This window comes from Pangasianodon hypophthalmus, chromosome 13 (genome assembly GCF_027358585.1).
Source record: "Pangasianodon hypophthalmus isolate fPanHyp1 chromosome 13, fPanHyp1.pri, whole genome shotgun sequence".
Taxonomy (NCBI): domain Eukaryota; kingdom Metazoa; phylum Chordata; class Actinopteri; order Siluriformes; family Pangasiidae; genus Pangasianodon; species Pangasianodon hypophthalmus.
Window position 1 is genome coordinate 19472850 of NC_069722.1, and position 72089 is coordinate 19544938.

The 72089-nt window shown below is 39.7% G+C and overlaps 2 protein-coding genes across 6 annotated transcripts in view; one reads left to right on the forward strand and one right to left on the reverse strand.

Moving 5' to 3' along the window:
* The first annotated feature begins 10595 nt into the window (after window positions 1-10595).
* Window positions 10596-54234, forward strand: LOC113528521 (trinucleotide repeat containing adaptor 6A). 4 transcript variants are annotated; one of them, XM_053239077.1, is made up of 24 exons: window positions 10596-10754; window positions 16417-16463; window positions 21830-21918; window positions 25395-25647; window positions 29350-29397; window positions 32159-34705; window positions 36323-36499; window positions 36769-36932; window positions 37551-37628; window positions 38102-38150; window positions 39137-39252; window positions 39905-39997; window positions 40128-40259; window positions 40814-40951; window positions 41330-41404; window positions 42344-42539; window positions 42632-42769; window positions 43556-43714; window positions 44367-44507; window positions 45971-46078; window positions 47138-47347; window positions 47998-48065; window positions 48809-48948; window positions 49031-54234. In XM_053239077.1, exons 5-24 carry the CDS (start codon window positions 29352-29354, stop codon window positions 49359-49361), a joined length of 5106 nt encoding a protein of 1701 aa, XP_053095052.1. In that variant the 5' UTR covers window positions 10596-10754; window positions 16417-16463; window positions 21830-21918; window positions 25395-25647; window positions 29350-29351; the 3' UTR covers window positions 49362-54234. The 4 variants fall into 4 exon arrangements, with proteins under 4 accessions (XP_053095052.1, XP_034165552.1, XP_026772919.1 ...); XM_034309661.2 differs by lacking the exon at window positions 21830-21918; XM_026917118.3 differs by lacking the exons at window positions 21830-21918; window positions 39905-39997.
* A 6946-nt stretch (window positions 54235-61180) lies between these two features.
* The window catches only part of rbbp6 (retinoblastoma binding protein 6), a 19629-nt gene continuing 8720 nt past the window's right edge, over window positions 61181-72089 (reverse strand). Inside the window, exons 5-17 of one of the 2 annotated variants that reach the window (XM_026917051.3) lie at window positions 70328-70416; window positions 69972-70068; window positions 69523-69662; window positions 69121-69293; window positions 68775-68878; window positions 68284-68639; window positions 67928-67997; window positions 67761-67827; window positions 67341-67395; window positions 66814-67185; window positions 66520-66615; window positions 64598-66430; window positions 61181-63209 (exon numbers count right to left, since the gene is read on the reverse strand). In XM_026917051.3, coding sequence (XP_026772852.3) covers window positions 61748-63209; window positions 64598-66430; window positions 66520-66615; window positions 66814-67185; window positions 67341-67395; window positions 67761-67827; window positions 67928-67997; window positions 68284-68639; window positions 68775-68878; window positions 69121-69293; window positions 69523-69662; window positions 69972-70068; window positions 70328-70416 — 4914 coding nt within the window. In that variant the 3' untranslated portion in view covers window positions 61181-61747. Of the gene's footprint in view, window positions 63210-64597; window positions 66431-66519; window positions 66616-66813; window positions 67186-67340; window positions 67396-67760; window positions 67828-67927; window positions 67998-68283; window positions 68640-68774; window positions 68879-69120; window positions 69294-69522; window positions 69666-69971; window positions 70069-70327; window positions 70417-72089 lie in introns of both variants that reach the window. The other variant, XM_026917050.3, reaches the window with a different exon arrangement.

Consider the following 72089-nt stretch of genomic DNA (forward strand, 5'->3'; position numbering starts at 1 on the left):
ACAACTTACTAACAAATTGTATGGTTTAAAACACTGATTAAAATGTGTGTAATTGTTGATATTGGGAAGTTTTCTGTGATGAAATATGCAACATTTTTGAATGAGTCTCCAGTGTCAATGCTTTGTAGGTAAAGCTATTCCTTTTCTGAAATGAGAACGTCTTCAGGACAGCGAGTTTTTGCAGTTTCCTATTAAAGCAGCATTATTGGCCTTATTAAATATTGAGTCATTTTTCATACTAAATAGTACAGCATGTTATAAATAGCACACAACAGTATATAACGTATTTGGCGTAAAAGTCAGGGAATTGTGAGTGTTACGGAGCAGGATCCGTGCTCTTGGTTTCTGGGTGAACTTGGGAGTCAGTTGCTTGTACAGTCATGTAGTATCTTAGTGTCTGCTTCTGTATGCGTAGCAGGTAAACTAACACTTAAAGTGTGTAAGGTAACACATTCTTTCAATGGCTTAACCTCGTCTAAACTCGTGTAGTGTATCCCCACCCTTCAGTTGCTATATTTGCATATTTGTGATCTACAGTGTAAGTCTCTGTGTCTGACACACTGTTTTCAGTATAATTTAAGTAGAGGTTAAAAGAGGCATACAAACAGAATAGCAGGATTTTAATTTAGCACAAAATAGCAACACTGCCAAAAACACTGGCAGTCTCTTTCAAAAAAATGCACCATGTTTGGGGTAATGACACATACGTGGGTTCATTTAATGAATTCCGTTTAACCAGACAGAGTGAAGGAAGAGAAGGTGGAGAAAGAATAATAAATAAGAAAAAGGACAAAAAAATGATGAGGAGATAGAAGAAGAGGTAGGGGGAAAGTAGTAAAAGAAGAAGGAGCAAAAGGAAGAAGGAAGGTGGAAGGTGTGGAAGACAGGAAGGAGGAAGAGAATGTTTCATCCTCCTTGGAATCTGAAGTATATCTGATGTTTTCAGTGACGGTTCATCGTGATATTAGATGCAAGACTAAAATCGAACACATATCAATAGCTTAACAATGAAAGTATTTGAGTAATGGATTATATCATGAGGTTCTTAACAATGGTATAATAAGAATAATGTAGGCCAAATTATTTTTAAGGCTTATTTATACTTGATTCAGGTGTTAAATGTGCACACATGTACATAAGATGGCTGCCATTTTGTAGATTAGTAGTTATTTTTGAATATATGGTAACGGTTTTCAATTTGAGACGCAGATCATGACAACAATCACGCAGACGGCAGAAGACAGATAGACTACTATATTCATGATTTCTAAATTCTGAACCATCTAAAGTCTGTAATGCTCTACTGGTTTCATGTTGTGGTCCCTCCAAATCTAAACACAGTAAAGAGAAACGTTGTAACCCTTTCATTCATACCAAAAAACACAAAACTTACAGTTCTGTCATCGATTATTTTGTGTAATTTGTACTTTGATTGGAGAATGCATGCTTAGTTTATCCATTATTAGTTTCTCCTAATATGGTCGAGGAAATAATCCTTGTCATTTGTGTTCACTAAACCCGTGGCTGTATTTAACACGTGCCTTCTCAATCACCGCTAATGGCGTGTCAAGGAATGTGTCAGGGACGTGGACTAAAAAATTATCAGCCCAAATGGAGAACAAATCTAGGGAGCGTGAATCATGAACAGTCTACAGTCTGGGCTAGAAAGAAATCAACCCCAGTTTCACTTCTTTTTACTAATCGGTGTATTCTTCTTACAACCATTGGTGGTGCTGTTGTGCTTGGGTCCACAAAACTCCAAAATAATCCACCTTAAGACATTTGTCAAGAGCAAATAATCTATCGTCCAGGCCAAAATGAAACCTTATATTGATGTTCTATTGATGTATTAGCCTGGCTATCTCATTCATACCAGCCGCCCCTGGATATTCTATATTTAGCGCAAGTTTACACTTTAATCACTGCCATCCTGTGCACTGGTTATGTAACAAACTGGAACAAATTGAACCAGAGGAAGTCAGATTTTCTTTCTTTCTTTTTTTTTTTTTTTACTAATGTTAATAAGGGGGTGTGGTCAGAGGTGAGTCCAGAGCAGGAGTGAACAAATCAGGCTCCAAACTGAAATGTGCTGTTAGATGAAGTGTACAAAGCTGTGAGGATTGAAGATCTGTGAGCTTCATCACTCTGATAAAGAAAACAAAAATGAAGATTCATATATTACTGTCTTGGCTCTTTTATGATGTTTATGATACTGCATATATTGCAGGGCTAAGAATTTGTATATCTAATTGGCTAGCTTCAATTTGTCATACATAACTTATTTTATTTCATTAATTTATTTATTATTTCATTTTTATTGAGATTTTTTTCATCTGGCTACCTGTTTTTCTATGTATATTAGTATTAATCTGCATTTTTTTACAGCATCATCTACATATCTCACTCACACACACACACACACATACACTGTGCTGAACTATGACGCAGTGTGTTACCAGCCTGGGCTGTTGTTGCCAAGGCAACATCTGTCACACCAGCTGGAATGGCTGCACACACCTTTTGCAGTAACGAGGAAAGATAGTACAGCAGCATACATGCTGCAAGCATCAAACACACTGCGATCACGATAAAACACGCACGCACAAATCAAGCTTTTATCTGGCAATGTCTTACGCTCACAACTGTCCGTTGTTTGACAATGTGTTTGTTTGTGAGCATGAGCATGTTGCATCCTGAGTGCATGATTGAACCCGAGTCAGGCAGTTTCTGTTTCCTGTGCCGCGTCTGTCTGGTATGTGTGTGGTTCTTCTGGTCTATGTGTTTGAGCTGATGTCTGTTTCTGTCAGACTGATATGTTCAGTACAAGTTTCCATCCAATATATCTGCCATTTGTGTCCCACTGATCTTATATATTCACAGATACCTACGTGAAGTAAAAGTAAAAGACATTTTAAACATCTTTCAACAACCTGTGCATGTTTTAGAGGAATAACTATTTACTACACTTGCCGTTGAAATGCAATCAATAAAATACTTCAAAAGTCTTTTTTTTTCATTATTTAGCATCTCATGCTTGAAACATGTGTTATGACGTGAAAATGTTTAGTGCCACAGCATTCACTCATCCCTGTTACCTGAACATATTCACCTTAAGAAATATTCGAAATACTCCACAAGTCACATGACATTCAACAGGAAGTTGCATCATCTGAAAATCATGAAGAACCTAGGAAGAAGAAAAGTACAGTCTCTGATTGTTTTTCTTTTTTCCTGGTGATATTGTGATATTGACTGATGAGGTCACTGCGAAAGGGCAACCCTGTTACCCAAATCATAGCTTGAAAGTAAATAATAATAATAATAATAATAATATGTAAATCATTAGAAAGTCCTTAACGTCCTCATGTTCTTAGCATGGATACTAGTTAACCACAACTTATTTGTGTTTGCTAATTCTGTGCTAAAAACTCAACCATGTTACTTTCAACTGTGTTACTAATTTATGAGCAAAATGCAGCGGTTGTCAGCAAAGAAAGCTTGTAAAAAAAAAAGATATTGTTTCCTGAGATGAGTTTCTTAGATTCAGTGTAGAAAAAAATAATTAAATAATAAGTGACAAGGGTTAAATAACACCCCAGTCACAGAAACACCTTTCTAATTATGGCTAGTTAGCTATATAGAGACTTCTACAGAGACGTCAATAGTGTGCATATACTGTATATATAGAGAGACTTCTACAGTGCAAAGGAAATCGAATGTGTAACAGCGTGTTCTCTTCACATCAGAGCACCTGCGAAGAACCATTTGCATCTTCATCTTGTGAAATTTTATGAGAGCTTTGTGTCTTGGTAGAATTCTATGTAAATAAAATATATAATATAAATCGCTCCAAAATGGGGTCTGCATCAACCGAAACGTTCCTCAGAGTGAGCTTGTGGAAATAAGGATATTATATATATAATTATAAATAAATATAATTGAAAGTATTTCCCTCAGATGTACTGGTAAATTCCTAAGCCTCTGAATTGTACTGCACAACCCTTTACTGTAAAATGACTATAATTATGGTTAGAGAAAAGTATGAACATTTCATTATACCTTCCGAAAGTTGGATTGGATGGTGTGCAACTATCTCTCTGGATTGAAACACTGGTGTGGACCAAATTAACTGGTTTCATGAGAGAAAGCTGGGTGAGATCCAAACATGTGGGATTTGGGCAGGATTGATTGACATGTGAGCTACTAAAGTGACAAAAAATAGAGGTTTATTTAAAAAAAAAAAAAAAAAAAAAAGGGAAGTAAAATCAATTATGAAAATTGGCACTGACAAACACAAAACGCTTTGAAATGCTTGATATAGTTCGCAAAATACCTCTTTTTATTATTATTTAGCTTGATTTCTGTGCTCGGGTGATATGTGATTACTATCTGTTTTTGCACAAGGTGTGTTTACATTTTCCATCACCATCATCCTAGACCGATGAATAAAAGACACTGTGAGTGATTTTACTGCCCTGCCCTGACCCTTTTCATACATCCCACATCAAATGTTTTTTTTTTTTCTGCTCCATTTAATTCTGTGGAAAAACCAAACAAGCCCAAAGTATTAATTCAACACTGATTCAGACTAGCAGATTTTTGGAAAAACACCTTTAATTTATTAGTAAATCTGTGGAAGGCTTTAGAACAGTGTGATGTGACATATCTTTAGAGGGATCATGACGTCATTCAAAAAGTATCTTCAAAAATAAATTGCATATATACGTATGAATGACAAAAAGCCTGATGTGAACATGGCATTTGCATATTTTGCTAATAAATCTAACAAGTGAGACAGGTATCTTTCACACACGCTCTCTATTTTTATTTTATTTTAAGCCTACAGCAAGGTAAAAAAAATATATATATATATTTTTTAGGAATGACTAAAAATATTTGCACATTTCTGATACTGTGATCCACTGAATGAGCTGAAGGTGATGAAGAGATAAAAGTACATGGAAGAAAGCCTGAAAAAAAAGTGTGAGTATAATGAGTGTGTGTTAGATTCCCCTGAGTGTGAGTTTAAACAAAGCTGCTGATTGGTCAGCTGATGTAACGCCCATTATGACATCATCAGCTGGGAGCTGGAATTTAAATTTCCAGCATTGCGTCAGTGTATTTCAGTGAAAAAATTGTACACTTTAATCTGAAATGCTAAAATTCCTCAGGGCATTTCTTTGTTAAAAAAAAAATAATCAGAAAGACAGAGTGTGTACATTAAGCACTTCGGGAGGAAAAAGATTTTTCTCGAATCTGATTGGTGTTGATTCATTTCCTATAACATCAGCTCTGATAGTAATTCCAGCTGTAATTTAAATGACAGGTTTATATTAATGCACTTATTCTAATACATTACTGTTTCTATAGTAACGGATGCTTCAGAAACATGTGTAGTCATTGACATGGTGAAGCTTTCTGTAAGGAGACGCTTATTTGCTATTTATGGAAGGAGTCTCCAGTGTCAGTCAGAGGTAAATCTGTTCCTTTAAGTTTTGCGACAGAGGAGAGTCTTCAGGAGAGAGGACATTGCGCTTTGTTGTTTCTCTGTAGTATTTCTGTTATTATCTTGAAGAGAGAGAAAAAGAGAGGCTGATGAGGGAACAACTATTTATTGCTGCTATAAGGTTTTTTCACAGGCATTTCATGGTGTTCACTATAATTGGATGTCGGTCTTTAATAATTAAAAAAATTTGCCTGGACAAATTGCTGTTGTATAAGAGGAATAAAACATTTTGGGGGACATACTGTTATATGAAATATAATCCACTTCGGGCATCATACCATCCAGCCACTGATTCTTTTCCTATAACAGCACATCCTGCCGTGATTTATTCCTTGTTTATTCTTGTTCTTTTTATTACTGATTATTCTTTTCGGTATAATTATAATGTATAATAGAATTATTTTGTATATGATCCTGATACAAACGCTCATCACTAAATAAAAAAGCAATAGAATGGAGAAGAGCTGAAATGGCTGAAATGGTCTCTAGTATTTTTAGAGTTGATGGAGTGTGTATTAGGCCTGTGTGTGAGTCACGTAGACAGCAAGTCTGTGTGTGTGTGTGTGTGTGTGTGTGTGTGTGTGTGTGTGTGGATGGTCAGACGAGTAATTGAGTGGATGCTGCGTGTAGTTCAGCCTCAACAAATCCATTTCACAGCTGGCAATCTGATGGAGAGAGAGAGGGGGTTGAGAGAGAGCGAGGGAGAGTGACTATAATGATAGGGGATGTCAGAAACGAATAAAGCAGAGGACGGACGTGGAAAAATGTGAATCGTCCTCCATGCTGACATTGAGAAGCAAAAGGTGACAAACATTATTTATCAGGATACTTATTTATACATATTTCATGACTGTACAGGTTTGATCATTTATTTGTACTAGTAATAATTTCAAATAGGAGCTTAAAGGTATAATGTATATATGTGTATATATATATATATATATATATATATATATATATATATATATATATATATACACACACATACATATACTGTATATGCTAATTGGGATCCCAATCCCAATTATATATCCCAATCCTGAACCCATTAGAACAGAGCAGTTTAACTTTCATTAAATAAAATGAAAGACATCATCATTAGAATAAATAGTAAATACTCTCTGGTTGTTGTTTTAAACTGACAAACTTTAACACCTCTGTTTGTTAGGACTTCACTGCAGATGAGAGAGAAACACCACACTGAACGCAGTGGAAGTCAGAATTAATTTTGCATGAGACCTGAATATTGATGCTCACTGTGTGTGTGTGTTTGTGTGTTTGTGTGTGTGTGTGTGTGTGTGTGTGTTAGAGGGACAGAGGTCAGTTTGGTGAGTGCAGTGAGAGGGACAGGGTCCTGGGAACGTGCAAGAATCCTTTGTGTGTCTGCAGACTGAGAACAAACGACTTTGCATGACAAATGAACGTCTGGTCTCTCTCTCTCTCTCTCTCTCTCTCTCTCTCACTCACACACACACATTTTAACCTTTCTGCTCTGGAGTGATACTAAAAATGATTTTAGTAAATGTTTGGTTTCTAATTTTCCAACTTTATAATGATGGAAATTTTTTTTATGGGTATACTGATATTTATGTAACTTATCCCATTAATAAATGTTTTTAGTGAAGCATATCTTGCCACATATTAATTTACATATCCATCACTACTGTCCATTAACTTCCCATTTGAATTACCCTCATATATCCAGTTAAATTTGAACCATCACACATGGGTAAATTCGATCAGAATCAGAATATGAACCTCATTTGGGGTCAGGATATAGAATGCACAGGTTCAGAATCTTAATCAGAATCAGAATCTTAATGAGAACCCAAGCTTGATCCTATATCTGAATGTGAATCTGAATTTGATTGTTAATCAGAATTTGTATTAACACCTGAATCTGAATTAGAGTCAAAATCTGAATTAGAACCCTCTAACCAACCAGAATTTGAGTTAGAACCTGAATCCCAATCTGAATTAGAATCTAAATCATAATCTGAATTAGGACCTCAATCTAAATTTGATCATGAAATCAGAATCTGAATTTAAATTTGATTGTAAATAAGAATCCGAATTAGAGTCTAAATCAAAATCTGAATTAGCACCTGGATCTGAATCAGAATCTTTATTAGAACTTGAAATCTGAATCACAATCTGAATTAACACCTGAATCTGAAACCAAATCAAATTAGAACTTGAATCTGAATCACAATCTGAATTACAGTCTAAATCAGAATCTGAACTACAGCCTGAGTCTGAGTGAAAATCTGAATTAGGACCTGAAACTGAATCAGAATCTAAATCTGAATCTAAATCTAAATCTAAATCTAAATAAGAACCTGAATCTGAATGACAACATGAATTATAATCTATATCAGAATCAGAATTAGCACCTGAGTCTGAATTAGAATCTAAATTAGGATCTGAATTTGCACCTGAATCTGAATCAGAATCTGAAACACATGGAAATGTTTTGATTTTATCACAGGTTTAAAACATAACATATAATACATTAGTTCACTCTCGAAAGGCATTTGAAACCTGCAAGGATCAGACAATAAAACTGGAATTAACACTGCTGCAGTTAAATGCCAGGATGTTAAGTGTATGTGTGTGTGTGTGTGTGTGTGTGTGTGTGTGTGTGTGTGTGTGTGTGTGTGTGTGAGTGTGTGGCTGCACCGAGGCAGAATGACCTGCCGTTAACAGTGCAGTGCTATTTTTTCCACTGCGTGTGTTCGCTTTGTGTGAAAACTGAACACGTAGGCAGATTCCTGTATGCGCTCTCTACATTGTTGCTAATGCGTTTCTGTTTTTGTCTGGTGTTTTTGTACTTGGCCCTCACTGGAAAAAAGAAAAACACAGACACACTTCTGTGCATGGGCAGCTGAATGAAGGATGACATCACACATCAACTGTTGAATTTCTCTTTGGCCTCATCATGTGTTTTAGAAATGACATATAAATAATGTCTTATTTCATGCTTTATTTTATAGATTGATCAATGTGAACTACACGGCTAGCTACGTATTTAGATATGTTTGTTTAGCACCTACTCTGACTGTCCCTACCAGTATGCTATCTTTAATTCTTAATTTTATAATGCTAAAATTCATGTTTAGCTAGCAAACACCTGAAAGAGCATCTGCTTGTAATACTAGCTAGTGTGTTTAATAGCTATCTAATATAAGCTAGCTGGCTTTACTAGTTACCCAATACATAACTGTAATTTTCTTCTAAATTTGCATTACTTTGATATTTATTTCTTATAACTTTCTACCTTCATGTGACTTTCTTTTTCTTTCTTTGTTTCCTTTCCTTTTACCTTTTCTTTCTTTTTTTTGTAGCTATTTTGCTCCTTTTCCTGTTCTTTCCCTTTGTACCTATATGTGAATTTTCTGCTTTATTATTAGTTTTTTAAATTCCTGTTCTTTTTTTTTCTCTTAACTATACATGACAATCTTTGGGGACATTGTGGATTAGTAGTTAGCACGTTTGCCTCGCACCTCCGGGGGTGGGGGCTCGAGTCCCACCTCTGAGCTGTGTATGCAGAGTTTGCATGTTCTCCCTGTGCTTTGGGGGTTTCCTCTGGGTACTCCAGTCCAAAGACATGCGTTGGAGGCTGATGGGCATTTCCAAATTAGGCTCCCCGTGTACGATAAGTGGTACAGAAAATGGATGGATGGATGGATGGATGGATGACATCCTTTTGGGGTCTTTAGTTTTCTTGTTTATTTTTATGTTGCCCGTGTTGTATTAGATTACATCATGTATTAGCTACATGAGAGCTGTGTAAACAGATTTTCTTTAGTCACAGTATCCTTGACCTGAATCAAAGGCAATAAAATGATAACACTTATTAATGTTGCACTGTGTGTGTGTGTGTGTGTGTGTGCAACTGAAAAACCAATAAAGCTACATTTCATTAGGCAATTCTGTGTTTTATAATGACTATAAAGTTCAATGCAAACCAAACTTAGTAACACGTGTGGATAGCTCAGAGGCAGATCAACATTTAACACTAATGCAGGTAGTCTGGCACGGATTGACACTTACAAGCCTTTAAACTTCTTGTTAGCCATGTTGAATGTGGCTTCAAAACCAAAGGAGCAAAACATGGACACCAAGCATCTCTTGGCTCACTGAGTAAATTTAAAGTAAGTCAAAGTTGTTTATACTTTTCAATTTCAGAACTTCAGAAACCAGCACAGATTCCAGAAAAACATCCATCCAACCATCCATGTTCTGTACGGTTTATCCTACACAGGCTCTCGGAGAGCCTGGAGCCTATTCCAGGGGACTTGGGGCACACCCTGGATGGGGTGCCAACCCATCACAGGGCACAATCACACAATTAGGACAATTTAGAGATGCCAATCAGCCTACAACGCAGGTCTTCAGACTAGGGGAGAAAACCAGAGTACCTGGAGGAAACCCCCGAAGCACAGGGAGAATATGCAAACTCCACTCACATAGGGCGGAGGCGGGAATCAAACCCCCAACCCCGGAGGTGAGAGGCAACAGTGTTAACCACTAAGCACCCCTCCTCTGAAAACAAACTCTCTGAAATTGCCCCTAGGTGTGAAAGAGAGTGTGAATGTGTATGTGCATGGTGCCCTGTGATGGACTGGCATCCCATTCAGGGCGTATTCCTATTTCACGCCCAGTGTTCCCGGGATAAGCTCCGGATCTACCGTGACCCTGACAATGAATTCTACACATAAATTCTACTGAAACAAATGTCAGAAAATTTCATACATTTATTTAATTTATTATTGGACTAAAGGTGAGTATGCTAAGACTGATGCCACATTGTTGTTAGTTATGTCCTTAAAATCAGAATCAGAATCTCTTTATTGCCTGGTGGTTACCTCGAGGGTTTATCACAAACAAAAATATTCTTAGTTATTATTATAGTTATTTATTCTTAATAGCTAATCGGGTCATTCTGTGGTTCAGTCAGATAGAGCAATGCTAGTTATCACAGCCCTGTCTGCTTGCCTCGACCCTCTGTGTACCGCGCGCACGCGCGCTCTTTCCAGGCACATGCGCTGCGCATGCGCAGTGCAGCTCAGGAAGGGGGGGCGGGGGACGGCGCTCGGGTAGTGACAGACAGATGCAATGCGAGTGAAGGAAATGGCGGCTGAGCAGGACAAACGTTTCCCCTCCTAGATTCTGCAAAAGCGTTACATTCATATAGCCTTATCATCTGCTTTCATTTGCTCTCTACTGCACTTTAAAACTTTACGAGGTGAGCTGTGGTTTTGCATTACAATTTCCGATTTCATGGTGTGTGTGTGTGTGTTTTTCCGTCGTGCAGTTGGCGTGTAAAATGCGCACGAGCGTCATCATATTAAAGCAGCTTAGACCTGCGAAATGTTTTTTTCGCCTTTTAAGTAACCAGCTTTTAAATTCCATAAGTGTATATTGTGTGTGTGTGTTTTTAAAATGAAATTCACCATCGTTTAGCAGCGTTTAAGACCCATTTTTGTCGAATGTCTAGAGGAGTTTGAAGCAACAACAAAGCCATAAAAATAAATCGAAGCTTTTTCTCTAGCACGCGCAACATAAAGCTGCCGTTTGGTTAGCATTAGCAAAGCTCTTGTTTAGCTCGATTAGCTCGCTCGCTTGTAGAAATTCTGTGCCAAATATTTAAAAGTAGTCTCGTTTTTTTTAATTCCCAGTTTTAAAACTAGGCAGCTTGTGTTACCGAGCAGCTAAAGTTTCCTTTATTGTTTTATTTTTTTCTTAAAAGCTGGCAATGGCTAGTAAGGATACATATTCGACCTCTGCATTGAATTGGTGTAAAATACATATATATTTATATTCATAAAACAGAAAAATATATACTAATGATAGAAGTTATTCAATAAACTATTACTTTGTCATGTTAGTGTAATGTTAGATAAATAGTTTGTCTAGTTATTCGGTTATATAATGGAGCAGCTGATGTTTTTAGTTAGCATTAGCAAGTCGCGTCGCCGCATTCACTTGACCTATACATTTGAAACTGGATTAAAAAATTTGTTTTGGTTTCATGTTATTGGTTTAAAAACATGGAAAATGTTGCATTAGGTAAATATTAGCATGGCTTTAACACAAGCGGCTGTTTGGGTAGTTTAGCTTCGAGGTGAACGCAGTTACTGTTCGAGCGCAAAAAAAAAAGCTAGCATGAGCGGCTAACTAACGCCACACGAAAACGAAAAAAATGTATCCGGACTTTACAGTTTTCATCAAAATATGTGTTTTTTCCTCAGAATTAAACGATAGAGCATTTCATTAGTTGGTGTAATATAACAGTGTAGTCGGGGGGAGGAAGCTGCTGCTATTATGGTAACCGGTTAACTGTGTGTGTGAAGTGCCCTACACAGGGAGGAGTAAAACACTATGTAGTGCGCTTTCTCGTATCTGTACCTCTGATATTTGCATAACTCGCTGGTTTGATAATTAAAGGTTCTGGCCGCGCTCCAAAACAAAACTCATGTACGCCACAATAGGCGCTACACACTACTCAGTGGGGTGGAGAGCGGTTTGGGACGCGGCGCGGTGGGGGAGGTGTGCTGGAGTTTGTTTAAGGTTCTTTAACCATTTCAGCTCCGCGTCGTTACAAACTGTGTTGGGTCATTTAAAAGGTTAAACATTTATTTGATGTATATAAATGACTCCTTGAGATATATCATAATATATACTAATCTATAGTAAGATATAATAATAATATTTTCTGAGGTGTTTTTTAAATAGTTAACATGTAACAGAAATGCAAATGGCCAAAGTAAAGTCTGTATGTCTTTTGAATTCTTTTTATTTATTACTATTATTTTTTTTAAAGGTAAGGTTTCTCACACTAGCGAACGTGAATTAGTCTAAGATCGAGTGAACTGCATGGTTGCAACACGCTTGGTGTGTTACTGTTTGCAAATTTTTTTTAAGGTGTGATAACCTGGTCTAAAATATCACTGTTCCTCAGTATGAAGGTATTAATCAATGCACAGACCAGTGGGGAAAGTTAAAGGAAACGTTGCTTACGAAATCTTCGTTCACTTTGCACATCTTCGTAGATACAACAAAACCCCGAACGAAAAAGCTCAAATCCCCTGACTGTTCTGATTTCTGAAGGATAAGATTTCCAGACGTGTTTGAGTGCTTTCACACCCGTTAAGGCTGATTTATGCTTACTGTTAACTACACATACGCAAGATAGCCGTTTTTGCGTATCCTGCAATACTAACATAAATAATAGAGGCAGTATAGCACCGTGACACCGTGTCCTCAACTGAATAAAAATGCATACTTGTGCACTATTTTAGACTGTTAGTGAGTGCTAACACTACGATTTTCTTATTACAGTTAGTGTTTGAGTTTTAAACCTCTTAAACCTGCCAAAACGCCTGTCTTGTGTACCTTTCTAATGGATTTTCTAGACTGGTAAATACTTTTGAATGTACGGTGAGGGTTTTTGGTTCGAGACTCAGATCATGACGACAGTCACGTCAGCGGCAGAATGTGTTAGAGATACGGAGCTCGTCAGTCTGTTTAACGGTGCTGTGCGCGAAATCGCTAAACATTAGTTTGACTTGGGATCCAGGTGGACAGGGACGTTCTGGCTCCAACGTACCACCCAGTGGACGCCGCTTTTAATCCTCCTGATGCATTTGGTTTATTCAAGGTTGAGTCGTGTTGTCACTGTGGTAGACTTTGATTGGGACTATACTGAGACCACCTCACTGACATGGTTAAACTGCACCGAAGAGGAAAACGCACCAGGGTTCAGTTGAAACAGACTAAAAGCTACACGTGGAAGCACCCTAAGTAATGTTTCCGGAGGATGTCTGTAGTACTTATGATCGATTTGCGTGGGATAAGTGATCTCTGTGTAAGTTAGAGAGATGAGAATGTGTTCACGATGTACGCGTGGTCCTCACACTAAAAATTCCAGTGGGCACCACATTCATCTTCAGTAACCGTTTAATCCTGATTAGTGCCCTTGCGGATCCAGAGTCTATCCGGGCAATGCTGGGCGCAAGGCAAGAGAATTCACCTCGGCATGCATGTAACAGACCTAATTTTAACACACTATTTAGTCTTTATAATTAACACTCGTTTCTAGGGCGTGTGGTCACCCAAGTTGTGCTTGATCATTAGCAGATCACATGACCATAAAATGTATGTATGCTATACCTGTGTTAAGAACTCAGTAACTTAGTAAAACCCCTGAAAGTATTGCTTCTCTGACAACTCCTTTTAAACGTCATGCATCAAAATGTATTCAAATTTCAAATGTAAATTGGTTTCAGTGTGACATGATGGAAAAGAGTGCTTCCTGGAATGTCTGAAGAAAAAGCGCAAAACCTTTTTTTCCCCACAGGAGACAATGGAATCTTTGTGAACGTGTCAATTAGGAAAGGATGTACATCATAGGGTTCTTTCTACAGGTCATTTTATAGATGATAAAATATGTCGGTCATTACAGATGCATGCACACACAAACTGAAAAATTAAGACGTGATGGATTCTAATGGGACGAAAATCCCAGAGATAAAAATTGGTAATGGGGCTCTTCCCATGTAAAACTGATCTAAAAAGGACTTCAGAAAGGTAGAATGACTTTTCAAAAAAAAAAAAAAAATACTAATGATATAAGAGGAAAAACAGTGGCTGCAAGGAAAAGTGGTGTGCTGAGACACAATTTTGAGAAAGTAAATGTCTAATCATACCCAGTGAAACCATGACACTGTCATGGTGGTTATTCCCATAGATTTTTGTATTAGGGTCCTTTTACATTTGTAATTCTGTTTGTCAGATTTGAATCAGAGTGGAATTAATGGTTTGTGGTTGGTTTGGTTGCACACTGGACATAATTATACAAAATTAAAAAGAAAAAAAGAAAACATTTGGCAAACAAACCACTTCCTTACATAGAAATGATTAAAAAAAAATGACACAAGCACAGAGAGCATGGTGCTCAATAAATGACTACACAATTTATATATAATTTTGCAATACATTGAAGACATTTGGGTTTGGAAACAAAAGATGAATATGAGAAGATAGATCAGCTTTCATTTCCTGATATTTACATCTGGATGTGTTAATCAACTTAAAACATAGCACCTTTTGTGCCCGACCACCCAATTTTTAGACGAGTGAAAGTATTGGAATAGATAGTCTTAAACTAACTAACACTTAATATTTGTTTGCATATCCCTTGCTTTGCGTGACTGTATCAAGCTGGCAACCCATTGACATCACCAAACTGTTGCATTCTTCTTTATTGATGCGTTTCCAGGCTTGTACCACAGCTTCTTTCAGTTGTTGTTAGTTTTGGGGGTCTCTCCCTTCAGTCTCCTCTTCAGGAGGTGAAATGCTGCTCAATTGGGTTGGAGTCTGGTGATTGACTTGGCCAGTCGAAAACCTTCCACTTTTTCCCATGATGAAGTCCTTTGTTGTGTTGGCAGTGTGACACTGCCTCCACTGTGCTTGACCAATGAGCTTGTATGTTTTGGATCATGAGTAGATCCTTTCTTTCTCCAAAATTTGGCCTTTCCTTCACTTTGGTAGAGGTTAATCTTGGTTCCAGAACTTTTCTGGATCATCTCTGTATTTCTTTGTGAATTCACATCAGACCTTCTGATTCTTACTGCTGATGAATGGTTTGCATCTTGTCGTATGTCCTCTGTATTTCTGCTCTTGAGGTCTTCTTCAAATGGTGGATTGCGATACCTTCAACCCTGCCCTGTGGAGGTTGTTGGAGATGCCACTGACTGTTTTGTTGTATATTGTTTTCGGTCTCACAGTATTTATCAACTGCTGTTTTCCTTGCCCGACCTGATTGATGACTGGCTGTTGGTATGCCAGTGTCTTTCTTTTTCAAGACATTCCAGATTGTTGTATTGGCTATGCCCATTGCTTGTAGAATGGCTCTGATAGATTTTCTGTTTTCTCAGCTTTAAAATGGCTTGCTTTTCTCCCATGTTCATCTCTCTGGTGTTCATGTTGGTTTATCCATTTTAACAACAAATACAGTCTTCACCCAGGGCTCAAACCAAGAGTAGACGTTCAGAGCTATTAATTGTTTAAACAGTCAATCTAACAGGGTACACCTGGGAAACAAGAAACACCTGTCAGTCACATGTTCCAATATTTTTGATCATTCGAACAGATGGTTGGGTTCAAACAAAAGATGCCATGTTCTAAGTTTTTTTTTTTTTTTTTTTTTTTTTTTTTTTTAAACACATCTAGATGTAAATATCAGGAAATGAAAGCTGGAATTCAGATCTATCATCTCATATTCAAATACAAAGGTTTTCAGTGTATAGAACAAATAATAGAATTGGCCCTGTGTGTTCCAGTACTTTCGGAGGAGACTGTGTATGTTTAAATGTGTGTATACGTACGTGTGTACGTATGTAATAGCTCACATGTACAGAAACAAATGCTGGTTAGGTCTTCATTGATATCTGAAGTTATTGAACTGGTAGCACCACACGGTACATTAGTCAACTGGCACTGAGCTAAATGAAATCTTAGTAGTTTGTGTGAATTTTTTGGGATGTGTGTAATGTTTACATTTCACATTATCGGCTAAAACACACACGCTGTTGTGTAGGCTCGCAGCGAGAACAGGAAAAAGTGATTAACTATTAATGGAGCTGTTGGCCGACATCCAAATGGCTCCCTATTTGGTTTGTAGTGCACTCTGAAGGGTGCTGAAGACATTATTTTACACCTTGTGTAAGGCACCTAGGTATTATTGGCCATTTGGGGCCATTGATTTAGACTGCATGCTAGACCACAGTTTTTAGCATTTTCAGTTTTAAATCTTTTTTAGGTTTACGCTTGATCAGGTTTAAATGAACAAGTTGAATGAGCTATGTAAACTTGGTTTTAATTATATTTCACTTTCTTTTATTTAGAGAATTGGATGCTGTTGTCACCAAAGACGTTGACAGAGAAGAAACAGGTTAGTTTTCCCCCTGATTCTTACATGTGTGTGTGTGTGTGTGTGTGTGTGTACACACGTGCGTGCGTGTGCACCTTTCTCGGTTTTTCCAATTCATGCCTCATATACAAAGCTGCTTCAGAAAGGCTGCTCGCGTAAGCAGTTGTTATTGTAAAGGGGTTCAGAGTGCTGCATAAGCTTTACTGTTTTAAATGTTAAATGGGTGTGTGTGTGTGTTAGTGGTTTTTGTCTGCTCACTTTACTGATTTCATGAATTTAAATCTACACATTTCTCATTTTCCACGATTGAAATTATGAGCTTAAACGTTGCTGCAAATGGGTCTGGGCCATACATATTTGTGTTAATGCAAAAGTTAGTCTAGCGTTCGAGCTCACCTAACGGTCAGAAAGCACGGAACAGCAAATAAATGTGACTGAAACGCCTTTCTGCTGGATGTTTTCTAGAAACACAAAATGTAAGGCTACAGTACAGGGAATCAAGTTGTTGGTGAATGTTTTGACTGTAAGATGTCCTCACACCACTCATAAAAGAACTCATTTGAGTCTGGTTGGTGTTTTTTTGATTGAGGTGTTTAAATACAGTAGCTGTTACATAAAGCAAGAGTTACGACAGCTTTGTGCTCAGTTTCATCAGTGTTTCCACGTACCTGCGTGTTCCTGATTTTGAGAATATTAATAAGTATAAAACGCTAATTGACACGCATTCCACAACCAACCAGCTCACACCTCGGTGAGAATGTGTAAAGGGTGATCTCTTTAAACAGTCTGCATACAAATGAAAGTAAGGAGAGAAAACGAAAGTAATGAGCGATGTTTTTCTTTGTGGTCGTCGGACGTACTTCAACAAAATGGGGAGCAACTATGAATTAAAAAAACCAAATGGGACATGAAATCGGCTTGCTGCCGATTTATCCATTGCTGTAACTAAAACTGCTGCAACTCAGGTTTTCCATTTAAAAAAACATTTCTGTGCTTTGGTTATGAGCTTGTCTCCATGCACGCTATTGATGAATAAAGCACACAGAATGTGCTCAGCTGAGCCCATGTGAAACTTAGTGCACGACTGTTTAATCGGCTGAGTCTACATATCGTTTTCATGATATGATATTGGAGTAATAGTCGCCGGGCTGTTTTTGAAGTGACATCATGGTGCTTTTGGCAGTTTTACCCACCCTCTCTAGTCACAAGTGGACATTGTAGACGCATTTGAGACACTTGAAAAGGCCAGGTTTGAACGGCTGTCCATCTCGGCTGGCCACTTGAGCTGATTACCTGAGCCGCATGTTAATGCCAGGTGTAAACAGTGCCTCTGAAAGCCAGAGCATTCCTGCATGTTTTTTTTTTTTTGTTTTTTTTCATTTCTTCTTCCAGAGCTTCCGGGTGTTTGCAAGCTGTCGGACGACCAGAAGGGGCGGGGTAGTAAACAGAATATAATGACTGAGACAAAATGGCTGCATGCTTTGATGTAGATTAGGATGTTGTTGTTTTCACAGTGCCCTTATCTGAAGAAGACGATGCAGAACGAGACTGTTTACAAGAGAGACGGCGACTGAAATTTTTATTTATTTTTTTTCCCCTTCGAATGCATGAAGTGCCCTTTTTTAAGATTAATTTTACTTGGACCTTGTTTAAAGTGGAATGCTTGTATTGCTCTTCTCTAACTCGTCCTATATTGTGATTTAAAATTCAGTGGACGAGCCGCTGTACAAATAAACCAGTCACCACCAAAACACTGACTCAGAAGAAATGGACTGAAAAGGAACACAAATTGATTAATTAAAAGCCGCACGAAGATCACGTTAAAGTGAAGGTGTTCATCAGCACTTCTTAGTTGATAATAGTTTATTAAATAATACACAATTTAATAAAAGGGAACCATGTTAGCAATTCTCTATTGAAAATGCAGGTAAACTGCAACTTACCCATTAAATGACTAAATTACTTTTGCTATTCATGGTGACGAGAGATGGCATGATGCCATTTTCTTTTCTGATACCAAAACAGGAGTGGACAACTCGGTAGCCCAGGTGCTCGGGACATGCAGATTCTGTATCCAATCTATCAGTTTTATATTCACAGTTGCCCGGCAGATTAACAAAGTTCAAGTAAGCTGCCGGTATCGTGGTCAGAGTGCAGGGTTTTTTTTTTTTTTTTTCCCGCTCGTCCAACAACCCAAAGGGGGGAAAAATTTAACTACTTCTACTAGGTATATTAACTAGCTCGAAGACGGTATTTTCAGAATTAGGAACATGGTTGTGGGAGTCGTGAAAAGGGAATTGAGTGAAAATGCTAGCTGGACTCAAATAATGAGAAAACAACTCGGCTGAAAACTTTTTGTTAAGGAGCCGAACAAATGATGCTTCATCACCAGAGAGTTGTCAGGACAGGCTATTTTCCATAACGTGTGTTAATCCATGTTATTAGAGTGTCATATTTTAGAGTTAAATTAGCTTAATTTACCCTCTGTTAACCAGGCAACCAAGACAAGGGACGTGGCAAGCACATTATAGGCAATGAATTTTTGTCCACTCTGCGAAACCTTGGCGAATGAACAATTAAAAATGAGCGATAATTAATCGAAGTGCTTCGCATGAGCTGGTCACCCAAAAGGACTACATAGCCATGAATGTGTGTTTTATAAAAGGTAATCTGCTCTCTTGCTTTTCTCCTCTTTCAGCGTAAAATCTTTCCACTCAGCCGACATGATAGCAGCTCTGAAACCTGCCTGGCTAAATAGCTAGCTACTTGCTGCTGTTATAATTAAATGACTTATTTTACATCATTTTATCTTACTGTGCACTGCAGTTCATGCTGTAGTGTTTCAGCCTAGATTTGTTACCGGATCGGATTTGTTCTTTCTATACTCCGACCCAGAATTTTTCAATACAAGTCATTGCCAGAAGAAGGGGGCATGGCCAGACGTTAGCATCTATTCAGTTTTAATAACTAATTACCCAGGCAGCAATGTTTACAAAACTGATGTCAGGACTGTGAATGAACCAGATGAGTTATTAGCTGTATGTAAGCTCATTATAAAATCGAAGTCAATTATATGAACGATGCATCCATGTGCTCTGTGTTAAACAGAATTCTTCTATATTATCGCCCTGCTTCGAAGTCAGACAACGCAGCCTATGTCACACATGCTATGAGACACAACACAGTTTATTTTTGTCCTCCTTAAAGCTGCAGACACCACATTTTCTGACAGACATTCAAATCATCTGACTTGATAGCCATCGAGATGCTATCACCAATCGTCTCGAGCCTAGTCTATGGGTTTCCTGTCATTTGTGCATTTTTGTGGTGCGTTGGAGAGTTCAGCACCTATTCACTGACCTCCAGAATCAAACAGTAGACTGTGGTTGGATTAGACACGGTGGCTTTAGGTCCAGGACTGTGGTTTGTTTGGATGTACTGGCAGTGGAGTTGGAAACTATGGTCAGATTAGCTACAGTGGCTTTTAGTCATGCATTGAAACCGCTTATTCTAGGCCAAAGCTGTACCGCGAGCTCACTAACTATGGATGTGAGAGTAATACAGAGCATTGCATTAGGAAACAGAATCCAACTTGTGACACGCTTTGTGTTTAGATCAATGCATCAGCTCCATTTTATTGCTCGTGCCTAAAGCCCTGTTTGGTTTGGATTAATTTGTCAGTAGGGTGTCTGTACTAATTTTTTTTTTTGTCAAATAAACGTTTCCTCAGTGATAAAACTCTCGCATCTGGTCAGCAATAAAATTACCTAAGGAGGAGTGAGTTTCTAGTGGTTTTTTTTTTTTTTTTTTTTCACACTATGAACCCGGATGTTTTTATCACGTGCGTCATTAAATATTTAAGGAACTGCCAGCGATATTAGTCATTATTTATAGAAAATTAAACTTTCTGATATTGCACATATGTGAATATAAAGTAATTTATACCTGTAGCTACCATTACAAAAGCTTCTTTAATCAGCCTGCGGGATCTTACTTTTCTTAATGATTTTTTTTCCCTCCTCCTTAAAATGCTTTCCCAGGTGGCGTGCGGAGTCGAGGTTTTACCACCAAACACAAGTATATGGTTCAGTGCCTCTTCTGAAGCATCCATTTTTTTTGTTTTGTGATTCAGAAAATGTTTTTAACAAGATAGTAAGTAATATCTGGGGAGGGTCACTGATGCACATTCTACAAGACTAAAAACGGCCAGTAGCAGCAGTCAGACATCGTTTTCCCAACGTGAGCCAACACCTGCATAGAAAATCACAGGCATGTGCATCCGGACGTGACAAAAATGATCAGACGACTGCTGAGTTTGGCGAAAAACAGTAGGAAATTCAGTCCATAATTTTCCCTCAGAGGAGGACGGGGGAAAAACACTGACATGGCTGATCTGCACAGAAAAATATCATAAAGTAGCACCTGTAAAATAGGAAATCTCCCCAGATCTCCATGTAAATTGAATCGCGTCTGGATAGGATTGAATTCAACTGGATGTGCAACTGGGATAAATTTCTTTTAAGCTTTGCAAGTTAAATATGTAAAAATGCTTCATATTAAGGAAAAATGAATGCTACTGAAAATATGTTAAGATATAAAAATATTTATATTAAAATATAAATATTAAATAAAATACTACAATAAATAATTAAATTATAGGATTAATCAGATTGTTTGCCCAGTATGGTGTTATTTGAAGGGGATAACAAATGTTTTGGCTTTGAGCTGAGTGTGTTAGCTATGCTATTAAAATGAACTGTAGCTGTCGATGGGACAGTAAAGCAGTGCAGAAACAGGCGCTACATCGGCTGTATCTGAGGCGAAGGTGGCTTATTTTTGTTACAAATGCTTAAGTAACGACAGGAAAATGAAACCGAGATTTGCTGCACGTCCTCTGAATGACTGCCTTCTTCTTCTAGAGGCACTGAGGGCTGCTGTGGTAACAACTGACTTGCCTCGACAATCCAGTCTCTCATTGCTTGCACAAGAGTTGCTTGGGTGTGTCTTGTATATTTAACCAATCAGGCAGCTCTGTGTGTTTGATGGGTAAAAGTGACGGTTTTAATTTCAGGGTGAGTTTTAGGCCACAGGCAGCGGAATTCTTTTCATATTTGTCACATTACAAAATAAATGTAGACATTTGTATATGTATATATAAATGGAGACGTGTGTGTGTACTTGAAAAAAAAATTTATATATATTTATAAAAATCTTTGAAATGGTAGACGGGTAGAAGTATTGCATTAGCTGTTTGTCTGCAGTGGCATAATTTACCACTCTGATCCTGTAAGTAGATTATCCTAAGCTTTCTCTCCCCCATTACCACATAACTTATTTCTCAGTGCTAAAATTAAATCTCACATGCATTTTAATTCTTATGTTTATAGGGAAGACAAAAGGAAAAGAGCGGGCATTTCATGGCAGGAAGAATATTCTGCAGCTGAAGGACGATAAGAAAGAGGAGGCTGGGGTAAAGGTAATGAGATCAGGGCTGTGTGGCCATGTCTAATATTGGTGACATAATATGTCATAACAACATAGTCGTAAGTCTGGTGTGGAGACGACGTCACAGGACACGCCAGACGTATGTAACATGCTTCGTGCACACGTTACGTCATTACAGCGAAAAAACGCCAGCAGCTCGTTACGAGTGGGTTTTAGCTGCAATTGCTAGTCGTGTTTTTTTTTTTTTTTTTTTTTTTTTTTTTTTGCTGCAAAACTGAAGTCGGAACTGAAGAAGAAACATTGCGAGTTATTAGCTGTAACTGAGTTCATTAGAAAATTGAAATAAAATTATATAAACTGCATGCACACTGTGGTGAACAGCAGCGGAGATACTTATTGAGTTCTTGTACAGTGAAGTTGCCCTGATAAACAACACTGTTTCAGTTTGTTAATTTAATCCCCGGTAACGTTCTGAGATTGAAGGTACTCACGGCTTTATCTGTTCGGCGGCAAGGACAAGGGAAGCTAAGATGTGTCAGAGAAGGATGTTCTGTTGCTTTTCTTCGGAGCTCAGCAGGTTATATGAAGGTTTGTCGGATACTAAACAGGCAAAAAAAAAGAACACATTACAATATACAACACATCTTATTTTTCATGATCTTAAAGGCGCACGTTTTCCCTCGGACTTGATAGACATTTCGATAGTCGGAGTCTGTCGGCGATTCACGATACTATCGACAATCATCCCAACCATACATGGAAAAGAAATCTGAACTGTTATACAGGCGTAGACAATCCTCACATTGCCTCTGCAGTGTTCTGTTGTGGTTAATGTCCTATTTTTACTACAGAGGTTAATGGAAAGGCTGATGATTCAGAACTTTATCTCTTGACCTTGCTCTATTTGCTCTGTAAATTCAAGCTACACTGAAAAGAAAATTTTGTGTGTATTTTGCAAGTAACATTAACTTAAGTAAGCTGCATTATAGTAGAGCAATGCACAACCTGTGGTTGGTAAACTGCTGTGCATCAGATTAGCCCTAGCATCATTTAAACACTGCCACCGTGCACAGAAGAGCTACATTATCTGTTCTGCAGCACACTCGTTGCCGCACGAATCTTTTTCTCCCCTTCACGGCCCGTGCTTAATAGGAATTCTACCCTTGAGGGCCATGTGCTTGTCCTGCTTTGAAGGGAGATGACAAAACATGAACTGCAGTGTCAAGTGGAGCTGGGCAGTACGACATTATATCATCAGTATGCTCAGAGTTTGATATTTGACATCACCACAATCACGCGTGGCCGATATGATAAAAATATCATATATAGATGTTTAAAGATAATTCCATGATTTATTCACTCACCGGCTACTGTAGAAGATAGATAGAACCCCCTCTCTCATCAACAAGGCGTTTCTGCCTACAGAACTGCTGCTCACTGAATGTTTTTTGTTTTGAACACCATTGTGTGTGTGTGTGTGTGTGTGTGTGTGTGTGTGTGTGTGTGTGTGTGTGTGAAAATCCCAGGCTTTGCCCTGCGGTTACTCAAACCAGCCTGTCTGGCACCAAATCACATTTTTCCTTCATTCTGTTGTTTGATTTGAAGATTAACTGAAGCTTATGACCTGTATCTGCGTGGTTTTAAGCATCACGATGCTGACATGTGATTGGTTGATTGGTCAATTGCATAAATGAGTAGGTGTACAGGTGTTCCTTTTAAAGTGGCCAAAAATGCCAGTAGAACAGAATTTTTGCACTGCAAAACTGCCAAAAGCTTTTATTTGATGCTAGCTGAAACTTGTATTTAATATATGCAAAAGCAGTTTTAGGAGGAAAAAAAAAGCTGTAAGTATTTTACATTAGGAACATCTACAATTTTTAGAAATAATAATTTTACAAAACAGCAGAGTTTGTAACTGAACTGTTACAACAGTTACAACTGTTAAAACACGAATTTCATCAATACCTAGCGCTAACCACAACAGATTTCCTTACTACCTCTCTTACCACCTATAACGTGAAATAAGAACATTACCCAGAGTCTGTAACTCCTTTAAGATTTGATCAGACTCCCTAGGTTTCTTCATTTCCTGTCTGTAGAACATTAAAGACCTGACGTCTTTTTGTTTAAGGGTATGCCCTTAAGTGAACTAGCCGTCACTGAAAGCAGTGTACAGATTTAAGTGCAAGTTGCCTCTGCTTCTGACATCTCAAGTGGTTTTAAAAAGGCTCATGACATTTCTCGAAATGGCCTTCAGTGTAGTACGGATAGGAACTGGATGCAAGTTGTAGTGTTCAGAAAAAAGGTTTCCTGACCCCGTGCGTAACTATAGTTTGTGATGACGTAAAGCAGTGTATCCCTGTCAGAGTGACTGAAAAAATTCCACCATGCAAAGGAACTTAAACATTTAATATACTATTAGAAATAAAAGTACTCTTTAGGTAAGACCTGTCAACATGTATTCTGTTGCTTGGGACGGTGTTTCATGATATCACAAGAACGAGTGGTTGAAGGTTTGTAGGATTTATATGGAATTTGTCATTGTAACCCGCAGATGACCTAATTAGATTTTGAAATTGATCCAGACAAGGTCAAGGTCACAGCAAGGTTACACCTGATAGTTTTTCTTCAATAGCTTCCTTCCTGCAGAAGTATAAATCAGGCCTTAATGACACTAGATACGAGTTGTGTCATTAAGGATAAGTCATTCATATTCCTCTGAAATCAAAACAAATAGGTGAGCTTTCTGTACCTTTTCCTTAGTGACACCAATATATCTAGAAAAAATATGAATCGAGAACATGATTTCATCGTTATACACTATCAAGATTTCTCCGTCACTATGAGTAAGCAATATTTTATTGAGTAGCGTAATATTTAAAATTATGCTCGAGTTTTTTTTTATGTAGATTTTGTTAGGTTTTGGTCGTTAACCAGAGATGCTGGATGCCAATACAGACGTCTGGAAAGTTAAGATTTGATCTAATGATGCTTAACAACCTCTGGCATGCAGATAATGATAATTCTTCAGCTTTAAACCTACCTTTAACACGCATCGGATGCCTTTCGGTGATGACCTTGCTCCTCTCCATCCCCATCGGCACTGCTGGCGGGGGGTGAGGCGTATCTTGGTATCTCAAATGCTGTGGCTGTGTCAATCAGTCCAGCACTTCAACACACCATCACTCTGACTTACTGTTCAAAAGGAAATATTTGAACATATGAAATCAAATCACAGCTTTCAAGCCATTTAATGGGGACTTTAAAACGGCTGAATTTTCAGGGCTGATTTATTCTTTTGCATCTGTGAAGATTTGCAGTTTCCTGGTGCAGGTGTCTGCAGGGGTGTCTGTCTTTAGTGCGCACACAGCGCTCAAATGGACCCGTACTTGAGAATCTTGTGTGGCTATATTCCACTTATTGAAATAGCAGACATTCTAGTAAGAACACTAATTAGGCCTGAATTCTAATGTTTGTTTCTTAAACACTTTTCTTTTTGCACCGTAGTGCCAGAACATACGAAGTCCAGTTCCTGCCAGCCAGACCACCTCTGTCAAATCCTGCACCATCAGCGATGCCAACTGGCCCAGAAACCGCCAGCGCCCGCCACATCTCAGCCGGAAGCAACTGCTGAAATTTTAGCGCCGTACCGCGGCCCTCGCCGCCATCCTGGGAACTCAAGTGCAGCTCACGTCCATCCACCGAGGGAAGCAAAACGCTGAGGGGCCTGAAGTATACTGCACCAAAGCTCACCTCTCAGGTATTACTTTTGACTATTTATCTCACTTTACCCACAGTGCCCCTATGTATTGTGTGTATTAGGCGTTACATTTCCTGCACATTAAATCACTTAGGACTAGCCGTTTAGCTAATAGGTTCTTCCTCTTATTTCGTTGCATAGTAGCTGCTGGTTGACATTCTCTTACATAAAACCATCAACAATGATAGTCATTTTCAAAATTGCTAAGTAGATGAACGAATCAGTGACTGAGGTATGTAGTATCCATTATTAATTCGTATCTGTTATTAATAAATGTAATGTAGTGCCGATCACCGTGTAGGTCCATTACTGCCAAGTTAAAAAATCCTGATGTATGATGTGCCTTATGTTTTGATTGATCATATTTGATTCTGTTGGTTGTTGTAGTTGTAGTACTCTGGTAGAAATTAAGCCTGGGCAGTAAGGACAATAAAATCACTTATCTGGAATGATTGACACATGACCCAGTGCTGATGCTTGACAGACAATAATCACTCTTGCTGCATAAGGGAAAAGAGCTAATAGAGACAGTAGCATTTTATCTGGAATAGTGGTACATGGCGCATGTTAATATGAAAACAAGGGCTCACGCCACAACACACTGTAACCATAACAAGACGCGGCCACTGTAATGTCAGTGGGGGGAGGGGGACGATGACACTGGTTGCAGCCACTTCACAGAGAATTAGCGTAATGGGACATGTTATACACCGATCAGCCATAACATTAAAACCACTGACTGGTGTCTAATATTGATTATCTCGTTACAATGGCACCTATGAAGGGGTGGGCTATATGAGTCAGTTCTCGAAGTTGATGTGCTGGAAGCAGGAAAAATGGACAAGCGTAAGGATCTGAGCAACTTTGACAAGGGCCAGTTTGTGACTAGACACCTCGTTCAGAGCTTCTCCAAAACAGCAGGTCTTTTGGGGTGTTCCTGGTATGCAGTGGTTAGTACCTAACATAACTGGTCCAAGGAAGAACAACTGGTGAACTGGTGACAGGATCATGGGCGCCCAAGGCTCACTGATGTGCGTGGGGAACGAAGGCTAGCCCGTCTGGTCCGATTCCACAGAAGAGCTACTGTAGCACAAATTGGTGAAAAAGTTCATGCTGGCTATGATGGAAAGGTGTCAGAACACACAGTGCATCACAGCTTGCTACATATGGGGCTGCATAGCCACAGACTGGTCAGAGTGCCCATGGTGACCCCTGTCCACCGCTGAATGTGCTTACAATGGAGCTATGGAAGAAGGTGGTCTGGTCTGATGAATGACGTTTTCTTTTACATATTGCGGATGGCTGGGTGCATGTGCGTCGCTTACCTGGGGAAGAGATGGCACCAGAATCCACTATGTAAAGAAGGCAAACTGGCGGAGGCAGTGTGATGCTCTGGGCAATGTTCTGCTGGGAAACCTTGGGTCCTGGCATTCACGTGGATGTTACTTTGACGTGTACCACCTGCCTAAACATTGTTGCAGACCAAGTACACCCCTTCATGGCAACGGTATTCCCTAATGGCCTCTTTCAGCAGGGTAATGCGCCCTGCCACACTGCAAAAAATTGTTCAGGAATGGTTTGAGGAGCGTAGAGTTGAAGGTGACTTGACTTGGCCTCCAAATTCCCCAGATCTCAATCCGAACAAGCATCTGTGGGATGTGCTGGACAAATGTCCGGTCCGTGGAGACCCCACTTCGCAACTTACAGGACTTAAAGGTTCTGCTGCTAACGTCTTGGTGCCAGATTGTGGCCACCTTGTGGTGTTGTGGAGTCCATGCCTCGACAGGTCAGAGCTGTCTGGGCAGCACAAGTGGGACCTAAACAATATTAAACAGGTGGTTTTAATTTTATGGCTGATTTGTGTGTATATTTCCTGTTTTATTATATATATAATTTTCCTATTACTGATATTAACCAACGATGTTTGGTGTTTGGATTGCAGCCTGGCGAGCTATCCACATGCAGCAGAGCATATTTTTCACTTGTTTGATTGCAACATACTGAGGAAAATTACATACAGTTTAGTTTTTCAGAGAGATCGGATGGCTTGGAAAATTAGCAGAATATACTACATCGTCTTTTTTTTTTGTTTGTTTTTTGGACTTCTCTTTTAGCACTGGAAAATGCTGTGCTAATTGCAGGTTGACTAGTGCTTGGTTAATGCCTCAACGTGCCTGTTAAGCTTTTTCTAGCTTTTTCTAGCATTGTGTACGTGGATATGGATGTGTACATTTGATGATTGAGATTTTTTTTTGTTTGTCTGTAAGGCCCACAAATGGCTCTGGTGGATCCTCTAGTTCTCCTTTGTTTGGTTAAAAACCAGAATGCTGCCCAACAGTAATGTAGTGCCTGTCTTACAAACCAACATCAGCCATGTTTGAGTTCAAGGATGGCTTTTCTGCAATTGGCCATTTTATTTCCTCAATGTTTACTCCATGTACTCAGTACTGGGCTCAGTGTTACTTACTATGCGATTTTGATTAATTTTTTAACTCTTAAAAAAATTGGCTAAAGTTGGCAAAAACAGATATCTATAACGTACTCCAATGTTAAAAATGTGAACTCCACAAAATGCTGCGAGTTATCACTAAAATATGCCAAGTCTTCTTTTTTCCTCAATAAAAACGGCAGTCAGCCTACATAAAAATCTGGAATGGTTAACCATTGTAAAAGTGTTTTGAAAACTGATGTTAACTGACCCCCTGGAAGCCTTGTGCTTCTCCGTCTCACGTTAGCAAAGTTTCGGTTGGTGATCATGGCTTGATTTTCTTGTTTGGAAAATGCTGCCAAACTTGTGTCAGTGGAGAACGTTTCGAGTTCATTAATATGAATAAAATCCATCGGTGTGTGTTCGACTTGGCTAACATTAGGCAAATATATAGTTGACATCAGTTAACCATATTTATTAGGGATGTCACCGAAAAGTTTAGGCATGAAATGCTCAAAAATAGCACAAAACGAAGTGCATGCACACTTACGTTGCTGTACATAACATCGTTTTCCTAGAACAGACTTAGCTGAGCATCAGCTTTTCCCTCGAACACCTGGTGATTACTGTATGCACTCTGGTTTCTACCTAGACCGAGTTGTATAAGGACTATATAGAAAATCTACTGCACACAAACTACAAACTACTGTGTGTCTCAGGTATTTGTGTTGACTAAAGATCGTAGTGTCTGTCAGATGGCTTTCGCTTTCACAATTAAGTTTTATAGCACATGGCTGCACCCCTCACACCAACACAGATGCAAGTCTGAGCGCGGTGAAATAAAAATGGAGGGCTTGTAGGTTCCCCACTGCAAAAAAAAAAAAAGCCAAGACGAATGGGCTGGTTTGGCCAGAACAACTGTCCTGTCATGTGGTGAAATCAATACAGTGCTTTTAACATAATGGAATAGCATCTAATTTCTCCACTATAAAATGTTAGTTTTTGTGTAAGGTACCCCTATGTGGTTATACGGGTCAAAAAAGTGATGTTGCATTCAAGTTTTTTTTGAAGGTACCATAATAACGTTTAGCTATGGTACTCAGTGTTAATTACTCCTAGTGATTTTCTCTCATCTGACGCTCTCATGTGTATTTGCAATTCATTCTGCACTCAGCACCGTTCTTTGTGAGGCCCTATATAAATTAAACTTGATTATCGTGCTTATAGTGATAAATATTGGTATTTTACAGTATATTTTTGTTGTTGTTTCTTAGGCATGGCTCCCATTCGGGACTCGGTCAGCCACTCCCCTAACCAAACAGGTGACACTTTTTTTTTTTTTTTTTTGTTGGTTGCTAATTGTAGTGTGCTTTTTGTCTGTATGTGTGTGTCTGTGTGTGTGTGGGGGGAGGGGGGTTGGCATGTAGCTCTGCTGATTAATGTTGTTCTTTTTTATGACATAGGGCAGCGTAACAACCCAGTGAGCATTTGAATTTAACTATATAATGCATAAACTTTCACTAATTACCAAATATAGTTTGTTCTGAATTTCAGTATCGTGAAAAATTAAACCTTATAGCAGCATAGCATTGCTGTTCCTTGTAGGGTCATTCCAGTTTTTTTTTTTTCCCCTCTGTCTGTGAATGTGGAGGATAAAAGAAGTTTCTGAGGAAAATCAGAAATCATTTCTATTCGCATGTATTTCACTTAAAACGATATAAGCCTTCAGAGGTGCCATTTTTGAAAACCGTGCTTTCGCAGCAGTACACTGAAGGGGAAAGGACATGGAACGTGAAAGACGCATTTGTTTGCTAGGAGTCATTTTTTCTTCTGGATAGATGTGTACGTTGTCCTGGGAATTTGTTAACGTCTGTCTTGTTTTTTTTTTTTTTTTTTTTTTAAACGCTGCTAATTATATAACACACATCAGTCTTTTGCCTCGCTGTTTTCTTACTGTTGGTTGTTGAACACATCTTTCAAAAAAAAAAAATAAAATCGCTAACCTTACCCCTACATCCTCTCCAGAATCACATCTCCGAAACCGTGCTAGTGCATGCAACTCAACAGTATCACCTGATTAGTTATGTCTACATGCTACCAAAAAATCTGTCTGGATCTCAGTGGAAATAAAAGCACTGGGAAGAATGTGTGGTGTGTCACCTTTTAATATTTACTTTTAGTATGCGGGCTATAATAATTTTTTGAGCATTGAGCTCTTTGAGTTATTGGGTATTCTTTGTGTATTGAGCTTTATCACTGTTTCTGCAGTTTATGTCCTGGAAAACTTGTACTGCTGAGCTACCATTCCTGCTAATTTTCCTGTGGTTTTAGCATATGGTTTAGAGACAGAGCTTATTTTGTCATACCAAAGTTCAGTGAGGTACTGGCTGTCGTTCTGTTCTTTAAGCTGTTTGAAATCTATAGTGACAGCATAGGGGTTCAATATGTCTTGTAAGAACCTTTTTTTGTTGTAATAATTAAATGTATTTATTAGTGTAAAGAGGTAAAGATGTTCCCTATTCATTTTAGCTATTTATTAGGAATTAAAACCAGAATTCATTATTCAATACGAATTATTTTTAATGTTTAAAATGATACCTTCTGGGTTATTGTAGGCTTTAACTGTTCAGTTCTTTTCCTTATTGTAAAATCATTTTAGATAAAAGTTTCTGCCAAATGAAAGTTTTTTTTATATTTTTCCATGATATTAGCTGTATTGCAAATTGAAACCCCCACGGCAGCTTTTCTGGGTTTTTCCTTCTGTCTGTGTCACTTCAAAATGTCTGCTTGTGTTTCTTTTTATTTTGCTGTGTCTGTTGCTAGCCCACTCGGTGAGAACAACCTCAGACTTGGCAAATGCAGCTCTTCAGTGAGACTTGGCAGCCATTTTTGGAGTAGCAAGCACAGACTAGCAGGAATAACTTTGCTGGGAAAAAGATTGGAATGCTTAACAAGAATACTTTGGCTTGAACTTGCGTGTTCTTGAGTATTGTCACCTTGTCTGGCTGGCTGCCGTCAAAGTATTTTATATATCCATACACCCTTAAATACGATTTGTCCTCTCTCTGTGTCGTTTTCACTCTCACTGTCTGATCTTCTGTCATGCTGCAGTGTCATGCTGCTTTAACAAAATGGTGGGCGCTGTGCTTCTTTTTCAGCCGAGCTGGAATGCAATGCTTCCCGTGGCGCGAAATGTCTGCCAGTTTAATATGTGTAGTGGCGTAGTACAGAGTCTGGGTCACTGAACATCTGCGGTTCATCAGCTCTACTGAATTTTCCCAATGTGTGTGAAGTCACACCTATGTAAAGAGACTTACTCGAGACCTACCACGGCATCGGACATTTTAAAGCACTTTCCCAAATGCCAAAATTAATTCGTGATCAGATGTGTGAAGAAGTAAAACACTAGAAAATCTACTGTGTCTAGCATGTCATTTTGGAAGCATTTTAAAGTATTTATTTACAAAAGCTGCTCTGTGTTCCTCCCCGTCAATCAAAGTGACGCTAGACTATTTGTGCATATTAGCTCGTGAGTGCTTTTTTTATTTATTTATTTATTTATAGAGAATGCATAGATGTGAGAATTGATACAGTAACTGAAGATATAAACTCATAATAGATAAATATGAAAATAAATAGCGTAGTCAGTTAGGAAGTTAATCTGTGCTTAGCTATGATGTAGCAGGGGCAGCTGACTTTACATGTGTAAGGGAGCTCATGTTAGCCTTCACCCCCTGAAATATGTTGTTTAATGAGGGAGACCTAGATAATGAGATGAGTATTTTAAATGGCTAAACTGGGAGGAAATTGGGTTTAAAAAAATGTCAATTTCTAGTAGCTCCTTTGAGAATACTGTCACCCTTAGTCTTTACTAAGGTATTTTACTATAGTTGTCTCTTGGATTATCTTGTAGTATTTCTAAATAATTAGCTAATGGTGTCCTGAGGGCTGGGTTTGGATGAGCGCTTTGTGTAACTATTATTAAAAGTAATTAATTATTAAACTTATTAATAAAGCTTTAAATTATTAAAACTCTGTTTTTTCGGATTGTTTTATGACTCTTGTGATGGCTTGTGTTCACAGGTTTGGATCACGCTGGTCTGGACCCTCAGTATGAGAATTCACCCTGGAGCTCTGGCTCACCCTGCAGTGACTCAAACAGTAACTGGGGCAAAGTGATTGTAGACAGCTGTGATAAGGGAGCCTGGCCTTCCATCACTGGTAGTGACCCAGAGCTGGCCTCAGAATGTATGGATGCTGACTCTGTCTCCAGCTCCGGGTCCGAGAAAAACCTCTGTATGATGGCGTCTGGGATTGCTGGTGGTGACAGCAATGGCAATAGGCAAGGCAGCAATCAAGGTTCTCATTTCATGGTTGCAAATGGCAGCAATAATGTGGCTAATGGGAGTGTTAAGGGTCCTTGGGGCTCAGTGCTAAGCACATGTCAAGGTTCCGGAGAGAGCCCCAGTGACAAGCTGGCAGAAGGTGGTCATGGAAAAATGAATGCATGGGGTACCCAAGGTCCCTCTACTAATGGAGGTGTAAATCCAAGCACTTTGAACCCAAATGCCAACCATGGTGCCTGGCCCGTTCTGCAGAATGCTGGTCCCAACTCCCATGGGCCTTTGGGCAATGGGAACGGGGGCACCAACACTCAACGAAGCACCATAGGTCAAGTGCCCAACATGCAGAGTGTTAACTCTAAGATGTGCTGGGGAAGTCTGCAGGAAAAGGTGGTTGAATCTGAAGTCAATGGTACAAGCAAGGTTCTAAGTGGGCAGCCTCAAAACCTTAACACTGAATTTAACGGACCAAATAACACTACTAACCCTATGACCTCTAGTTTACCAAACGCTACAGGTTCACTGCAGATGAATGAACGATCCTGGCCTGTGAGCACAGGGGGCTCCCCTCAGCTCCAAACTTCTCCTGTCTCTAATGGCACTTCCATTTCTCAGCATGGCAACAGCGAGGGGATGAACAGCGGGTCCTACGGTACAGCATGGGGTGCTCCGCCCAGCACTACTTATTCTGGAGACAAATGTTCTGTCCCAAAAGGCCAAGCTGTGGGCGACACTGTGAATGCAACTCTAATGCAGTCCGGAGCTAATGGATCTTCTGTGAGTGCTGCTTCTTTCAAAAATAATAATAATGGGATGGTCAGTTGTGGAGGAGGCTGGGACTCTCAGTCCACTGCCTCTCAAAGTTTGACTTGGGGAGCAGGTAACAGCATGGGTGCTGCTGGAGCCTCTTGTCCCTGGGGTAGCACCTCATCTTCCTCGTCGTCCTCCTCAACGTCTTCAAACACTGGCACTAAAGTCTCGAGTGGGGAGTGGGGCGCATTGCCCGGCAACAGTCAGCATTCCAGTGATGGCACAAGTGGGAGCAGGAAGGGAACAAATGGGTGGAAGTCCTTGGAAGATGATGCCCTTGGGATAGGGAGTGGTGGTCAGTCGTCCCAAGGCAGCACATGGAACAAATCCACAGGCAGCGAAGGAAGTGGAGAAAGCTCGGGAACTCGTAGTGAGAGGGATGGACAACGTAGTGGCAACCGCAGGAGGGGCAACCAGCAAAGTTTGATACAAGCAGCTCTCTCAAGAACTGATATGGACCCAAGGGTGCTATCCAACCAAGGATGGGGACAGACCCCGGTCCGGCAAAACACTGCCTGGGATGTATCCAGCTCTGAGAAGAAGACTGGAAATGGGTCACAGGGATGGGGTAGTGCTCCCCCCCAGACGGCAAGCTCCCAAAGTGGATGGGGAGATACACCCAGTACCAACACTAATGATGCTGGTGCATCTGGTTGGGGCGAGCAGAAGCCCACCTCTGGCTGGGGGGAGACCAAAGCTCAAAATGGCTGGGAAGACTCTTCAGCCGGCATGAACAAGGGTAATTCATCTTGGGGTAACTGCAAGGATGACAAATCCTCTTCCTGGAGTAATGGACAAAAGACAAAACAGGGTTGGAGTGGCTCTTCTGGAGAAGGATGGGGTGGAGAAGGGTCAAGAGGGAACCACTGGGGGGAGCCGCAGAAGTCTGGATCTGGAGGTTGGGATAGCGACAGCGATCGTTCCGGTTCAGGATGGAGTGAGACAGGGCGTTGTAACACAAACAACACTTGGGGAGGAAGTGGAGGCGCTAACACTCCTGACCAAGGTGGTCAGTCAGCTGGATGGGGAGATTCTGTGAAGACTAACAATCAGAACCAAGGCTGGGGTGAGCCAATCAAACCAAGTCACTCCAACCCAGCCTGGGGTGAAGCTACAAAATCCAGCAACCAGTCAGAGTGGGGAAAAGGCCAGGATGCCAACACAGGGACCTTCAGGGCAGGAAGTAGCTCTCAGAATGGAGCCAAAAACAAGCCGACTGGATGGCTGGGAGGTCCGATGCCTGCTGCTCTGAAAGAAGAAGAGCCAACAGGTTGGGAAGAGCCGTCTCCTGAATCCATTCGGCGCCGGATGGAGATTGATGATGGCACTTCCGCATGGGGAGATCCAAGCAAGTACAACTACAGCAATGTGAACATGTGGAACAAGAATAACTCTGCAGAGCAGGATATTTCTCAGCAACAACCACCTCCACCAGCCCCAAGCTCCATAGGGCAAAAAGAGAAGAGCTGCAGCTCAGGTATGGTGCCCTTTACTTTCTTTTTTTTTCCCCCCATGTGCACTGGCAGTGACTCAAAGTCTGTATTTATTTACTGCTCTGTAGTCATGCCTTAGGAATTCTCTGCACACTGTCCTCCCGCCTACATGCACTCTCTGTCCTACTTTCCCCTCCCCCCTTCATTCTTTTTCAGTACTTGTGCTAGCTAACAAAGCCATAATGTCATTTTTGGTTTTTGTCTCCCTTCCCATGCCTACTTGCAGTGTAGTAAATAGTATAACAGTGTAGGACGAGACCACACACACTACAGTTTGAGTGAAATTACAAGAGCAGCAATATTCCTCTCATAACAGGCTGTATGAGGGCTCTTATTTTGGACAGTTTCTCACTGTCTAAAAGAGGCTGAAAATCAGGAGGAGGTTGGTATTTGGAATAATTGAGTGAGCAAGTATAAGGAGCAGTGTCTAATAACGTGTATTTAGTAGGGTCAGACCAGTATAAAATATTTTTTCAAAACTAATTTTTAGGAGCTAAAAGTTATAATAACCAACAATAATTGGATATGGAAAAACTAGCAGCCATGGAACCAGGTTTTACCTGTCAACATGCACATCAACAAGTCCTTAGTATTAAAGAAGCTTGCTCCTTGCCAGGGCTACATTTTGAGTGATAAATTGGTTAGTTATGGCATACTGATGACAGCTTACTATTCAATAAGTGTGATCTCAATGTGAATAATCTAACTTCTCAACTGTTAACTGTGCATGTGTGCGCAGTGCAGATTTGTACTGCAACCACCGCTTCTGCTTTGAAAGGTCAGCATGATGCTTCTCTGGCTGAGCTTAGCTGTACTTGGTGAGAAGCAGGCTAAGGTTACAGTCATATGCTAGCAACTTGAGCAGCAGGGCACACTGAACTGAGCTATTTCTGTCTGAGGAATGCAGGACATGCGCTGAACGGTGAAAGTGCAGGAACCCCAGTGGTCAGATGCAAACTGATCCAATCAGCAGCCCTGGAGAGTAAACATGGCTTACATAAGTGTGTTTATATTGAGGGTATTGTGCAGGCTGGTGCTGGTTAGTGATGTACACAAACATAATTCATTACCATGCACAGTTCTGAGATTGAGTGTGATTCATTAAACATACAGAGTTCCAAATAATTCTTGGATGCAAGATCCAGATTACTTCAATCGTACAGTTCTGTGGTTTTACTAATAGCATAATGACCACAGTTCAATCACAATTCAATCACCTGTGCTTTCAGTCCACACTGCATGCTTTCAGAAGTCTGTCCCATTCAGAAGACATTGTAAGGACATTTGCCATTGCAGTGTCTATGTCTCGGGAAGGGTTATCGTTTACGCATCATATAAGCCTTGCAATCATCCTTCTAATTCCACACCTCACATTTTGCACATGCTAGTGGTGCTACAGTGAAGAACAAAAATGTGAGGAAAAATTGATACTGAAATTAGAGGCATATCTCTATCAGAAATTTACTTTTAAGGGAGGCATATCTGGCTGGTGAGAATTATCCCTTTGTTAAATTTTTCTCGATGCACCCTGCACTAGATAGTTCAGCTACACCCAAGGACCGCTGTAGAGTATTTCTGACGTGCCGCATGTATGTGTGCAGGATGGGGTGAACCGTATGCAGGGCCTCAAAAGGGGGAGTCCTCATCATGGGCAGAGCCTGCGGTGGACATTGGCACGTCTGCGTGGGGAAAGCCAATGGATTCTGGGTCGAGCTGGGACGATCCAGGAAGAGAGAACACAGGAAATGGGTGGAGCTCCCAATCACAGCACAAATCCGGTGAGACTGAGAATGAATCTATTAGTCATTTGATTTATAACGAACCTTTATTATATGGCTGTTATTCAAATCATGTTTTAAAGTTTTCTTTTATACGTTGGTTTGTTAATGAATTCTGGTTTATATTCTGTCCTGGTCTGTATCTATTCCAGGTTATATACTACAGTGCATAATTGTTTTGAGGAGGACAGAAGGATGTGTTTGCTCTTCCTATTGTCTGTTTCTCACAGTCATCACTGTGTCTTGTCCTCTCTCTCTTCATGCTGCAGGACCGAAGCCTGTGCAGAGTAGCTGGGATGGTGAGATGGCGATGCCCGCTCCCTCTAACTGGGAGGAGGAGGAGGAGGTGGAGATCGGCATGTGGAATAACAACACACCACAGGAAGTGAATCAGTCAGGAAACTGGTCCTACTCGAAGAAGGTCCCTCCTAAGGTAGCTACATAGGGCTGTGTGCCTGATGCTACTGTTTATTAGCTTGTGATGGATGTCGAGAAAACTTTCATTGAGATATTTTCTATTTTTAAGTCCAGTATGAAGAATTTCAGTTAGCCCACCTTCAAAAGCCATTGCTCTGGGCTCAGCTTCTTTCAGCTCTCGCTTATAAAGTTTAGCGCTTGTTAGATTTTTAGGTATGCACCTTAATTATGTATGTTTAGCTACTCTTCTTAAAAATAGTTGCCATGTTTTTTAAAAAAAAAGTTAACCTACTCTTAATTGCTAAAATATTGTCAACTCTATAGGAGTGCTAGTGAAAATTAGCATTATGTTGATAATGCAAAAAAAAAAAAAAGAACATAAAGTGAACTATAACTATATTTAGTATGCAAGTAGAGGTTGTGATTCAAGCAGACGTTAATTGCCATCATGAATGTTGTGGTGGACGTGCACCAAACCAAACATCCTAATAAAGTATTTGGCACTCTGTTATTTACTTTTATAGAAAAAAGGAGTGCCACTTTAAAAGTTACCCAAATTCTGTGTGCATGTGAATGAGCGTGTATTATTGCGTTTGAACGTTATTTATATTCATTTTTAATCTTTTCTTTCCAGATGAACAAAGGCGCTGGGAAGCCAGACGATCCATGGATGAACCAGTTTGTGAAGCATTTCAACAGCATGAATTTCACTGTAAGCACATTTTCTTTAAAATGCCTGTAAAGCCCCTTTCACGCACCAGACCCTGAACATCCGAACAATGCTGGCTAGATTTCTCCTCCACACTTGCAGCTTGTTTTGTCCAGCACGTTCAGACACAGTGGAATGAAGACACTGTTTTGAACAAAGGTGTCAAGCATCATCTTTGTTTTAGCAGTGCTGATTGCCTTGTTGGCTAATTTGGTCTTTTGCTTGTACAAACAGAATCTCCCAGTTTTCTGCTCTAATCGGGTTCCCAGACATTTAGCTTCTCAGGAATAAAGATTTCAGAAGGGCTTTTGTTTAAACAAGATTTTCAAAACAAATTGTGGTGGCATTGAAAAAGAAATTAAATACAGCTTGGACACAGCTTTGCAATGAATATAATTTCTTCCTTCAATTTCTGGTGTGTTTTCATTTGATAGTGTGAACTAATTCCATCTATGTTTTGTGTATGTTATTTGTAGAGGGATTCTGAAGACTCCCTGAAGAGCAATAAGATGGACATGTCTGCAGGTATGTTTCCCCCCTCCCCTACCTGCCCCACATGTAACCTAACAAAAATAGGAATTTAAGCATACACATGAGTAAACATAATTGTAAAATTAAAATGACAAAACTTAAAATCAAGACTTAAGATGCTGTGGGCCCTCTGTTAGCCTTTTTAGTTAAATTTATTTTCTTTTTAGATCTTTCTATAGCATATTTTGTACATTAAAGTGCATCTTCACACAAATAAAATAAACCAAAACCATAATTAGTAAATCAATTTGTACATGGAGAATTATGTAGCTACCTTTGTACAAATAAATTAAAGCAAATTTCCACAAATAAAGGGCACATGATATTAACAGCAATTTAAAAAAGTCATCATGAGACAAACCGCTTAAAAGCTGTAACGCAAAGAAATTATATATAAATGCTGATTCCTCGACAGGTGATTAAAAATATAATCTATATTAAAAATATGAATATAAATATGAAATATGAAAAAAAAAAAAAATCTATTTACAAACAGCAATCTGTGGGGCAAGCACCATTCTTGATTGCTCCCAGTGGCCTATTCTTGCCCACATAGAAAGAGACCTATACAAGACAGTAGCTCAGATTCAGAATTTAATTTGACACCAGTTTTGTGAAGATAGACCAAAAATCCCACAACTCGTGTGCAAAAGTAGGTTTAGCATAGCATGCTGATTAACTTGAGTGGGCTGGGCTAAATGGTCTTATTTATTTATGCCTCATTTATATATATATACCTTTTGTGCTTGGTCCCCACTTACTGTTCATTAAGTTGTGTAATTGGTGAAGAAAAAAAGAAAAGGTAAAATGATCAGTAAATCATTTAAAAGTAGATGATGGAGAAGATGACAATTTAAATGAACAATAAATAGCTGTTTTATCTGTAATATAAAGGTAATATTGCTGTAAGCAGAAGGCTGATTCCTTCGTCTTAACAGCAATCACAAGATTAAAGCAGTTGACTGTGTTTTTATCTACAGGAATGATGGATAAGAGGATGGATGTGGATAAACACAGTGTTAACATGCCATCAGCCCCACGCCACCCAGTCCACAAAGATCCGCCGCCCATCGATCGAAATTCGTACATGGAGAAGGTCAGTGAGCTTTTAATGTGAAAACAGCAGTGCCCTTTTTTCTCTGCTTCTCCAACCAGCTTAGTGCCCTCTGTACCGCCCTCTGCTGTAGGTCATGTGCTTCACCTTAATTTTTCCTGCTGCTAGATGTGCCTGTTCCGGTCTAAATCAGTGTGATTAGGCATTTGCTGGGATTTTGACGGGATTGCTTTTTTTAAAAAGCTACATGTTTAGTACACTGGGTTAAGTTAACTTGGCCTGTTGGTTATGCGATATAAAGCAATATTTCAGCTATTCAGAGATTAATATTTGAGAATTTTGAGAATTGGTTATTAAGTACTGCAATATTTAATATGTATATTACTATGGACATTTCAAAATATGCAGCATTTTAGAACAGATATTTCATTTCGAAGGCAGCGAAAAGGCATTTTGGCAAAATTGAAAGTAGGAAATGCAAAATTTGGAAACGTTGGGCAAAACGCTGATTATTTATTTAAAAAGACCATTTTCTTACGACACTAACATGATATATATAGCAGTTTATTATATCAGCACACTAGCCTGGCACTAACTCTCCGCTTTCTCTCCTGTGTGTTGCTGCTTTCTTCTCTTGGCTTTTTTTCCCCTCTTTGTCTGTGCTGTCTGTGCCTTCATCTGTGTTTGCCTTCAGCTCTCACTGCCCTACGATAACTCTGTAGTGGAAGAGCAACAAAATGCACAAAGCTTGAGCTTTCCCCCCTCTAACCCTGCTTCAGGCAGGCAGGTGAGTTGCTGCCCACGCTCAGGCTGAAGTGTAGGAGTTCTGACCGACGGCTGGTCTGAGAGAAAGTTCACGGCTTTTTAAGGGCATTTACATTTGGTGTGTTAAGGTTGCTTAGTTTTGTGTTTTGCAGAATGTTAACATGTACGGTGGTGGAAATGCAGCAGCACAAGGCCGAAACTCCCAGCAGCCTCCAGCACAACCTCTGAACTCGGCTCAGTCCAATTTACGCAACCAAGTGCCTCCTCCACTGCTCCCCTCTCAGGTACCTACAACATCTGTCTTCTGGTTTCATTTTGTCAGTCACAACTGCAGTACTGGGGTTTTCTATATATTGTGAACGCTTACTGACCAGTTTATTCGATACTTGTTTGGTTCAGCTAGAGACTAAAGCTCATCATTTTCAGTGCAGTATTTAATTGTCATCCTTCATGTGTATCAGTTTATAACTAAAGGTTACTATTAGCTGGATATTTTTGGTTGGTGGGCTATTTCTCAACACAGCAGTGACACTGAGGGTTTTTTCCTACAATGCTGCTGCGGCCAGCACCACACACACTCCCATGTCACTACTATGTCTGTGTCCCTGCTACTCTGAAAATGGTCCACCACTTAAATAACATGGGTCACCGGTGGTTCCTGTTTATTGTTGGAATGGGGTAAAGGGGGGTTAACATAACAACAGAAGGGGGGCTAACAACAGCACGCAGTATTTGTACAATTACAAAGTGATCTGAGTAGTCTGTCAGCAGATTTCATTTCAAACTGATAATAGCTTGAATAACTTGCTCTCTGTATTTACCTTTATTCCCTCCCAAGGTCCCTCCATCGTTGTTGAAGTATCCACCCAATAATGCAGGTCTGAATACAATTTTTGGCCCTCAGCAGATGGCTATGCTCAATCAGCTCTCCCAACTCAACCAGCTCTCTCAGCTCAATCAAATAAATCAGCTGCAGGTAAACCAGCCTTCTTCTATAATGTTTAAAGACATTTTTTTAATCACGTGTTTGCGGTGAGCGCAGTCTTTCACTCATATTACTTATAGCACCACAGACTCCATTCAGACATTTTAAACATCGTTTCAGGTGGAGGAATTCTATAATTTCTTTTTAAACGACGTGTGAGCTAAGAATGAATTTCATTCCATATAAATCATGGGTAGAAAAGAAGTATTTGTGTAACTGGTAGTTTAAAACGCTAATGGTAACATGAACAATGTGTGCTGGTGAGGCCATTAAAACATAAAGGAATGTACAGTACACTTTGGTTATATATAAGATATATTTGTAATGTTTATTCCAATGAACTCACCTTTTCTCCTCTGTGTGTTGCAGCGTCTCCTCATTCAGCAGAAGACTCAAAATCAGAGAGTCATGACTGGCAACAACCGCCAAACCCAAGAACAGCAGGTGAGACACTGTTATTCCACACTAGCTATCATAGAGTTACAAACTTCCTCAGACTTCTCAGTCATCTCTCTTATAATATGTGCATGTTAGGGTACTTTTGCTTCATAGTAGCCAAATAACTACACCTTCCCTACAAAAATTTAAAGACTAGTATCCCATTCATAGAATACATTTTGAAAATGGAAATAATGGCTAAAAGGATTCAAGATTTAATTGGCCATATGCAACGAGTGAACTGGGATTCTTACTTTTCAGCTTACCTCGTTACAGAGACAACCAAAACACAAACAACAGCAGGTAGACCAAATATTGTCTTGGAAATGTTAGCGAAGCTTTTAGAAATGTCACTAATATTGCATATATTTAGTGTCTCAGATTATTCTTATCACCTTGTTCTTTTTATAATTTTGAGATTTTATCATACAAATGCAAAAAAAAAAAAAAACATTGGCAGATGCTGGCTTGGCTCAGCTTTTCTGTGCCCACATACACATAATGAGTATTTTAGCCTTGTTTGTTTGTTTATTCATTTATGAAATCAAGGTTGAACTGTTCAACATTAACCACAAATTAATTATGATGCTAAAAGGAAGTATGTAAAATGTAGGTACCTCAGTTATGGTCACTTGTAGGGAAAATAGGAAAGAAATGGTATTAGTTCCTGTGGTTTGCCTAAACGCGTTGGCTAACTTAATCATATGGCTAATTCTGATTGGTACGTAGGCCGACCAAGACATCTCCTACTACTCCCCTTATAGTCTGATCAAATGTGTAAGAAGAAAAGAAATTCAGAAACCTCCCTACTGAAAAGCATTGTTCTTTATTTTGCACTCTATCAGAATCGTCGCAAATCATCACAGCTACAACTAACAGTAAGAAGTTAATCATGAAATGAAGCTGATAGGAGCATTAATTCATTATCTGGATGTTTTCTTGCAGGTCCGTGGTTTTCCTGCAGGTGCCATGGTTCCGCCTCCTCGTCATGTGGATCCTCCTCTGCTGAAGCAACACTCCCCCCCTCAGCCTGCAGCAATGCACCAGCCCAAACCCTACATGGACAACTTCATCAGCCTGAACACACCCGACCTGCACAAAGAACAACACGCACTCAACTCTTTCACCAACTTCCCTTTAGGTGGGTAACCCTGTTCAGACAAATAGCCTGATTTTTAAAGGAAATGCTATGTGTTTCACACACGTGCTGACCTCCCTCTGTCCTCCCCATAGCCTTGGCCCCAAACTTGAATGTAAACAATCCTGATATTGGTAGTGTTGGACTCAAAGAGCCACAGTCCCGTCTCAAGAAGTGGACCGCCATGGATGTTTCCATTAACTCGCCACTCGATCAAAACCCCAGCAAACCTGGTGAGTCGAAACACTCAGCTTTGATAGTATTTATCTGTTTGTCACTGAATAAGTGATTGAGGCTTCTGCATACACACATGTTCTGATCTAAAATGTTCAGTTTTTCTGCATAGCCTTTTCGTCACAGTTTACAGTGTATTGTTAAACAAACCTTATTCATTCTCACTCACTAGCTTATTAGTGGCATGTCACATACACACACACACGTTATGCTTTCGTTGTGTCCATAAAACTGCCTTTTTTTTTTTCCTTTTTTTTTTTCTTTTTTTTTTTTTAAACTTGAGTAAGTAAGAAGCATTAACTCAACAGAAATTACCTCTTTCTATATGCTGATGTATAGTAATGTGTTTGTATATAGATGTGTTTGTATGATACTGATGCTCATGAAAAAACTAGGGGAAAAAAAAAGACAAATAGGCTGTTTATTCATGTTGCATATTATTGAGCTGTGTTATAATTTCAGCTGGCCTAACTTTGACTTGTCCTTGTCCCCCGTGTTTGACACTGTTGTACCTTTGGGCATTAGTTTTCTTGACAAAAAAATGATGCACACTGTTGTGCTGCTTACCTGTGAAAGGTCCAGATCATTTCAATTCAACTTCATTGTGCTTATACCAATACAAGGGTAGTACAGTAAAGAAATAGTTTCAGAAATCCTTCTCTGGTGCAAGACAATAGGCAAAGGCAGTAGACAAAAGACAAACAATACGTGCATAGACATATGTTCAAAATAAAAACAGTAATTGCATAGTAAATAGTTGACATTAATGATATTGTGTCTCACAGGTGCTATGTCCTCTCTGAGGATTGAAGACTCTCCCTTTGGTCCGTATGACTTTATAAACTCCAGTAATTCTCCCATCAGCCCCCCTGGTTCAGTGGGGGATGGCTGGCCCACTCGTGCCAAATCACCTCATGCATCCTCTAATGTCAACTGGCCACCAGGTTTGGATGCCATCTTGTTTTTCGCATTATCACAATACGTTGTCACTGTTCTTTTTTTTTTCTGGTTTATGTAACAGTACAATAATACCTATATTTATCTATATAATAATACCTATATATTTATCTATATTTAAACTACTATTGTGTAAGGTGCTAAACATCAGAACACTATCTACTTTGTTCTCAGAGGAATATTTTTAATGTTTATGCCCTGACAACACAGTTAGACTAAATCCCAAGTGCCTTCCTATTTACCACTCGTGCACTCTACCTAGGGTGTAGCATAACGGCAGGGTGCACCTACAGTACATGTGGTGCATACCATTTGGGATTCAGCTATGGAAAAAAAAAAAAATGTTGCAGAAGAACAGAGCCCGATGCAGCAAAAGTGGATTCATCTCTCTTCATATTTACTTAACAGTAAAAAGTTATCCACATTAAAACTGCATTTAGAATTTATTTAAAGTCTCTGTGCATTTATTTAAGTGTGATAGAGCCACCACTTCTTGGTACAGAAAGATGGATAGAAAAACATTTATAGTGACCAGGCAGATTCATGGGCAGATATATGGTTGAATAAATATGAAGATGGTCAGAGAGCTTCATAGAATTTTTTTTAAATTTATTTTTTTATTTCATTTTTTATAAAAAGAGTTTCGTCCCGGTGAGCCATGGAAAGGTTACCCGAACATCGACCCTGAGACTGACCCGTTCGTCACTCCCGGCAGTGTGATTAACAACCTCTCTATTAACACAGTGCGGGATGTTGATCACCTCAGGGACAGGAACAACGGTAAGCACGAACATTATCAGAAACAGTAAACGTTAAAAACTGTAATGTTTCATAAGCTGCCTTCCCACTTTGGACTCTAAACATAAGGCTTGAGCACTGGAATTACATAACAGTTCTTTTGCCCAGTTTGCTTGACACGTTGCTATTATGTCTTATGTTGACTCATGTGAATTGTTTAATGCTACAGGCAAATTTCTTGCAAAGGTGCCACCCATAATGCTACATCAATCTTATTAATGTATATTAATATGCATATTAATAGACAGACACATTGCCTAAACTAACACCACACCAGCAAATATACTTTTTAACATGTTTAATAGTGATCATTTACAGTAGGACCAGGGAGAAGTAAGTTAAACCTTAACTAGTAGAACTACCTTTCACCACAATAACCTTCATCAAACTTTCTCTGCAGCAGTTTAATCAGACTTGCACAAAGGTGTAGAACACTTTTAGGCCGTTCCTTCCTACAAAAGTGTTTCATTTCACTGATATTTCTGAGATTTCTTGCATGAACATCCCTGTTCAGATCATACCACTGCATGTCAGTTAGGGTTTAAGGTCTTCACGTTCCAAGAACAATTTACCATTCCAAAACACAGTTTTCCTCTTTTCAAACAATTTCATTTCAGCGTCAGGTGACTGCTGCCCAGATTTTCTCCTGCAAAAATTCTTTATACAGTTGAAATTATTATTTCAACTATTTATAAGTTCATTCCCTGTGGCAACTTACAACCCCAAAACATAAAGCACCCTCCACTATACTTTACATCTGGGAAGAAGTTTTGATGTTTGCCTGCAGTGCCTTTTTCTTTTTTCATAGTGTTGTGCAGTTTTCCCAAGAATATTTCCCATCTATCCACAGAACACAACATAATGTCTAGAGATTTTGCAAGTCTTTTGGTTTTACTTTTGTTCTTTTTCACCTCTTTGAACATTACATTGAGCTCTTGATGTGATTTTTGCATTACACCCACTTTAGTAGCAACAGTATTGAATTTCCTCCAATTGTAGAAAATTTGTGTATTAATTATGGAATGATGAACACCCATGTCTTTAGAAATGCTTTTGTAGCCTTTTTTTTTTTTGGTAGATCTTTTTCTGTTAAGATTCTTTGAAATGTTTGTTTAGGACATGGTGAACATGAGTGGCTTTCTTGAGAAAAGCAGATGTAGAAATTTTATCGGTCACGGCACCTCAGAAATCCCACTCCTTTCAATTATAATGCCTGACAATAATTATCATTTGGAAAGGTTATGAGCACAGAGGTTTACATTCTTTTTTTTAAACATAGATTGTGAATGTTTTTTTAGTATTGATAACAACAATTACAGTCCGTCATTACTTAGAGCAGAAATTGTGACTTAGACGAAGATCCAAATTTCTGAGCAATTTCCAACAGTTCACTTGTTTGTGGAAGTCCACTACAATGCCTTAACACGTTTTATATCTGTAAACAGGGCCATCCTCATCACTAAACACCACGCTGCCTTCCAACAGTGCCTGGACATCCATTCGTGCCTCCAACCACAGTAGTTCCCTCAGCAGTACAGCACAAAGCACTTCAGGTATGACGATGTGTGTTTTCCCAAGCTCTGTATTATCATTCAGATGCCACAGCATTGTGGTACCTGGCAGCACCAAGAAATACATTAATCAGTTGGCATATGTTACGATTAAACAGTCATGAATGGTTTTGTTTTGTGAAAGCTTAGGGGTTTTTTTTCCCCCTTTTTTCTAAGTTGAATGAGTGTAGAAAAATCCTGGCAATCACTCCTGTATCGGCTATGTAAGGAACATACTTGTCCACCTGGTAAAGTAATCTGCTTGCCTCAGGTGTCCAGCCTAAATATTTGTCCACCTCTGACTATTATTAAAAACTAGTTGAGATTGTAATTGTGTCCCTATTCGTGGGTTATTGTTCACTAATTATGCTAGTGCTCAGCCATGATGCTTTGTAATTGAGTTTTTATAACTTTGCTTGTTGTGATGATTCCACAGTTGTTTGCTGGATTTAATGAGGGAAAAAAAAAACTAGTGTAAAAATACTAGGTGTCACTGTTGCTTGTTATTGTTATTGGCTATATGTTATTGCTGATTTTCTGTGATTGAACCACCCATGATGGCATTGGTGGTGTTGCTTTTTAATGTCATTTTATTGATAAGAGAGTTAAAGCTCCACCTAGTGGCTCCTTCATCTCATGGCCATACTGATTGGTGTCAAGGTGGCTGCAGCAATACAGCGATATTTTCTGCTTGCTGCAGTGATGTGTGATTTGGCTTCATGTGACCATTGAATTTAATCTTTACTTGTTTTATTCAGCTTAGAAAAAAGACAGCACTATGAGGCTAATGTAAGCATTTATACACTTAATTATACTTGCTAGAGAGCTAGAAAAGCCCATCTTGTGGTCTGGAAAATACAATAAACACCCTTGCTCATTAGTCAGGCACACAGGATTTGACCTTTTTTAAGGATTTAATTCTTAATTTACAGGCTAAATAAGTATTGCACTCATTTTTATTGCAAAATGCATAATAAAAGGGGGTATGGAAGTGGTTCGAAATTGTACATTTTGTCAGTGTAATGATTGCTTCTGTTGTTCTGTCTTGTTTTCTTCATGCAGCCAGAAACAGTGACTCTAAATGGTCTCCTGGTTCAGTGTCTAACTCTTCTTTAGCTCATGAGCTGTGGAAGGTTCCTCTGTCGACTAAAGGTGTCTCGGCTCCGTCCCGTCCCCCACCTGGCCTCACCGGGCAGAAGCAGCCCTCTTCCTGGGGCAATGGCGCACTGAGACTTGGTGCCTGGGGCAGCTCTGAACCCAGATACACCCCAGGTCAGTAGAACACACACTTCATGCTTGACACTATGTGATCAAGTTAAATATTCATGTGTCATTTGCTGAGGTGCTTGCTTGATTTTCCCCAACAACCAATAATTTTCAAGATACTACACCACACCTCAAGCACAATTTACACACACACACACACCAATCAGCCGTAACATTAAAACCCCTGACAGGTGACATGAATAACATTCTCATTAAAGTGGCACCTGTGAAGGGGTGGAATATGTTAGGCAACAAGTGAACAGTCAGTTCTCAAAGTTGATGTGTTGGAAGTAGGAAAAATGGCCAAGCGCAAGGATCTGAGCGACTTTGACAAGGGCCAAATTGTGATGGCTAGACGTCTGATGAATCATGATTTCTTTGTGTGCATATATATATATATATATATATATATATATGAATGAATGAATGAATTGGCTGTGTATATATAATATGAAGTGGCACTATTTGTTTTTTTTTCATCAGTGGGTTGCTCCAACAAAAGAAATGATTTCATGGTCATGGTCACTTTAAACGATGTATTATTAGTTATTCAAGTATTTATTCATTAAATTGTTAAATTCTGATGATTAATGGTTTAAAGGTTTTTTTCCCCCCAAACACGACATTTTAAATGTGTGAATGTTTTCCTTTCACAGGCTCCAGCTGGGGTGAAAGCAGCTCAGGGAGAACCAACTGGCTCGTTCTAAAAAATCTCACACCTCAGGTAAGGCTTCCTCTTGCTGAATGTCAACTGTTCCCCGTGTAAGGAATAAAACACTTGGGGGCATGCTATTATAGGAGAATAATCAGTGATGAAGTTTTACAATAACAGCATGTCCAGAAGTGTTTTAGTCCTCTTACACCACAGCATTTTTTATTTATTAAAGTATGACAGATCCTACATTTTATTTGTTATAGATACATTTAACATTATTGAACATCCACAAAACAAGTTAGTAATCACTGACACTGGAGAATCCTTCAAAAAATGCCAAATAAACATCATCTCCTGGAAAACTTCATATCAACAGTTTAAAAAAAATTTTTTTAAACCATTTTTTTTTTAAATCCATTCATGTGGAGCGTCCTCCATGCAAGTCCCTCTGAAATTTGTTAGTATAGAAACAATGGTTTAAAACAAGCACATCGATTGTAGCTGGCTCTGTTGTCAGGGCTGCTTTTATAGAACATTAATCAACACCTTCAGACCAATCCAAACTGAGCTTTCAGCAGCACTAGGGAATAATTGGCATATCCAACAAGCATCTTGATGTTCCTGTGAAAGCTTTTGTGTAATGTGGTCACTCCCACCCTGTGTTCCTTGTTATGTAGGACTTCTTAAAGGTTTAATCGTTTAAGAGAAAAGAACAGTGAACTAAAATTGTTACTATGACTAGACCTGTGTGGTGTGTGTGTGTGTGTGTGTGTGTGTGTGTATGTGTTCTGACCCATGTGCATATGTTGCAGATTGATGGCTCCACCCTGCGTACCTTGTGCATGCAGCATGGTCCACTCATCACATTCCACCTGAACCTGCCACACGGAAATGCTCTCGTCTGCTACAGCTCAAAGGAGGAGGCGGCAAAGGCTCAGAAATCACTGCACATGTAAGTATAGTCTAGTTTTCATTCAGGTACTCCTTGTGATTGCTGCTTGGGCGCTCTGTGACTTGCGCACTTTTTCTTTCAGGTGTGTGTTGGGGAACACTACTATCCTGGCTGACTTTGCAAGCGAGGAGGAGATAAATCGTTTTTTTGCACAAGGCCAGTCGATGTGCGTGTCTGCGGGTTGGCAGGCGCTAGCGTCCTCTCAGAGCCGACTCTCGTCAGACGCCTTTTCTAGCGGCGGCGGTGGGGGTGAGCTGCACTCGTCCTCCTCACTGTGGGGGGCACCGAGCTACTCCAGCAGCCTGTGGGGATCCAGCGCCTGCCCTGAGGGGGGCAATCGGCTTAGCAGCCCCTCCCCCATTGCCTCCTTCCTGCCGGTGGATCACATGACAGGAAGCGGCGACTCCATGTAATGCATCAAAATACAACACAAAAAACCCTGTGACCTCAGCGTGGCATAGCTCATCTGAATCATGACTATATAGATTCTTTATGGAAAAAAAAAAATCTAAAGGCACTAGTTTCTTCACTTACAAGCATAATAATATTAATCACAATAAGGCGGGGTCAACCTGTGGAAGTAAGTTACGACTTTTTGTTTTTGATTTTTTTTTTTTTCTCTCTGCACATATGTCCACTTTGTTTTAGCCCAAAAACAAAAACATATCAGTGTGAATACTTGAATCATGCAGGCCAATACGATAATGTGAAAGGATGCGTTTTAAACCTTCCAGGTCGTGCTCTTCATGCAGACATACAGGAAAAACTAAATCTTTCAGCTTATTCATGTTTATCTGAATTCCAGTTCTTTTATTTTTTTATGCGTGTTTGTTTGCTGACAATGTTTGAGCTTTTTTTTTTTTTTTCTTTTCTTTTTTTTTTTTTTTTTAACTTTGCACTGAATGTGGTTTTTCTCAGTATATAACTCTGCAATATCGAGGGAGCCGACAGTTCCAGTGTAGATGTTTACTCAAGGATGTTCTTAAAATGCGTATGTGTGCGTTTGTGAGTGTGTGTGTGTGTCTGTGTGCGCGCGCGAGTGCATGTGTGTGTGCGCTCTACTATGCCTTGACGTACGCCTACCTTATCGTGGTATTGTGGAGTCCGAGATCAAGATAAGATGCTGACCTTTAGGATTACCTGATGGTGATATTACACGTTAAATGAGTATTGCACCAATTTATCTTTCTTTTTTTGTGTGTTTTAAAAGAAAACTAAAGAATTTAGCATTCTGCAGTCTAAAGAAACTGTAGCCACAGCTGTGACTCGCAAAAAAACAGCACTTTGAAGATAGGCTTTGGATTACTTTGGTCTTTTTTGGAGGCGCCACATCGGGTTCCTCTTGTTTACAGACTTTCGAGGGGGGAAACGTACGCTCATTCTTCCTTCATTTTAAATGAGAAACAAAAAAAATGCACAAAAACCTTTAAAAAATTATAAAATGAGGGAAAAATAAATAAAAAAATTTAAAAATAAAAAAAGTTGGAAAAAAAAAAAAAAACCTACAGAAACCGTTGTGGATGAAGACGATGCGGTGTATCTCTGGGAAATACTGATCAGTGTTCGGCCATGCCGTCGGTTATTTGATGTATTCCTGTCGTCTGCTCAATAACCAGCATGGTTCTCAGGAAATATAGCCAGTTTTTCCCCCTCAAATAAAAACTCCTAATTGTAGGAAAAATCAACTTTTAGCACTGAAATGACTACTTGGAGCTGAGTGCGTTTATTTCTCTGCCAAATACCTGCTTTAAGCTGGAGACATTCTACACACCGCGCTCATCAAACTGCCCCACTCGCTTCCTTTCTCTAAGTCTGCTTCTTGCTGTCCTACTCCTCTTTTATTTTTGCTAATATTCTCTTCTTATTACTCTTTGGAATTGTTTGGTCTTTTTTCCTTTATCGTTTATACAGTGGTTTTGTTTCATCTCTAGTCTTTTCCATCTTTTTTTCTTATTCTCATTCTTCTTCTCCTCTTTCTGCGTTTCATTCTTTCTCAGTTTTTCCTGCACCTTTACTCATATTCTACTATTGTTCCTTTTTTGTCTCATTGTTCTTTTTCTTCAGTGTTTGAGTGTGGTTTAAAAGAAAAGAAAAAGCAGAAACTATGCATTTCCTGTAGCTCTGTGACGGACTTGCTTTTTCTTTTTTAAGCTCAAGTTTTCCCAAAAGGCATTTTGAAAAGCTCGTTGTAGATTAGCCTTTATTTTTCAGCACCGCCACAGACGGCAGTGTTAGTCTAACTTTTAACAGTCATCTACATTTCATTAAATGTTTTTTTTTTTTGTTTTGTTTTGTTTTTTTTTTTCCATCCCCGAAGATGATGCAACACCGTGGCTTTTTAACTGTTTACAAATCGAGTATGATTGTAATGTGTACAGGTCTCTGAAGTTCTTTTACATTATGGATCAATCTGGCTGCTCGTGTCATTACTATTATCATTATCACTATGATTATTATTATTATTATTATTATTATTGTGTTTTCCCTTTGGTTTCTCAGCGCTGGTGTGTCGGTGTGTGAACAGCTGGAGCCTCTGATTGCGCCCTCAGAGGGGAATGTAACCTAAACACACGCGTTAGTCATGTACATAACCATATATCGCATTGTTGATGCACAGAGATGTCAGCATTAGGCGAAGCCATGGACCTTAATGTGTGTGTAAGCTGTTTATGCTCCCTATTTGCGTGTGTGTATGTGTGTGTGAGAGAGATACATGTTTAAACCCGTGAGTATTAGCCTTTATTTTGCGACTTTATGCTGAGTGTGCCAGTATTGAACCGTTTTAATAACCGCTTTACCAAATCGACTTTAATCAAAAGCTTCTGCGCTAAATGATTCCACAAATCCATTAAAAAAAAAAAAAAAACCTTAAAAAAAAAACCTTAAAAAAAAAAAATCCTAAAATGCCTTGCGATTGCACTTGGTGTGTACAGTCACTGATTAAAGTGTTTGTCCACACAGAGTGTAGCTGTAGAGTGAGAGGAGGATTATACTCTGTGTGTGTGTGTGTGTGTGTGTGTGTGTGTGTGTGTGTGTGTGTGTGTATCTGTCTGTCTGTCCCCATTACACTCTAACTGTACCCCACTATACACACACTTTTACTTTGTGTTGCTCCGTGTGTGTGTGTCCAGTCCCTGGGGACGCTGTTCCCCTTCACACACACACACTTCCTTGATGTGTGGTGCTCCAAACTTTTGTGTGTGCATGCAGGTATATGTCCACAGTGTCCGTTACACCTCACCCAACTGTCCATGACTACAGTACTCTTATTTAGCCTCTTCTAAATCCTTATTTGTTTGCAATGGGTGTGTGTGTGTGTGCGCGTGCGTGCGTGTGTGGAAAATGCTCAACAATTACACACATCTGCCTAGGCATGACTTTTCCGTGCGTGTTTTCTTACAATAATGCAGACTTAATGATTGTGAGTGTTGGTGCTGGTTTGTTCAGTGTGTGTGTGTGTGTGTGTGTGTGTGTGTGTGTGTGTGTGTTTGCTTCCTCTTTATGTTCATGTATTGCTCAGTCTGTCAGACTCTGTGCAGTGTTAATTCCACTTCTCATGTGCATTTCTGAATACGTGCTTTGTTTTGTGCGTGTGTGTGGGTTCTACCCATGTCGTCTTCACTGTATGTGTGAATGAACAGCTATGGATCTTCCTAGACTCCGTGTCCCAGCACACACACTTCCTTTAATGTGTATTGTTCCTGTGTGTGTTTCACCACAGTCTCCGTTACACTCATTACACTCTAACTACATGCGTCCATTACTACACTGCTGTTTATCCACCCAGTACATTTTTTGTGTGTGTTAATGTGGAGAAAAATCCTCTCTGAGCTTTAACAATTGTTCTAATTTGCGCTCGTTTCCCCCACAACTAGCTGACTGAAATAGAACAGGGGGGAGGGGGGCTTTAGCCACTGAGTTTCTTTCGTTTTCATTTTGTCCTCTTGTATATGCGGTGTTTATGTATGAATGAGAAAACAGTTCTGTAATCCACTGTCATGCCAAATCTAGGGAGGGAGTGCAGGAGGAAAGGGATTACTCTTTAAAAGCTGGAATGTGTATGTGTGTGTTTATGCTAACTGGATGGCAATGTACAATCCCCATAATGCATAATGGCAGCCGGGTAAACGGGGGTGGGAAGGGGTGGAATCTGGCATAGACATTCTACTTTTGTACTGAATGATTTGTTTCTAATTGATCCTGTGAGCGAATCATCGCAGTGTGTGTGTGTGTGTGTGTGTGTGTGTGTGGTGTTTATTTTTTATTTCTTTTTAAAAAAAAAAATCGTTCCTACTGTTTGCAATTTTCGACTTTAAACTGTGAGAGCGTCTCGCCGTCGGTTGTTGTCGTTCCGATTCTCGATTGACAAAACCCTAAAAGCTTTAGAAAAAACCAGCACAAAGAGGCCGAACGAGAAACTCTTCCACCCTGGAGAACATTCGGAGAACGTCTATGCAGCGAAGGACGAGGCTTCCATTAGAATAATCTGTGTTTATGCTTAATAATAAATAAAATAAAATAATCCCAAGTGGAATTTAAGGGTTTTTTTAAAAAATAAAAAAAAAAAATCCTTCAAACGCACGTGCCATGACTGACATCCGTATTTTTTTGTGTTTTCTTCTCCAAAAATAAAGCGGGCCAGTTGTAGCAGACTTTGGAGCATTATTAGCGTTAATGTTATTGTTAAATATTAATTCAGCGACTTCATGACACTCCTCAGCGGCAAAAATGTACACAAAAAAAAGTTTTTAAACTGAAAATACACCATTCTGGTTTTATGCTCACACAATGCGCGCATCCTTGATATGCACACTGCTTCGCTAGGACTGTTTTTGAAAAATACAAAGATTTAAACGTCGCAGAAATGACATGAGCGAGCAGGAGGTCTCCTCAGCATTCCTGCTGTCGTCGTTAGCATCAATGTGTTTAGCTTGGGGGAAACTGCACTTTTTGAAGGACAATCCTTATTTGTAACGGTCATTGTTAACAATATTTAGTCGACGAATAATAACGAGAACACAAGGTAGAAACTCTTGTAGTGATGAATGTTTCCTCTAACGCTGTTTTTATTTTCCTCTTTGTTGCTTGGTTTTCGATTTTAGTGCCCGATTTAAGTGGAATAAAGCCGTAGAGTAGGTTTTTAGCTCTTTTTTTTTTTTTTTTGTTGTTGCCTCTACTTGTAGGACTGATTAACTGTTTGTAATGTTCTGATCTTAATATCAGAATACAAAGCTGTATAAACTCGGGTGCAACCCGCAATAAATAAATAAAAAGTCTAACATTGAATGGTGTCTCTCTTTCTTTGCAAGTCACTATATTGTGTTCTAACTTTGTTTTTAAACATTTCTCCTTAATTTTTTTCCCTAATCTGCAGTTGAATTTTATCTTGATATAACAGTAATTATTTGATTGTACATGTTTTTTTTTTTTTATATATAAATAAACTGTCGTTTTTGGTTAAAATCAAAATCTGTCCTGACAAATGACCACAGAATCATGCACACACAAGCTTAAAAACCAGCTAGAGTTAATGGCACATTAGCCCAAATCTTGTACTAGCAACTATGTAATCAAACATTCTTAGTTCTTAGCTAGCTAACATTCACTAACTTGAGCAGCATTAATCTGATATCATTCTGATACTTCTGATATACAAGTTTACAGCCTAGCCAGAAACTCGAAACTCCAGACACCAAGCAATAATGAAGAACACTGATTACAAAAGAATTGAAAGGCCTTCTCTTGTAAGTGTAAAGGCAACAGCTTACAAGCACCGACACTCAATTATCTAGTTACTTGATTCACATAGATTGTACAACATGGACTGTAATCTACTGATTTAGTTTGCACTAAACATTGCCCTTATTTATATAACTGAAATAAAGATTTACAGCAAAAACCTGCCTGTTGACCCTGGGTTCACATGTATATTTTGATGAAGCAAGTGACAGGAACTGCAAGTGTAAGTTGCTGAAAAACATCGAAGATAAAATTGCAAATCAGGTTTAGTCCAAAAACAGTGGGATTGGTCACTCTATAGGCACACAAATACTGAAGGCTTGCCTTCTTCCCATAGTACATCCTGGTGCCATCTCTTCCCCAGGTTGGTTACACACACTCCCCCAGCCATCCACACGATGTAAAAGAAAGTGTGATTCATCAGACCAGGCCACCTTCTTCCATTGTACCATGGCTTAGTTCTGATGCTCACGTGCCCATTGTAGCGCATTTGGCGGTGGACAGGGGTCAGCATGGGCACTCTGACCAGTCTGTGGCTATGCAGCCCCCCTACACAGCAAGCTGCAATGTGCTGTGTTCTGACACTTTTTTTAATCCTAGCCACCATTAACTTTTTCAGCAGTTTGTGCTACAGGAGCTCTTCTGTGGGATCATACCAGACAGGCTAGTCTTCGCTTCCGAAGCACATCAGTGAACCTTGTGCGCCCATGACCCTGTTGCCAGTTTACCAGTTGTTCTTCCTTGGACCACTTTTGGTAGGTACTAACCACTGCATACTGGGAACACCCCACAAGACCTTCTGTTTTGGAGATGCTCTGACCCAATTATACGCAGTTGTCTAGCCATCACACTTTGTCAGAGTTGCTCACGTCCTTACACTTGGCCTTTTTCCTGGATTTAACACAACAATTTCAAAACTGACTGTTCACTTGCTGCCTAATATATTCCACTCCTTGACAGGTGCCATTGTAATGAGATAATCAATGTTATTCACACCACCTGTCAGTGGTTTTTAATGTTCTGGCTGATCGGTGTATGAACTTTAAGTATAACCACAGGTACCTGTAGGATAGAGTCCTCCTGTTCCACAGTCTTTTTTTTTTTTTTTTTTTTAAGTGTCTCACACCTTTCGTCAGGTGACGAACAAGCACAAGACTACATCACAGCTCTCCTTGTATGAACTAGTCGGGGATTACTTACTTATTGGTAAAAAAACGCAAGAGAGGAGAGACCCTGGTGACAAGGGGCATCCTGCACTGACACATAAGAGAAGGTCTCCAGTACAATGGTGAGATCCCACAGCAGGCTCTTGGGGGAGCATGTCGCATGAAGGAACCTGGCTCCCTTAAGAAAGGATGAGAAGTTTATGAGCCCCCCAGTGAGACACCGTCCATGGTGCTGTGGTGTGCTGCAGTGGCTGGAAAGTCTGGAAACACTGTCTATCGGTCCTTGTAGGAAGACTAGTAGTCTAGGAACTGGGCAGTGCACACCATTCATGGAAAAGTTTCTACATGGGAGCATACAGGGCCTGTGTGCTAGATGGTTGTTGCATCTCAAGGCATGGTATAGAAAGGGAAAACCACTTAACCATGTTAGTGGCATGTAGCTATGTAGCTTGTGCTGAAGAGGTGTGAAATAGATATGATTAGACTACTTACCATCAGTGCATGGCCTGCTGCAGATGGTATTTGTACAACAGTTTAAATACAATACTCAACAAAATTTTGAATATGTGGTTTGGCACAATGTGGTTCATTACTGTGTGGCATTATTATTACAATTTTCTGAATTAATGTGACTCCATAGGGCTATCCAAATGGAAAAACTCAACCTAAGGACTCACAGCCTTCACTGGCATGTTGAAGCTTGAAAACCTGCAGTAAATGCTTCAAACAACTCTATAGATCTATAACGCTATAGATCCATCAATAAATCATTATATAAATATTGAAATACATTGCATGGTGACCTGGTAAAACCCTTTCCATGGTGAAATTCTGACATTTTCTATATGAAATATTGAAAACTATACCTTTACCTTAAATAAAATTTTAACTCACAAATAAAGCTATAGCATTTTAAAGTCTGGTCACCCCAAAAGTGAAAAAGGAGAAAATTTCATTTTGAGATTCCATTTCACTGAAAGACACCGTGACACTGTCTTAAAGCAACTGCTATGTATTAATTTCATTTGCACGTAATAGAAAATGTAATAAATAATATATTTAAAAAAGAATAAAGATGACAATGAAAACTGCCTACTGACTAACAGGTTGGTCAGAGGTCTGTCCATCCAGCAGTCATTGTATGTTTAAAAAATATAATTTATTTTTTAAAAAAAAAGTTAACCGCTGCCTTATCCTGGTCAGGGTAGCGGTGGATCTGGAGCCCATCCTGGGAACCCTGGGCGCAAGGTGGGAATACATCCTGTATGCCTGTCCATTGCAGGGCACCATGCACATATATGCATGCACATACATTCACACACTCATTCACACCTAGGGACAATTTAGTGTATGCGATCCAATGACGTTTTTGGGAGATGGGAGGACGCCGGACAATCCAAAGGAAATTCACTCATACACAAGAAGAAAATGTGAAACTCTGCAGTAACCTGAGTTCAGGACGTTGGGGACAGTGGAGTTGTGAGGCAGCAATGCTACCTATTTTTTTTTATTAGAATTCGTTATACAGTTGGGTCCATAAGTATTTATTTTGCTTCTGTACACCACCACAATGGATTTGAAACGAAGCAATCGAGATGTGATTGAAATGTAGACTTTCAGCTTTAATTCAAGGGGTTTAACAAAAATATATAAGTAATGGGATGAGCTAACAATTATAAATATAAGGATTATTTTGAATAATTAGATGCATATCCTGGAACCCATGGACATCACCAAATGCTTTACTGCCCCTGCCTTTAGTGGCTGCTTGCTTGCTTGTGGGTCTTTCTGCCTTCAGTTTTGTCTTCAGCAAGTGAAAAGCATACTCACTTGGGTTGGGTCAGGTGATTGACTCGGCCACTTAAGAACATTCCATTTCTTTGCCTTAAGAAGCTATTGGGTTGCTTTTGCAGTATGTTTTGGGTCATTATCCATCCGTCCTGTCAGTTTTGTCAGTTCAACACAAATCATTCCTCAGCACCTGATTGGAAAGCTGAACCTGCTGGGCCTGAACACCTCCCTCTGCAACTGGATCCTGGACTTCCTGCCTGGGAGACCTCAGTCAGTCCTGATTGGGAACAGTATCTCCAACACCCCATCACATCATCAAGTTCACTGATGACATGATCGTGGTGGGTCTCATCAGCAAGAAAGACGAGTCAGCATACAGAGAGGAAGTGCAGTGGCTAATGGACTGGTGCAGAGCCAGCAACCTGTTTCTGAATGTGGATAAAACTAAAGAGATGGTTGTTGACTTCAGGAGAACATCGGCGGCTCCTCCGTGGAGATTGTCAAGCGCACCAAATTTCTTGGTGTTCACCTGGCGGAGAACCTCACCTGGTCCCTCAACACCAGCTCAATATCCAAGAAATCCCTGCAGCGTCTCTACTTTCTGCAAAGGAGGAAAGCCCATCTCCCACCCCCATCCTCACCATGTTCTACAGAGGGACTATCGAGAGCATCCTGAGCAGCTGCATCACTGCCTGGTTTGGAAATTGCACCGTCTCAGATTGCAAGACCCTTCAGCAGATAGTGAGGACAGCTGAGAAGATCATCGGGGTCTCTCTTCCCTCCATCATAGACATTTACAGCACACGCTGCATCCGCAAAGCCACCAGCATTGTGGATGACCCCAAACACACCCCTCACACAATCTCTTCACCCTCCTGCCGTCTGGCAAATGGTACGTTCTGCCCCAGCAGTTTCTTCCCCCAAGTCATCAGACTTCTCGATACTTAGAGACTGGACTGACAACACACACACACTCAACTGAACACCATCCCACTCTCTTTTCAATTTTTGCACATCTCTGTATTTACTACCTGCATTTTTGCTGCTACAGTATTTATAAAATAGTGTATATAATTTTTTGTCACTACATATACTCTCTATCTGCTGCTACTTCAGTAACTGCTATGTCCATATATAGTATAAGCTTATCTGCTGAATACTGTCATAGTATGTTATGTTTACATTTACAGCAACTTATATTGTTACTCTTTTGCACTTCTGTCATATCTGATTCACTTTCTTACTAGAACTGTGTACTAGTCGGTGCCACACTGTATCTTGTTGTCCTGTTTTGGTACTGTCTTGTGCTGTTTACACGTTTGCACATGCACTTTATGTAAAAATGTGTAGTCTCTTGTATTTCTGTGCTGTTTTATGTAGCACCATTGGTCCTGGAGGAATGTTGTTTCATTTCACTGTGTACTAACTAGCTGTATATGGTTGAAATGACAATACAGCCACTTGACTTTACTTGACTTTGGAGCACTTAACTGAATCTGAGCAGAAAGTGTAGCTCTATACACTTCAGAATTCATCCTGCTCCTTCTATCAGCACTCACATCATCAATAAACACCAATGACCCAGTTTCATTGGCAGTTATACATGCCCGTGCCGTAACACTGCCTCCACCACGTTTGACAGGTAATGTGGTATGCTTTGGATCATAAGCCCTTCCTTTCCTTCTCCATACTCTTCTCTTCCCAGCATTCTGGTACAAGCTAGTCTTGGTTTCATCTGTCCTAAGAATCTTGTTCCAAAGCTGGGCAGTTTTTTTTTTTTAGATGTTTTCTAGCAAAGTCTAATCTGGCCTTTCTGTTCTTGAGTGTTACCTTGAGGTAAACCGTCTATATTAACATTCATGAAGGCGTTATGGTGTTACTGAGCTTGCCAGTGCATTCCTTCTTTTTAAGAATGTACCAAATTGTGTATTTGGCCACTCTGAAAGTTTCTATCTCTCTGATAGCTCTGTTCTGTTTTTTCAGCCTAATGATGGCCTCCTTCACTTGCATCGACACCTCTTTGAGCCGCATATTGAGAGTTCCCATGAACAGCTACCAAATGCAAATTCAACACTTGGAATCAGCTCCAGACCTTTTATCTCCTTAATTTGTAATGTAATAATGAGTAACAGGCCACACCTGGCCATGAAACCACTTATCAATTACTTTTTCAATTACTTTTGAGCCTGTGAAAATGGAGGGTCTCTGTAAAAAAAAAATGGCTGTCATTCCTAAACAATTAATGCAATATTTTTGTTAAACCCCTTGAATTACAGCTGAAAGTCTACACTTCAGTCACATCTTGATTAATTTCCTTTCACCACAGTGGATTTGAAATGAAGTAAACATTTCTACATTTTTTGGGTAAAATAAAAGTGATTTATTGAATATTATACTGATGAATTTAATAATATGTACAGTTTTTAATTTGGCAATCTCTGTCCTTGACATGATTCAAGCCTGCCGCACCTCCTTGTCTTCTGGAGATCCATATTTATAAGAAAAGTCATTCTTTCTATTCCTCGCTTGTAAATTCACTTTGGCTACAGTGACTTTTTTTTTTTTTTTTAAACTATGGCTCACTTGCTTAACTATAAGCTTAAATAAATACCCATAGAGTCAGAGGATCTTGTATGCAATTAACAATTTTCTTCCCATTTCAGTTTCCTATCTATGCCATGTTCACGTACCATTCACAATTTCCCATTTTCATAATGTTTCATATTTTGAATTTGAACCTTCAATCACCTTGTTTAAAGGTCTTGGTTGGCATCACAGAGGAAAGGGGAATACAAATGAAGGGATGAACACTTGCATCAAGTCACACCCTGGTGGGGCAGGAGAAAGACATGCCCTATTCATCCTACCAGAGAGAGCACAGTATAGTGCACTGTGCTACATTTGTAACTAATACAATCCACAATCTTTGTAAAATCTAATTTAAAATAAACAAGGTCAAGGCAGAATTTGATTTAAAAAATATCATGGATAATTGCACACAAAATATCTCACCTTAATTAATTAATTAATATCACTTTTGCATAGTTTGTTACAGCACACTTTTAGTTTTGGGGTATAAGTTTACATTACATACACAATGGAGACTCCGGTTTGGAGGCCAAGTGACTTCAGGCTGAAGAGAATCAAATAACTTTATGACCTATTTTCTATGTATATCTATGAAGGGGATACATTTGCTGACTGTAGTGCACCAACTGCACCTCAAATCCATTAAATGGAAGACACGTACAGCTCTTTTTCCATGCCCTGTGTGTTAATCATCCTCTAGGTCTTCGTCAGTTTCGGCTCCATCCACCATTTAAAAAAAGAAACTGTCGATTGTGTTCCTGAAGTCTACGGTGATGACTCATTCCTTATCTAACACTTCTATAAAACTTCATTCAACTCACTTAAATCAGTATATACAGAAATTTAAAGTCAATATTAGAATATAGTCTTTTTTTATATATATATATATATCTTTAATATAACTGCAGATATCACTGTATTCAAAATAACTGGACAATGGGGACAAATTACTTGAAATTTTGCTCCATTTTATTATCTTAAACAAAACCTTTTCAACTGGTAATTTAAATTAACCATCATGAGAATGTGATGTAAAATAAAAACTCAAGAGTAGAGGAAAATATTCACAGTGCAAACATCTCTGAAGCAGATCATTACATGCTGTGCCCACCGCCCATGCTATATCCAGTTGGAACAGTAACAATATTTATCATACCATCATAATTCCTCCAATTACAGGAATAAAAGGGAGATGTAAAAAGGGCACATTTATGTTCACATATCTAAAGTGCCTGTTTTACAGCCTCTACAGAGTTAACGCCAAAAACCATCAGAAAACAACGAACAGATCCAAAATATGCATCAAAAATTCAGAGCAAATTATTACATCAGCCTTCATTGTTATAGGAGGCTCCTCTTTTCATGTGGCAGAGTTTAGCATGGTTAAATCATTAATTTCTATGGAACATGAACAAAGTAATCAGCTTGAACAGTAGTCTTTATAATATGCAGAAAAGTCTTTATTTGCTGTACCATCGAGCTTTATAAAACAACTCGCATGAAGTCTCAAGGTCTTAAACAGGTGCTTCGTTTTGTTCATCCTTTGTCCTGTTGTCTTTCTCGTCCTTATCTTTTTCTTTCTCCTCCTTGTCCTTGTCCTTACTCTTTTTTGATTTCTTTTTCTTATGCTTGTGTTTTTGTCCCTTGGCATCAGACTCTGATTCGTTGCCTGCATGCTTCTTGTGTTTTTTGTGTTTCTTGTGTTTTTTGTGCTTTTTCTTTTCCTTCTTATCCTTCTTATCTTTCTTCTTTTTCTTGCTGTCCTGACTGCCTGGTGAGCTTGGGCTGCTGCTGTGGGCATGGCTTCCAGTGGGGCTAGCGCTCCTGCTGTGGACAGGACTTACACTGCTTTCCTGTCCCTTCTCCTTAAGCTCTGCCTTGTTATCTGGATCTGATGCTTCGCTGTCACTCTCACTGTAGTCTGGAACGAAGGCAGCCTCATCTGTCTCCCGTGTCAAGTCTGAGGACAGACGCATGGAACGGGCTGAAGGAGGCTTTACTCGAGCGTCGCTTCTCTCAGCGTCACTCTTGGTCTCTGTCAGTGTGGTACTTTGGTTCACTCTGTGTTGCTCCTTGTCCTTTGCTATCCGATTATCAGAGTGCCTTGTTCCTTCTCTGTGTACCACCTTGTCTGCTTTGGAGTCCTCAGAGGAAGCCCTTTTGGACTCTCGAGACAATACCTTCCTGTCTGTGGAAGGACTATTTTCAGACATTTTGGACTCCTGGGATGCAGCAGGCATCCTTTTAGTAGTGTCTGTGGGGATTTTTGAGGGTGGAGGTGGCGAGTCCTTCTTCCTGAGCTGTTCTCTTGATTTCGTGTCTCTCTGCCGGAAATCTGTCTGGTCTTTTGTGCTGCTGCGATGGTCCTGTTTTTTGTCAGCGAGACCTGCATTATTTTCCCTACTTGATGGCTTCCTGGATGTTGATGCAGTCCTATCAGTTAGCCTGTCTCTGGAGGATTGAGATGAGGAGCTTCTCTCGCTTCCATGGTCACTTCCTCTCTCCTGCACTCGCTCTCGGTCCTGATTTAACGAACCAGGTTTCTTTCTGTCTGAGACATCGCGATCAAAGTTGCTTCTGTCTCGTTCTTTGCCTCTATCACGCTCCCTTTCCCACTCACTGTCTTTCTCCTTATCACTTGACAGATCCTTGGTTGGTTTAGCCTCAGGATGAACATCTTTAAAGGCATGGAGTGTTTTATTAACCTCTTTGTCGCTAGATTTCGAAGCACCAAGAGCAGCAGAGTTAGCAGCGGAAGCGTTGCCATTTCCAGAAGAGGCATTTGTGACCTTGGATTCATCCTCCTCAGAATCTTCCTTCTCCCATTTGGAGCGAGGTACCTGGATCATAACTATTTCATCCTCAGCAGGTGTTGAACTGTCATTGGTGTATTCCTCCAGCGTTTTCACAACAGTCTTCTTCAGGTCTGGTTTCTCCTCATGCCTTTTGATGGGACTTCCGCCAGTCGAGCTGGTGCTGTCAAGACACGATGGACTTTAATACATAATGTCCACATGCAAAATTTCATTATTTTACATATGATGAGGTAGAGTAGGTGTGTCAGGAGTGAATAACTATGTAATCAACACTTTTATTTGTAAATAATTCTGCAAACTACAGGGTGTCCTTAAAGTCAGGAACCCATGGGAATATGTTGAACAGACATGTCGATCTGTTGAGCAAAACCCGCAAAACACCAAAATACATCTGCTGAAAAAATGCATAGAGCACAAGGCTGAACATGTAAAACATATGTTGTAAATAACAAATACAAAATTAAGTATATGTAGTTTTATGGTTCCTGATTGTTTGGACACCCTTTATATTGATTTTACCCCAATACATTATGGGCTGTTTTGTGTAAGTTTGTCTGTTTTTTTTTTTTTGGTGGTGTATGTTCAGTCCATTTATGCATTTAGAATGTAGCTTTCACATAAATTAACGCATTTAAGGGGAGTTGGTGATATAATGTTCACATCAGACAGCCTGGGGAAAAAAACATGATCTCAGTGACTTGGACTGTGGCATGGTTGTTGGTGCTGGATGAGCTGGTTTGAGTATTTCAGAAACTGCTGCTCTGTCGGGATTTTCACACACAACAGTCTCTAGAGTTTTCACAGAATGGTGTGAAAAACAAACATCATCAAGTGAGCAGCAGTTCTGAGGGCGAAAAACACTTTGTTCAATACAGAGGTCAAAGGGAAAGCGGCCAGACTGTTTCAAGCTGACAAGAAGGCATTGAACAGATTCCTGTTCTTGGGTGACAGGAGCGGAACCCGATGTGGTCTTCTGCTGTTGTAGCCCATCCACTTCAAAGTTTAATGTGATGTACAATCAGAGATGCTTTTCTGTTTACCACTGTTGTATAAAGTGGTGAACCAAGAACAGGAATCTGAGGCTACAGTTGGCAAAGGCTCACAGAATCTGGACAGTTGAAGATTGGTAAAACATTGCCTAGTTATTTGAGTTACCGTAGCCTTTATGTCAGCTCAAACCAGTCAGGCCGTTCTTCTCTGGCTTCTCATATCAACAAGGCGTTTCCATCTGCAGAACTGCCACTTACTGGATGTTTCGTTTGTTGCACCATTCTGTATAAAATCCAGAGACTGTTGTGCATGAAAATCCCAGGAGATCAGCAGTTTCTGAAATACTCAGGCTAGTCTGTCTGGCACCAACAACTATGCTGTGCTTAATGGCATGACACAGTTCCTCTCAAATGATGTACATGCCTTGAAAATAAACAAACAAATTAATAAAACCATCTATCTTAACTGTACTGCAATAAAACCAGACTAATTTTCATAAACATTGAGCACATGTCTATAATTTATAGAACTACTGTACAAGAAACTGGTTCATCTTACCTGGTGTAATCAACCAACGTGGATCCAGAACGGTCTGTGCCATGCACCTGGCGTCGTAGCTTGACCTTTGACTTCTGGTCTAGTTTGTTCTTCCCAGCACCAGATTCCTCTGAAGAAGGTCGCTCAGTACTCCCAATCCTCTTTCCAATCTCACGATTGAGCTTGATCTTTCTAACAGGTTCAGGTTTAATGTCCATCAGGGAAGGAATGGCAGGCTTCTCCTTCTGTACTGGCTTCTCGTTCTCAGCCTTCGGCTTGGGTGAAACGTTGGCCATCTCAGCAACTTCCGCCCTTGGAGATTTGTTTGGCATAAACTCTGGCTCCTTCACAAGTGGCTTTTCCTCCTTTCGTTTTCTTTTCTCCATCTTCATCTCGCTTACTTTGTTGATGGGTTTCTCATCAGTTTTGATGGGCTTTTCCAACTTGGGCTTTCCATCTTTAGCAGGAGGTTTCTCAACTTTAGTCAAGTCTTTGACTGGTTCTTTTTTCACTTTAGGTTCATCTTTGACTGCTTTCTGCTCTTGATGTTGCTTGACCGGTCTAGACTGCATCAATTTGCGAGGAAGCATGAGTTTCTCAGAACTATGGGGTTTGCTTACATCAGTCTTCTGAGAAGGATCTTCTTTGATCCTTTTAATGGCTGGTTCAGTGGAAACAACCCTTTCCCGCCCTGCATCGGCCTCCTTTTCTCTGGCAGGCTTGGTGCTTTTTGCTGGAGCTTCTTTCTTTTGTGTACCACTCTCAGCCTTGCGTTTAACTTTTTCAGTCTTGCTTTTGGTTTTCTCTTTTTTCTCCTTATCTGAAGCACTCTTATAGGGCACAGAGGTGCTATCCATGGGCTCATCCCTGACGGGTGTGGCATCATCACGACTCGAGTTCATCAGCATTGAGTCTCCCTTCCGTTCGTCTTTCTTGGATTCGTCCATCGAGTCGGAATGACTAAATATGTCTCCCTCTTCCCCTTTCCTTTTTTTCCTATGTTTCTTGTGTTTCAGACCCTTAGAGTCCACAGCAGTGCTTGTGGTTGGCTCTCGCTCTTTGGTGGGTTTCAGGCTTTCTTTGTTTATTCCTCGTCCAACTGCCATATTGTTGACATGAAGATGGCCATACTTTTCTGCGCACCTTTCCTGATAAGTCAATGGGCGATTTCTTGGTGGGACGCCGTGTGGTGGATAGTCCTCCCGGCGCCCCCTGCCATACGGCGAGTTGTCTCTGGGCCTGTGAGGTGCGAAACGTTCGGGAGAATAGGTATCTCGTCCACCTGGACCACGACCTCTGATCTGGCCACCTTGTGGCCCCTCGTAATTCTTGAAATACTTCTCATACCACTCTCTGTACTCTCTCTCCCACTCTCGATACCTTTCCCTTTCATAGGGGTCGTTTTGATCAAACACTCGGCCATAGTAAGCTTTGGCGTCATATGGAGGAATCTCTCTGTACCTTCCTCCATATTTGCGGTCCTCTACCTGAGAAGCTGAAGGCAGTTTCTTGCCAGGACTGTGGGTCCTATAAATTGGTGACCTTGAGCGAGAGCGATAGATTCCTCCACTCACTCCTCCTCCATCCCTCCCTCTATATGAAGGAGAGCGTGTTCGGGAACGATGGTATGGAGGTGTGCGGGATCTAGAACGATAACTGCGGCTACGACCTCTGCCTCTTCGGGAGTATGGAGAGTAGGAACGAGAACGGGATCGTGAACGAGAGCGGGAACGTGATCTAGAGCGAGATCGTGATAAGGAACGTGAATAGGAACGTGGAGATCGAGAACGGGATCTGGACTTTGAGTAAGAGTAGGATGAGCCACTGTAGGAGGAGCGATATGGAGACTTTGACCTGTAAGGAAAATAACAGCACACTGTCATTATCGAGTCTCACTTCAATTGATCTTCAGTTGGAAAAACCTTTGGTTAGAAAATACATACCTGGAATAGGACCGTCTTCTCTCCTTCTGGATCTTTCTGTACTCCAACAACTCTTTGGCAAAGTCATTGGTAAACTCCTCAAGTTTGGACTTCTCCCTAACAGGAAATCAATAAGGGAATGATTTATTCAAAAACAAGGAGGGAAATAAAACTAGACTACTAAATGAAGTAGAGCAAACATATGATGTCTACATTTCAAAATATTAATAAGGTATATTATGAGTTCAAAGCAAAAGTCATCACTCGCAACTTAACAAATTTAGAAATAGCTTAAAAAAGTTACAGTTTACATACTCTTCCTTCAATCGACGCTGTTGTCTATAGAACTCCTCCTTGGAGAGAAAATGTGCTGATGGTATTGGGGGTACTGGGGGGTTTGTGAGTGGGGGCTGAGTCCCTGGCGGTGCCCAGGGACTAGGTACATTTGCTGGGGCAGGCGGGTAACCTGGGGGAGGCATGTTGTAAGGGGGGGCAGGTTGTTGCCCCTGAGGGAACTGCATTGGGTACTGTGGGGGCACGACACCAGGTGGGTGGGGCATAGTATGCTGAGGGGGAGGGAAAAGAGAGGGTGGATAAAGGGTCGGAGCAACAGGAGGAGGCTGCACTGGAGGAACCGGTGTCCTCGGGTGCCGATCATTAGGGAGGGGCCGGCCTCGGGCTGAGGACCTAAAAAAATGAGCATAACCATTTTCTATAGCTTTTTAGAATTTGTTTACTTTGAGTACTTTATTATTTACACAAGATAATTTTGCCAGACACATTCAGCTTTCTAACGTTAAAAATACTAAGCAAAAACTGCTGTAACAAGCAACAATACTCACGGATCCCATGCAGGCCGGGTTGCCGGCATTCTTGGGGCACCAGGCCTCAATGGTCCTAAGAATTAAATTATTCAGCATGTCAGAATCAGAAAACAGACAGCAAACAGACAGAAGTCTCCACAGAAAATAAGCTATCACAAATTATTTCCAGTATCTTTTATTATTCATCTTCAAGGCACAGTTACTTTCAGATTTTCAGTATGCTAACGTACACATTATAATCAATGTAATCGGTTTGCCTGTAGAACATTTAAAGAAATTTACTTTCAGTACTTAAAGAACACAAAGAAATATCACAATTTATCAGCATTTCCGCTGACCCTGATAAATCTGATTTTATTGGCCAAACGATCAATCAATAAGACCCGGTCAGATGCTATGTCTGTGTTGTGCTGTGTATATAGATGTACAAAGCCTCACCTGATCTGGGAATGGGGAGAGGAAGCGTGTGCACATGCGGCTGGCTGATCACTGGAACGTGGTGCCCCTAAGAAAAAGAAACAACAAAGAATGTCTCTGATGTACATATAAAACGGCCTTATTAAATTTTAAATGTCAGACTGTGAACCCATGAGCATTTGCAATACTTTTGGAATAACTGGAGTAGGAAGCAGACTGTCAGATAAAACCGCAGATGTTGGTTGTGTTTCTGGCTCTCTGTGGGGAAAAAACAAATACTCTGCATCAAATACACAGAAAGCAATAAAACCAAATCTTTCAACTTTAAATTATTTAATCTGTTATGTTATTCATATGAGAGTAACAGAATTTAACAATATTGCCACAATATACAGCAATAATGTTGCTGAACTTGGCAAACAATTCAGAAATATATAAACAATATTGCAGGACATTGTCCAAATACACTAAAATTTAGCACCAGTGCTGAAAAACAGCAATATTAAGCAACAATGCAGCTAAATACAGCTAAACTGTAGCTTACTTAGGCATGACAGCATCATCCTGCTTGGGCTGCTGTGGGGGAGAAAGAGCCACTGTGGGGGGGCCACTACTGTTCCCAGCCACAGTTGAAGCATCAACCTCAGGGGGCGTCGCCGAGGACTGCTGAGTGACAGCAGTGGGTGGTGTAACGGCAGGGGGTGGGGCTACAGCAGCAGGTGGGTTCTGGGGCGGTGTGTTAGTGCGTAGCGGATCCTGCTGGCGGGAATTTAGAAGTTTGAGGGGCTGAACAGGGCGCTGGACGCGGGGCTGAGGCTGGGGAGTCGGGACAGAACTCTGAGCGGCAGCTTTGCGAATTCTCTTGGTGTAGCCCGTTTCATTCCTGAAGTTGTTCACAGCCTGGACAATTGAAAGTTGAACTTTGTTGTAAGTGTATATAGATACAGATGTTACGCAACCATGTTACAAGAGCTAATTCGATTTTAGATGCATCTAAAATGCTAGCCTTTCCATCCACATCTTATACATTCTTACTTGACGTAGGAATTTGTTGGCAATTAAAGCATCAGGTGAAACTTCAGACTGGTTGCAGGTGGGACAAACGTGTTCCTCTGACTCCAGCAGACTTGTTCGAATACCTGTGGAGACAGTGAACATGATAAGAATTTATATACCACTACTGAATAAGTGGTTCTTTGATGGGTATGAAATCTCTGTAACTTCTACAAACTCAGTACAGTAACACTCCCCTACCTACTGTTGTGTTAACAATACTCAGTACACAGTAATATCTTTTTTCTTCCAAGACCTACAATGATGAAGTGAAATCCTCACATAGCGTAAAGCAAGAAAATGAGAAACCGTGATTGTTCTGACTCACATTCATCACAGTAGCTGTTTCCGCAGCAGGGAATCACAACTGCATCCGTCATGAGGTCTTTACAGATCAGACAGAGCAGCTCATCTGGAACGGGATCTTCATCATCAGAGGAGGAAGACTGTTCCTGAGGGACAAAGGGTGGCTTCTCCTTCTTTCCAATTGCATAAGCTTCACTGTTAAAGCACAAATATTGCAAGGGCAAATATTTTGAACACAGTTACAAAATACTAAGGACTAGGCATCAGAGGAGGAACACTATGGACTAGCATGTGCTGATCATTGGTCACACTCTAGTTTGGATAGTAGAATATTGTGCATGTTATATATCTTACACATTGTGTAACCAACAATCAGCAGTGGACTACACAGGCCTAGTGTAATGTTTAGAGAGTTTGTCCTTACGCGTCAATGGTGGGAATGGCGTAAGTGCCTGTGTTGGTCAGCATGGCACCTTTAATATTTGGATCGTCCACTTCCATCATGAAGCTGCGAGGAATCCCTGTGCTCTTTTTAATCCGCTGAGGCGCCTCAAAACTTTTATCCTGCTAACACAACAGTCAGGTCCAATTACGATTAGGGAAATTTTTTTAAACATAATTTTTATTAATATTTTGTGGCACTAGCCACAAAAATACTTCAGATTTTTTAAGTGTCATATTAAATGGGAATTAATTTAAATTAAATATTAGTTGACTTGCTTTCTAAAAATATTACAACTTTTTCACTTGCTCTTCCTATTTATAAAAAAAAACAAGCACAGTCCCTTTTTTGGATTTTGATCTGTATGAAAGGTTGCAAACTACAACTATTATTAATATTACTATTATTAATATTAATAAAAACCCAGTTACCCCATTGGTTGGGCAGTTTCGAATGTAGTGTCCACTCTTCCCACAGCGAAAGCAGGTGTAATTTGGAGGAGGAGGGCCCACCAGCTTCTTTGTGTAACTGAGGAGAGAAAAATCTCAAAGTAAAACAAATTCCTTTCAACTAATTAAGTTTAACTAAACCACTTTCCCAAAGGAAATACTGTGGCTTGGAAGATTATGAAAGTGATGGCAGGATGAAAGGAAGGAAGAAGGGATAGCAGAGTCTCTTTAAGCTGGGATCATCACAAAAAAGGTGGAAGAGTGCTAATTAATAGGACAGTATATTTCAATAATCATATCTTGGAGAACAAGTAATATATGTAATGGTTAATACTTACTGAATGGGGTCGTATTCATGATTGGACTGTGACATCATTGCTTTGATTTTGTCTTCCTCTGAGGCGTTCGCCTCTGCCAGATTCGCCGTCTGTTCAACAGGCAATAACGTTTTCAAATGATGACACGTTAATAATGCAAATTTAAAATATAACTAGTTAAGGAGAGCCCAGAGATCCTTCAAGCTGTAAAGAGAAGCTTCTCCATTGCTTTATTTGTTTAAAAATGCTGGATAAATCTCTGACAGGGAGTACTGTAAGCCCCAAATGATAAAATATTAACATTTTCCTTTTCAGAGCTTTACAACAAATTAGTAATCCAATAAATTCACAAATACATGTGCAGCATTTCATCACTAACTAAAAGAGTTGCAAATGAGATTTGAAAAATATATGAAAAATGACTTGCATGTTATTCTGAGTTTTTAAGATTTACACATAATATGTCACCACACACTTTAGTTTCCACGATCTAAAAAGACCTGCTTTGTTATATTACCAAAATATTTCAATCATTTGCGCATGCACAGTTCAGCATGATGCAGGTTCTACACTTTGCTGTTATCTAGCACCACTGGTTACATGAGCTGATCATTGTTATACTTTGAAATATGTTGCTACATAAAATATCTAAGTAGTGCTGATGATCTTTTTATAAATTCTATAATTTACTGCAATTACGGCACACGTTTCTATAGTAGAAAACAATCTTGAAAAAGTGCACTACAACTTTGAGATCAAATGACACAATGAGTCTCAGCAACATTTGGGTTATATTACCAAAGAGACATTACTACCATGCTTACATTTAGCAAGCTAAGGTAACATGACCTAACGAGCACGGTGTGTAATGCACTAGCTAGCATTATAGATGATCCAGCTAGATCATCCAGTTTTCTAGTTAGCTATACTGTTAGTCTTTTTAAACAGAGTTAAGCAACTATCTGAATTTGAATCGAGGCTGAGAGCATTGTGTTGTGCCAGGAGTGATGACACAATTGACCCATAGCCGAGGTTGACTTAAGTGGACTAAAAAGTTTGGGGTAGGAATCATGATATGAAATTGTATAACAGTACATATCTAGACAAAATCAAACAGCTTAATTTCAAGAATCAGCACTTACATTCTGTATATTCAAAAAATAATAAACTTAAAAAATAAGAAAAGATCGATCATACTGGAAAAATGCGCTTTATGGTTGTTGCCATTATAAAGTCCATATCTGAGATATCTTCACAATAAAACAGTCCATGTTTCAAAAAAAAAAACCAAAAAAACAAAACAAAAAAACTTCAGAGGGGCTTCGAAGTTGGAAAGTGGCTTCAAAGAAAGAAAAATCCAGTATGGATAAATTCAGTTCTTTATTATATTGGGAAAAAATAAAAGGCTTTTGTGCACTCCCTTCCACAGCGATAAAGCAAGACAGAGAGCATCCTCTTTACAGCACCAAGCATTCTCATGGCTCACACACTTTATATTAATAATCACAATTACAGAGTCCCCAGGCTGCAATTCATAATTATAGCATTAACATATAATCTTAAATGACAAATGAGTTGTTATAACTAATAAACATGAGTCAAAGCTTGTTTGTTTTAGAGTCATTCGTTTCTCTGCTCATTTATTTTGCCAAATCTCGATAAGGCCGCGTGACATGAAGGTCTGGAGGTGTACAACGATGAGTACAGTGTTCTAAGTACATAATAGTTGTCTCGGATCCTTCCACACACAGAAACAGTTTGTTCCAATTTGACACAGTATCAG

Bases quoted from the DNA above. Each gene is read 5' to 3' on its own strand.
- LOC113528521 (XM_053239077.1), top strand. From the start codon at position 29,352: ATGGCTCCCATTCGGGACTCGGTCAGCCACTCCCCTAACCAAACAG. The intron at 29,398-32,158 runs GTGACACTTTTT...TTGTGTTCACAG, and splicing joins CCACTCCCCTAACCAAACAG to GTTTGGATCACGCTGGTCTG. The intron at 42,540-42,631 runs GTGGGTAACCCT...TCCTCCCCATAG, and splicing joins TTTCACCAACTTCCCTTTAG to CCTTGGCCCCAAACTTGAAT.